Below are 72,089 nucleotides of genomic sequence, written 5' to 3'. Positions count from 1 at the left end.
TAAACACTTGGATTTAAACAAAAGATCTTTTTCTAATGGCAGATTCCCATTAATCCTAGCTGCCGTTAGCCACCACCAGGGAGAGCATACTGTGTAATGTTTATACAGTCAACTCAGTAACAACGCAGTATGCTGTAAGCTCCCCCTAGTGGTGGCTGCAGGAAGCTAGAATGTTAGCACTCATAGCTATGTCTATGCAGAGGATTTGGAGCTCTGTATAAGAAGAACGGAGGTCCCACCGCTACAAAGAGATATTTATAAATTAATCAGTGCAGAATGTTTGACCTATAGATGACAAGGAATTAAAAGCTGGAAATTTGCTTTAACTATCCCTGAGCAAAATGGAGTTTCATTGTCTAGCATACCAATCGTAACACCGTGCTCATCTCTTCTACAAATAATGATGACTTTCTAATCCCCTCATTTCGCCGCCCCTTCCTCTAATCGCCCATATTTATGTATAAATGCAGAAATAATTTGTCTGAGGGTGTGGGATAAAGTCCTGAAGCCGGGGCCTGAGGATGTAAGGCGGAAGCCTGAAGCCGGGGCCTGAGGATGTAAGGCGGAAGCCTGAAGCCGGGGCCTGAGGATGTAAGGTGGAAGCCTGGAGCCGGGGCCTGAGGATGTAAGGCGGAAGCCTGGAGCCGGGGCCTGAGGATGTAAGGCGGAAGCCTGGAGCCGGGGCCTGAGGATGTAAGGCGGAAGCCTGGAGCCGGGGCCTGAGGATGTAAGGCGGAAGCCTGGAGCTGGGGCCTGAGGATGTAAGGCGGAAGCCTGGAGCCGGGGCCTGAGGATGTAGGGCGGAAGCCTGGAGCCGGGGCCTGAGGATGTAAGGCGGAAGCCTGGAGCCGGGGCCTGAGGATATAAGGCGGAAGCCTGGAGCCGGGGCCTGAGGATGTAAGGCGGAAGCCTGGAGCCGGGGCCTGAGGATGTAAGGCGGAAGCCTGGAGCCGGGGCCTGAGGATGTAAGGCGGAAGCCTGGAGCCGGGGCCTGAGGATGTAAGGCGGAAGCCTGGAGCCGGGGCCTGAGGATGTAAGGCGGAAGCCTGAAGCCGGGGCCTGAGGATGTAAGGCGGAAGCCTGGAGCCGGGGCCTGAGGATGTAAGGCGGAAGCCTGGAGCCGGGGCCTGAGGATGTAAGGCGGAAGCCTGAAGCTGGGGCCTGAGGATGTAAGGCGGAAGCCTGAAGCCGGGGCCTGAGGATGTAAGGCGGAAGCCTGAAGCCGGGGCCTGAGGATGTAAGGCGGAAGCCTGAAGCCGGGGCCTGAGGATGTAAGGCGGAAGCCTGAAGCCGGGGCCTGAGGATGTAAGGCGGAAGCCTGAAGCCGGGGCCTGAGGATGTAAGGGACTCCATTACCCGCTGGCATTGACATCCAATAAACCTTTCTACATTCGCATTCTTGGATAAACATCTCGTTCTACCGTCAGCTCATCGCTATTGGCCCTTTTTGGATACGTGATTGTGTTTGGAATGATCAAGCCTTGAGTTATGGAAGCAGAGTTGGTATCTCCATTGCCTAGTTAAAAAGACTAATCAGATGACTTATACAAAATGTCATGCCCACACAGACTGGTGTAAGTGGTGCAATTGGGATTTACCAATCTGGAGTTAATAAGTGGGGCTTATAAATTCATTACACTTTGTCTGTGAACGATTACTGTGTGATGGAGTGTTCTGTTGGAATTGTCACTGTGCGCATGTGAATGGCACATTCAAACATGGAACATGATGATGGCCAATTATAGCTTGCAGCTGTGATGTGCAATAAACATATGTTTAACATTACTATGCTGTGAAGCTCTATCAGCTGATTGCATATGGTGGAGGAGCCTCAGCGGTAATATATGACAACCCCACTTATGTTTGTCAGTCTGTCTGTTTGTTGGAGCATCACGCACAAACTGTACAACTGATTGACATGACATTTTGCACACAGTATAATCTCGACCCGGAGTAGGTTATAGGCTAAAAAAAATTCAGAAATTTTGTTGTCTTATTATTTGCATTTTTTTGCCTTTGCTTGGATTTTAATGCAGCAACCCCCAAATTTGCTTTCACCAATGGATTCTACACACTCGATTTAGTATTCCTGGTTATTTCCAACAAGTAATTCCCACTAGAAGAGTCATACTGAGCGTTGAACATTTGAAACCCCGGCTGATATACGCCCACACGGACATCCAAGGCGAAATTGGGGAGGACAAGATAGGGACATGATTAGTGGCCTCCAGCGGGGTTAGGCTGGATTCACACGAACGTATATTGGCTCGGTTTTCACGCCGAGCCGATATACAGTGTCCTCATCTGCAGGTGGGGGGAGGCTGGAAGAGCCAGGAGCAGGAACTGAGTTCCCGCCCCCTCTCTGCCTCCTCTCCACACCTCTGCACTATTTGCAATGGGGAGAGGCGGGGCGGGGCTAATTGTCAGAACTTGGATGTCCATGTGGATAACAGTTTGCAAAAATGATCTGTCCCCAGACAGGAATACATGGAGCAAATTTAGGAACAGCGGCTCTCATTTGTCAAAACTGTCTAACAGTAAATCAACAAACAGTAAAAAACTGTTGTTTTTTTTTTTGCCCATAGCAACCAATCACAGAGCAGCTTTCATTTTACCTCAGCACTATGAGGATTGAAAACTGTTGCCTATAGCCACCAATCACAGCACAGGTTTCATTTCACCTCAGCAGTATAATATATAGCAACCAATGACGGTGCAGCTTTCATTTTACCCCAGCAGAATAAAAAATGAAAGCTGAGCTATGATTGGTTGCTATTGGCAACAAAAACAGCCAAATTTTATGCATACGTTCTGATATCTTTTCTTACTTAAAACGTCACGTTTTGTATTGCGCACATTCCGTATCGGGTTCCTAGGCTAGTTTTTTATAATTCACACCTCAGCAGCTGCTGAACCTCTTTTTTCAAGAAACTTCGGTCCACTATTGATTAATCAATATGAAATATCATTATCCTTTTCATAAAGAAGGTCTACGAGATGCTGAAGGATACGATGTTTTGTAGCAGTACTGTACTTTATGATGCAAATGGCTGCCGCTGAAGAACCTCCTCTTAAAGTGAACCTGCTGGGTCCTATGAGCACCATACACTGAGATTATTAGCTCATCAGACAGGGGATGAGTGGACTCATGTCTGCTTTCAGTATGGTGCTCATAGGACATAACAGGCTCCCTTCAACCCCCTCCCAACATGCACCATACATGTATGGCATGGGCTCGGAAGCCCAGTCCATTCCATATGCAGTACATGTCGGCTGTTTTTGAACATCCACGATCAGTGTTCATGTCAGTTACGGCTGTTAACCCTTTAAATCCCGCTATCAATTCTGACAGTGACATTTAAATGCCATGATCGCCTTTCGGGTGTTCCTAATGAACTCCCTTGTGATGTGATCACGAGGTGCCATCCAGGGGTCTTGGCAGCCAGAACGGCCATGAATGAGTGTCTATTAGGATGTGCCTTTGGCTTGTTTTAATAGATCATCTGTTAGAATATAGTATACTGTACAAGTGATCAGACAATTGCAAATTCAAGTCCCCTGGGGGACTTAAAAATAGTAAAATAAAGGTTTTGTAATAAAAAAATATTCATTGCATCCATTAAAATCCAATGTATTAAAATATCACATTTAGAGTGCACTGGAAGAGCCAGGAGCAGTGCTCTGAGCTCCCGCCCCCTTTCTGCCTCCTCCACCCCCCTGCACTATTTGCAATGAGGAGGGGCAGGGCGGGGCTAATTCCCATCACTTAGCCCCGCCCATGTCTCGCCTCCTCTCATTGCAAATAGTGCAGAGGGGCGGAGAGGGGGTGGAGAGGAGGCAGTAGCTCAGAGCACTGCGCCCGGCTCTTCCAGCCTCCTCCCCCTGCAGAGAGAGACGCCGTATATCGGCTGGGCGTGAAAACCCGTCCGATATACGGTCGTCTGAATGCACCCTTAGGCCTTAGTCAGACGGGCGATTTTCCTCGCGATTTGCGGATCGCATGACGGATGCGCATCCGCAAATCGCGTGACTGGTGCGCGCAAGTCGCCCGCAAATCGCCCAAAAATCTGCTCCTAGCCGCGTTTCATTAGAAACAGGCCGGAGCTGTCCAGCGCATTGCATTCAATGGAGACGGCAATACAGCCGTCTCCATTGAAAGCAATGCGCTGCGGGCGAGCCCGGGATGAATTGTCGGTAAGGGCTTAAATATATAAGCCCTTCCCTGCAATCCATCCTAAAATGTGTTAAAATAAAAAAAAATTGTATACTCACCTTCTGCCGGCAGCCGGAGCTCCGCGTGGCCGTCCTGCAGTGGGTGTGAAGGGGGTGTGAGTCAGACCTGCCCCCTGATTGGCTCAGCGCTAAGCCAATCAGAGGCATGCCTCACTCACACCCATTCATGAATTCATGAATGGATGTGAGTCAGACCTGCCCCTGATTGGCTCAGCGCTGAGAGGCAGCAGTCACTCACCCATTCATGAATTCATAAATGGGTGTGTGAGTGTTTTCAGCCTCTGATTGGTCAGGGCTGTGACCAATCAGAGGCAGATCATTCAGCAGGTGGGGATTTTAAAGTCCCGCCGGCTGAATAGTGCCGAGAAGCAGTTCAGGAGAACTGACAGCGGCCGCGGCTGCACTCCGGCTGCAGCGGAAAGGTGAGTATACAATTTTTTTTTATTTTAACACATTTTAGAATGAATTGCAGGGAAGGGTTTATATATTTAACCCCTCCCGACAATTCACCCCGCGCACGCCGGCAGCCCATTGCTTTCAATGGAGCGGCTATATTGCCGCTCCATTGAATTCAATGGGCAAACATCGTTCTTCTCTGTCACAGCTGTTACAGCTGTGGCAGAGAAGAATGATTTGTCTTCTATATGTTCTCAATGGGGTCGGCGCTGCTGCCGCCGGCCCCATTGAGCGCATATAGAGAAGAGAACAGGAATTGCAGATCGCAGATAGGTGCGAACTGCGATTTTTTGTTGTATAATTTATCGGACGAGCGCATAAAAAGCGCTCATGTGTCCGATACCATTGCAAAGCAATGGTTTTATAAAATCCCCGGACGCATGCGCAAATCGCGCGAAAAATCGCCCGTCTGACTAAGGCCTAATGCTGCATGGTGAACACAGAAATAAACAGTATGCAATGCCAGAATTGTGCTTTTTTTTTGGTGATCCCGACTCCCGAATCAAAAAATCATAAGTACCCCAATATTAATATTATTATTATTATCCGTATCAATAAAAACTAAAGACCACCTTGCAAAAACAAGCCCATACAGAATCCCATCAACAGAAAATAAAAAGCTCTGGGGGAAAATGGTAATATATATATATAATTAAAGTGTTTTATTTTTTACCCCTTCCCACTCCAGGACATACATTTACATCCTGGAGCATTGGGGTATGTATGCAGAGAGGTCGCTTATTCACATGAGCGTATATCGTTCAACGTTTTCACGACCAGCTTATATACGCTACCATCTGATGCATTGGATTGCAATGCATCAGATCACAGCGGCATATTCCTGCCGGGCAGGAAAGATAGTCCTGGAACTATCTTCCCAGTCGGAATACGTTGGCCGCTGCATATGTTACTATGGGAGCCATATGACAGCGGCCAGAGAAGGGAGGTGGGAGGGAGTTTAGCAGCATGACTACTAAACTTCCTCCCCTTTCTCTACTCCTCTCTCCTCCCCCTTTATTTGAAATAAGAGGGAGGCGTGGGTGGAGCTAAGCTCCACCCCTCCAATTGCTGGCTATGGACAGGGAGCAGGGGCTTAGCTCCATCGCCATCCTGACCCCTCCAGCAAACAGCCGGAGGGGAGGAGAAAGGAGATGAGCCGGCGAGGGGGAGGTAATCACATGGAAGTGTATAATGGCCGTCATGAAATCGCCGGCCGATATACACTCATGTGAATAAGCCCTGAGATTGCGTTTTTTTCTCCTGGCAGAGTTAACCATTCAGAATAAATCATGTAATATCTTAATAAATTAGATCTGGGTGCAGCAATTCCAATTTTTTGAATTTTTTTTTATGCGACAACTGGTAAAAGGGTTTTTCCTAACTTTTAGATTGTTTTTTTTTTTTTACAATTGTCAAAAACTTTTTTCATGTATCAATTTTATTTCTCCCCGTAGGGGATTTGAACTTGGGATCATTTGACTGCTTATACAGTATAATGCAATACTATGGTATTGCATTATATTGTGTTTTAACAGGCTTCATATTATATATGTGCTACAGGCACATCTTAATAGGCAGAAATACATGGCAGCCCTGGGTGTCTTCAGAAGCCCCAGGGAAGCACCCATTCAACCTTATCATGGCAGGGCCATTCGAGACATTTAAATCTTGAATGATCTGGACATTTAAATGCCGCTATCAAAATTGACAGTGGCGTTAAAAGGGTTAACAGCTGCGATCAGTGTTATCTTTGATTGCAACTGTTGTGGACTGCTGTCGGAAAGCTATGTATTGAGTGGGCTCAGCTTCTGAGATAGCTCTGCACATCCATATTGCATGGGGTATGTGCGTGTGTCTGGAAGGGGTTAAGGCTGCATGTCTGAAATGCCACAGCCGTCCCTACCTTATGATCCGAGATGTGACTTATATCCCATCAACTCCATACACATCACATAAGATCAAATGTGATCCAAAAGCTCGCAGACAAAAGATCAGACTGTCTTTAGGAAAGTCCGGGACAAAGGAAGTAATATTCTGATGTTATCTATATAGACAGAACGCTGCCTGGTCATCTCTGATAAGCGCAAATCTCATGTCAAGATATATAATCCTGGAATTTTATTTTTAGTCCCATTCACAGATGCCCGTAATGCGACAGAATTCTTCATAGTACTGTATTCATATGGAATTATGCAAGGGCATCTTAGCTTTGGGGTCAGTTGAATCGGTGGCCGTCTCCCCTATCTTCACAGCCAGCACGCTCACTAATAATAACCAATTGGTATGCCACCTCCTTTTGAGAAGGATACATATAGATCCTTGTAGGTAGAAAAGAAAACGCTGGAATATATACATTTATATAGATATAGTTATGTGCCTTTCTTTTTATATGTATACTAACTTTATTCTCATATGTACTAACTCTATGAAAAACTTAATACTTCGCCTTATACCAGATATTCCAAAGGCCTTGCCAGGCGAAGACAAAATGTATTTTAAACACAGCAAAGAAGAACCAGACACAAGGCCGTGTACTTGGCCGTTTTCCCAGAAGCGCCATATCTAGATGAAGACCGTTCAACTATGCATCTGAACTTTCACTGTCTCAGGCCGGAAATCCGGACTTCCCATATATGGTTATGCGGTGAACTCAGCCAATGAGCTCATCACCCATTCCTAGTGATGAGACCAAAGGGTATAAGATCCCATGTAATCTGTAATAAAGTGCGCAGTCATGTCCCCGTGTGAGGAACTATACCAGACCTCTGTGTGGTGTCTCTTCTTTACCGCCGGCAGCGGGGCAAGTGGGGTGGACCTGATTGGTGCTGTACGCAAGAAATTTCCCTGACACTGTTGTATGGAGATACATATTATAAAATATGTGTCCAATTGTGTTCCTTCCTCTGCAGACTCAATCGCATTTATAAAGAGAATCATAAAATGCATCTGAAAACTCAGTTTCCTAAAGATAACAGCACTCCTTAAATCTTAAAGCATATAATCATCCGATAAATAGTCCTGAAAGGCATCGAAGCAAGCGGGTATGCATCATGGAAGATTTATACAAGACATCTCCACACTTGCTGATAAGGCCAATGAGTTTCCTGTTGGGCAAAATGCCACAGATATATTTGCAGGTATCTGGAATTAAGTTCTGGTAATAGAATCTTTCAGGCTCTTCGATATATACTTTAATTTCAGAATATCACTTCTACTGATCGCGGCTCACTGGAGAACGGACTAAATTAGAACTTGTGCTTTTGAAAAAGATCAGCGTCTCTCAGACAGTTCAACAGGCTGGTTGCATATTGGGAGTGGCGGTTTAACCAAACTCAAAAACCACAGTCACATATGCCTAAGGCTTTACTATCTCATATATGGACCCCCATCATTTGTTGAAAAAGTGCTTGAACCAAGATTACAAGTTATGGATAGGGGATAACTCGCTAATTGCTGGGGGTCTCACGGCCGATCTCGTGAATGGGGTTCTGTGTACCCCATTCTTCTCACTACACGCTGCAATGCTCCATTCAGTTTCGATGGGACCGTGGAGATAGCCAAGCATGTGACTTTTTGATCAATTACAATTTCTTTTGGAGTCAGGGGTGACCAAAAAAGCACAATTTTGACAATGTGTATTTTGTTTGCTGATGATGTTCATCATGCGGGATAAATTATGCATCACTTTAATAGATTGGACTTATACGGATTATAAGTATAACTTTTATTATTATTTACAATAATACCATTTTTTTCACCTTAGTTTTCTTTTTAGTTGCTTATACCATATATTTCGGTATTGAAGTATATGGTATTTCTGCCGGCAATGTATTAAGACGTGCAGTTGGCATGTTTTAATAAGCAGAAATACATGGCAGCCCTGGGAGCCTTCAGAAGGCCCTCAGTAGGCATAACATCTGGATGCCACATCGTGATCATCGCTGAGGGACGTTTGGGATCTTCGATCATTGATCAGGCAATTTAAATGCAGCTAGTAAAATTGACAGCATCATTTAAAGCCATGGCTGTTGCAGCCGGGTGTCAGCTGTCAAAGAAAGTTTACACCATCATTGTATGGAGTAGCTTTGGTTCCTGATCCCACTCCATACAAACCCTGCATGCATATATGTCCTAAGGTGGGATAGTGTTGAAAACACTCATTCAAACCAGACGATGTGATAAAATAAATGAATAAGTATTCCCCATTGCTCCTGCGCTGAAGCTCCAGTGGTCCACTGGTATTCTTTGCTGTTCTGCAGCTGATGACATTGATAAGCCTATGACTGCTGTATACCATTGTTCTATACAGCCTACCCCTTTGTCTATAGAGTCAATCCCTTTGTCTATGGGCTAGTGAAATGGGGTATTGTAGTTCTGACCCAGGCTGGAATTTTCCCACTATTCACCCTTTATTGTGAATAGTGGGAACTTGAATACGATTTCCCTTCTCTGACACTCCAATATTAGAAATAAACAGAGAAAGGACCGACTTGATAATCACATGTTCATAGGTAGGGGTGTAACTAGAAACTGTGGAGTCCCATACCAAGATTTAAAATGGTCCCCCAACCCCATTCAGCAGTAACCTACTCCTACATTTCCCAGCCTTCAACCCTACGGACTTCCAGGCCAATGGATCTTATTGTCCTCTGTCTAGCACTGTTAACAGCAGAATTCATTCTTGGTTTGTTTTGTCATGATTACATGGCTGCTGTAGTGTGAGGTGGTCTCTGCATAGGAGGTGGCACGTTGGCTGCTTGGGTCATACTTCATGTCTAGTGCCTATGCACCCACTAGGCCCCATGTTTGGCTGTATGTATTCCTTCAGTAGTTTTGTCTGGAAGCATGTTGTTGCATACTTCAACATTATCGGGTTTCTCCCAAATCCTGCTGGGCATCACCCGCAGAAATGAGGGGGCACAGGCTGATGCATTAGAAGTGGTTGGATGGCGCATGCAGTGTTCTGGAGAGAGAATATAGGATACTTTCTAGTGATGAGTTCTAGCTGGGGTATTGCCAGACTATGGGCCCAGTTGTAACTGCGACCCCTATAGTTACAACTGTATCTTCATGGTTACATACCATTAGGTAGTCCAATCCTACAATCACTTCTCACTCCTTTCCATCTGCCTCCTCTGCAAGAAAAGGAGGCACAGGATTGTTTGTAGTATGGATACATGTGTCTGCATAGATGCAGTATATGGAAAATGGTCAAATATTTTAAATCTAGACTACTTTTAGCTGAATTGGAGCAATATTGAAGAGGAACCGTCACTTTAAAAAAAAACAGTGGGGCTGACTTGGAAGTCAGAAGTCAGAAGAGTTGGAAGTGACCTCCAGGGTCATCGGTTCCAACCACCTTCTCAATGCAGGATTCACTAAATCATCCCAGACAGATGTCTGTCCAGCCTTTGTTTGAACACTTCCTTTGATGGAGATTTCACCACGTCCCATGGTAACCTGTTCCACTGATTCATCACCCTCTCTGTCAGAAAGTTTTTTCTAATATCTAATCTGTATCTCGTCCTGTAAGCGTCTTACTGGTGCTGGATTAGAGCCCAGGTGTAGTAGCCGAGCCGGTCACTGGAGAGTAGTCAGAATAGCCAGGAGTCGTTATCAGGAAGTCATGGAATGCGGTACAAATTCATGAGATGGAAGCATGGTCGATGGAAGCCAAGGGTCAGCAGCAGGAAGTATCGATAGGCAGTAAAAATAGGATGAGACAGAGGTGTAGTCAATAGAAGGCAAAGGTCAGCAACAGGAGGTATTGATATGCAGTAGAGGAACAGGCACTTGATCACAGGGGTGGAATACAATAATCACACATTGTGGGAGTGGCAAAGCCAGGCTTTTAAAGTAAGTGCAATCAGGAACAGGGGAGGGGTCAGGACTAGGAGGCAGGAATTAGGTAACTTGGGAAATACGCAACAAGGCTAGGTTTCAGCAAGGGAACTGTCCAAGTGCTGGCTTAGCCTAGCGGAGAGAGCTGCCGACTGGGACATAAGAGGTTGTGGGTTTCAGCCCTGACACCTCCCTTTCAGTTTCATCCCATTGCTTCTAGTCTTTTGTTATACAAATGAGAATAAGGCTGATCCCTCTGCAGTGTGACAGCCCCTCAGATATTTGTAGACAGCTATTAAGTCTCCCCTCAGCCTTCTTTTTTTGCAAACTAAACATTCCCAGATCCAGCTTTCAGTTCTGTGAATCAGTCAGATTCGTGATTCCCATCTCTCACTGTTAGTTGGTGAGTCTGACTTGATTTACAGTCCAGCATCACCCATTCACAGTGAGCAGTGGGGATCGCCTATTTGACAGATCCAACGTGTTCGGAGCCAGGTCTAAGAAGAGCCCAAACTGGTGAAAGGAGGCGACTATGAAAAAATAGAAAGCGGCGATAGAGTTGGCAGGGCCGCAAATACAGAGCTTTGCAGCCAGCCCTACTGACTTTATGACGCGCCGGGTCTTCTTTAAAAAAAAATTGTTGCAAAAGTGCATCCTAAAAATTAGTAATAAACCTGTCAACAAATTTACAAAAGATTTTAAAGCTCAGCATAGACATAAAATAAAAAAAATCCCATCTTCTTTTTCTTAGTCTGCTGTGTTTTACTATCTCTACGTGACCATTTTAAAACTACTATCTGTAAACCCTCAGAGGATTTTTATAAAATACACACATAGTTTAAGTGACACAATATCCTCAATACTGCAGCCACCTTCCTTTGCCAAATGCGGGTTAAAATCAATAAAAGTTGCATATGTTCCGGGAAGAAGTGATTCTCAGCAGGTTAAGACTTTTTATGGTCGAGCATGAGAAACCTCAAACCCAATGAAATTATACTTGATATAGCTTTTATAGTCTCTGCTGGCCTGTTACTGCTCCACATAGCCCAGAAATCACCAAGAGAACTGCTCTGACTTCCCATCTTCCGTTCTGTTGTTAAAAATTAAAGTGTAAAAAAGCCGACATCGTTGCCCTATTTGTTTTTATAATAGGCCTTGGAGACGCTGAAGCCGAAATGAGAGTTCTCTGTGTGTTTTGCTTGCTGGTTTCACGTCGTGGGCATAATATTCGGAAATTAAATCAATGTTCTGCAAACATAACTAATATTGATAAGCCACTCTGTAGTATAATGGAATTTTTTCATCAACCCCATAATTTACTGTAAAAATGCTTAAAGGGGTTGTCTGGTGGGGCAAAAATCCTAAAATCATGAGCTGCATTAATACAGCAATCTTATAATCAACCTATTGATGTCCGAGTTCAGTTTCCCCTTCTTCTCCAACCGCCAGTGGTCCCTTCTGATCTCTGTCTGATATTGGTTAGTGCGGTCACATGCTGGTCAAGCACGTGACCACTGAACCAATCACTTGTCTCAGCATTGCTAGTGTTGAAGCCAGTGATGGGTCGCAGCAGTGCAGCGCTTAACCCTTTCCAATCCAATTTTTATCCTGGTTTTCCTAGGGGGCTTACTCTATTTCTGCCGTTATACAATGGCGCTATATGCTGGCTAAAGCCAGTACTGCATGAGGTGATACGTTGGATAGGCTCCAACAGCAGAGAGGCTGTCAATATACAGTAAGAGAACCCCGGTGGACGTCTTCCAACATCGGAGCTGTACAGCCTTAAATCATAATGTCGTCAGAGGTCAGACAGTGGATTGGAAAGGGTTAATGGCAGGTGGTTATGCTACCCAGAAGCAGGCAGAGACCCGAGGGACCCACAGGAACTGTAGCGGTGTGGAAACCTGATTGCCTGAGATATCAATGTGATGAGTATAAGAGCCCATTCAGGCGAGCATATATCCCATCCATGTGCTGTGTGTGTACTTCACAGACAGGACATGGACCCATTATAACTAGAGATGAGCGAGCACCAAAATGCTCGGGTGCTCGTTACTCGGGACGAAATTATCGCGATGCTCGAGGGTTCGTTTCGAATAACGAACCCCATTGAAGTCAATGGGCGACTCGAGCATTTTTGTATATCGCCGATGCTCGCTAAGGTTTCCATTTGTGAAAATCTGGGCAATTCAAGAAAGTGATGGGAACGACACAGCAACGGATAGGGCAGGCGAGGGGCTACATGTTGGGCCCCCCCCCCCTCCCAACAACTTTTACTTCTGAAAAGCCCTCATTAGCAATGCATACCTTAGCTAAGCACCACACTACCTCCAACAAAGCACAATCACTGCCTGCATGACACTCCGCTGCCACTTCTCCTGGGTTACATGCTGCCACCCCCCCCCCCCCTGCACAACGCAGTGTCCACAGCGCACACCAAAGTGTCCCTGCGCAGCCTTCAGCTGCCCTCATTCCACACCACCGTCATGTCTATTTATAAATGTGTCTGCCATGAGGAGGAACCGCAGGCACACACTGCAGAGGGTTGGCACGGCTAGGCAGCGACCCTCTTTAAAAGGGGCGGGGCGATAGTCCACAATGCTGTACAGAAGCAATGAGAAATATAATCCTGTGCCACCGCCATCTGGAGCTGCACACGTGGGCATAGCAATGGGGAACCCATGTGCCAAACACTATTCATTCTGTCAAGGTGTCTGCATGCCCCAGTCAGACCGCGGTTTTTTATAAATAGTCACAGGCAGGTACAACTCCGCAATGGGAATTCCGTGTGCACCCACAGCATGGATGGCTCCCTGGAACCCACCGGCGGTACATAAATATATCCCATTGCAGTGCCCATCACAGCTGAGGTAACGTCCGATTAAATGCAGGTGGGCTTCGGCCCACACTGCATGCCCCAGTCAGACTGGGGTTCTTTAGAAGTAGACACATGCAGTTACAACTCCCTGTGGACCCACAGCATGGGTGGGTGCCAGGAAGCCACCGGCGGTACATAAATATATCCCATCGCAGTGCCCAACACAGCTGATGTAACGTCAGCTTTAATGCAGGTGGGCAAAAAATTAATTGGATTACACTGTAGGCGAGGGCCCCAAAAAATTGGTGTACCAACAGTACTAATGTACGTCAGAAAAATTGCCCATGCCCAACCAAGAGGGCAGGTGAAACTCATTAATCGCTTTGGTTAATGTGGCTTAATTTGTAACTAGGCCTGGAGGCAGCCCACTTAAAATAAAAATTGGTTCAGGTGAAAGTTTCAACGCTTTAATGAGCATTGAAATGTATAAAAATTGTTTACAAAAATTATATGACTGAGCCTTGTGGGCCTAAGAAAAATTGCCCGTTCGGCTTGATTACGTCAGGTTTCAGGAGGAGGAGCAGGAGGAGGAGGATGAATATTATACACAGATTGATGAAGCTAAAAGGTCCACGTTTTTGATGGTGATAGAGAACGTAGCTTCCATCCGCGGGTGCAGCCTACGTATTGCTTACGTATCGCTGCTGTCCGCTGGTGGAGAACAGAAGTCTGGGGAAATCCAGGCTTTGTTCATCTTGATGAGTGTAAGCCTGTCGGCACTGTCGGTTGACAGGCGGGTACGCTTATCTGTGATGATTCCCCCAGCCGCACTAAACACCCTCTCTGACAAGACGCTAGCCGCAGGACAAGCAAGCACCTCCAGGGCATACAGCGCGAGTTCAGGCCACGTGTCCAGCTTCGACACCCAGTAGTTGTAGGGGGCAGAGGCGTCACGGAGCACGGTCGTGCGATCGGCTACGTACTCCTTCACCATCCTTTTACAGTGCTCCCGCCGACTCAGCCTTGACTGGGGAGCGGTGACACAGTCTTGCTGGGGAGCCAGAAAGCTGTCAAAGGCCTTAGAGAGTGTTCCCCTGCCTGTGCTGTACATGCTGCCTGATCTACGCGCCTCCCGTGCTACCTGGCCCTCGGAACTGCGCCTTTGGCCACTAGCGCTGTCGGATGGGAATTTTACCATCAGTTTGTCCGCCAGGGTCCTGGGGTATAGCATCACTCTCGAACCCCTTTCCTCTTTGGGTATGAGAGTGGAAAGGTTCTCCTTATACCGTGGGTCGAGCAGTGTGTACACCCAGTAATCCATAGTGGCCAGAATGTGTGTAACGCGAGGGTCACGAGAAAGGCATCCTAACATGAAGTCAGCCATGTGTGCCAGGGTACCTGTACGCAACACATGGCTGTCCTCTCTAGGAAGATCACTTTCAGGATCCTCCTCCTCCTCCTCCTCCTCAGGCCATACACGCTGAAAGGATGACAGGCGAGCAGCATGGGTACCCTCACCAGTGGGCCAAGCTGTCTCTTCCCCCTCCTCCTCCTCCTCCTCCTCAACGCGCTGAGATATAGACAGGAGGGTGCTCTGACTATCCAGCGACATACTGTCTTCCCCCGCCTCTGTTTCCGAGCGCAAAGCGTCTGCCTTTATGCTTTGCAGGGAACTTCTCAAGAGGCATAGCAGAGGAATGGTGACGCTAATGATTGCAGCATCGCCGCTCACCATCTGGGTAGACTCTTCAAAGTTTCCAAGGACCTGGCAGATGTCTTCCAACCAGGCCCACTCTTCTGTAAAGAATTGAGGAGGCTGACTCCCACTGCGCCGCCCATGTTGGAGTTGGTATTCCACTATAGCTCTACGCTGCTCATAGAGCCTGGCCAACATGTGGAGCGTAGAGTTCCACCGTGTGGGCACGTCGCACAGCAGTCGGTGCACTGGCAGATGAAACCGATGTTGCAGGGTGCGCAGGGTGGCAGCGTCCGTGTGGGACTTGCGGAAATGTGTGCAGAGCCGGCGCACCTTTCCGAGCAGGTCTGACAAGTGTAGGTAGCTTTTCAAAAAGTGCTGAACCACCAAATTAAAGACGTGGGCCAGGCATGGCACGTGCGTGAGGCTGCCGAGCTGCAGAGCCTCCACCAGATTACAACCGTTGTCACACACGACCATGCCCGGTTGGAGGCTCAGCGGCGCAAGCCAGCGGTCGGTCTGCTCTGTCAGACCCTGCAGCAGTTTGTGGGCCGTGTGTCTCTTCTCTCCTAAGCTGAGTAGCTTCAGCACAGCCTGCTGACGCTTGCCCACCGCTGTGCTGCCACGACGCGCGACACCGACTGCTGGCGACGTGCTGCTGCTGACACATCTTGATTGCGAGACAGAGGTTGCGTAGGAGGAGGAGGAGGAGGGTGGTTTAGTGGAGAAAGCATACACTGCCGCAGATACCCCCACCGAGCTGGGGCCAGCAATTCTGGGGGTGGGTAGGACGTGAGCGGTCCCAGGCTCTGACTCTGTCCCAGCCTCCACTAAATTCACCCAATGTGCCGTCAGGGAGATATAGTGGCCCTGCCCGCCTGTGCTTGTCCACGTGTCCGTTGTTAAGTGGACCTTGCCAGTAACCGCGTTGGTGAGGGCGCGTACAATGTTGCGGGAGACGTGGTCGTGCAGGGCTGGGACGGCACATCGGGAAAAGTAGTGGCGAGTGGGAACTGAGTAGCGCGGGGCCGCCGCCGCCATCATACCTTTGAAAGCCTCCGTTTCCACAACCCTATACGGCAGCATCTCCAGGCTGATAAATTTGGCTATGTGCACGTTTAACGCCTGAGCGTGCGGGTGCGTGGCGGCGTACTTGCGCTTGCGCTCCAACACTTGCGCTAGCGACGGCTGGACGGTGCGCTGAGAGACATTGGTGGATGGGGCCGAGGACAGCGGAGGTGAGGGTGTGGGTGCAGGCCAGGAGGCGGTAGTGCCTGTGTCCTGAGAGGGGGGTTAGATCTCAGTGGCAGGTTGGGGCACAGGGGGAGAGGCAGCGGTGCAAACCGGAGGCGGTGAACGGCCTTCGTCCCACCTTGTGGGGTGCTTGGCCATCATATGTCTGCGCATGCTGGTGGTGGTGAGGCTGGTGGTGGTGGCTCCCCGGCTGATCTTGGCGCGACAAAGGTTGCACACCACTGTTCGTCATTCGTCTGCACTCTCAGTGAAAAACTGCCAGACCTTTGAGCACCTCGGCCTCTGCAGGGTGGCATGGCGCGAGGGGGCGCTTTGGGAAACAGTTGGTGGATTATTCGGTCTGGCCCTGCCTCTACCCCTGGCCACCACACTGCCTCTTCCAACCTGCCCTGCTGCTGCACTTGCCTCCCCCTCTGAAGACCTGTCCCCAGTAGGCGTAGCAAACCAGGTGGGGTCAGTCACCTCATCGTCCTGCTGCTCTTCCTCCGAATCCTCTGTGCGCTCCTCCCTCGGATTTACTCCAATTACTACTACCTGAGTGATAGACAACTGAAAGCTATTGAGACAGTTGCCGGAAGTCCCCAGCCTCATCCCCCGGTCCCCGGAAACTTTCCAAAGGTTGTGCATTGGTCACGACAAACTCCTCCGGTGGGAGAGGAACCATTGCTGGCCATTCTGGGCAGGGGCCTGGGAACAGTTCCTGGGAGTCTGCCTGCTCCTCAGAATGTGTGTCATTGTAATGGAGTGAGGAGGCTGGGAGGAAGGAGGAGCAGCAGCCAGAGGATTCAGAGTTGCAGCAGTGGACTGCGCAGAATTCTGGGTGGTCGATAGATTGCTGGATGCACTTTCTGCCATCCACAACAGGACCTGCTCACACTGCTCATTTTCTAATAAAGGTCTACCGCGTGGACCCATTAATTGTGAGATGAATGTGGGGACGCCAGAAACGTGCCTCTCTCCTAATCCCGCAGCAGTCGGCTGCGATACACCTGGATCAGGAGCTCGGCCTGTGCCCACACCCTGACTTGGGCCTCCGCGTCCTCGCCCGTGTCCTCGTCCTCTAGGCCTACCCCTACCCTTCAGCATGTTGTATTACCAGTAGCGCAGAAACAGAACGCTGTAATTAAATGTGCCGCTTATTGGCCTGTGGTTGGAGGCTGACTTCCCTTACGGAACGCACAGCAGATCCAGGAAACAATTTTGCGCAAGGCTGCTGTAACGCTTAGCTGCGTATTAATTAGGACAACTACCCCCAGCAGATAGATACTGTAGGCAGCGTATAATATTATGTATACTGTTTCCCTCTGGCGGGATGACGGCGCTGATGTAACAGAGACAGCAGATCCAGGAAACAATTTTGCACAAGGCTGCTGTAACGCTTAGCTGCGTATTAATGAGGACTACTACCCCCAGCAGATAGATACTGTAGGCAGAGTATAATATTATGTATACTGTTTCCCTCTAGCGGGATGACGGCGCTGATGTAACAGAGACAGCAGATCCAGGAAACAATTTTGCGCAAGCCTGCTGTAACGCTTAGCTGCGTATTAATTAGGACTACTACCCCCAGCAGACACGCAGTAAACTGAAGACGGTCAGAGGCAGCCCAAATATAGTATTTTTCCCCAATTTTTTGGAAAAAGCCCACTGCCTATGTAGCCTGAATATCTCTTTCCCTGCCTCACCAGTACTGGCCCTATACTCTGTACAATGACTGCAGACCCCGTTGGGGTTCTTGAAGCCTAAAATCACTCCTAACACTCTCCCTATAGCAGCTCCGGCACCAGCAGCATTTTCCCTGATCTCTGTCAGAATGCATCTGTGGCGAGCCGCGGGAGGGGCCGATTTATATACTCGGGTGACACCTGATTTCGCCAGCCACTCACTGCAGGGGGGTGGTATAGGGCTTGAACGTCGCAGGGGGAAGTTGTAATGCCTTCCCTGTCTTTCTATTGGCCAGAAAAGCGCGCTAACGTCTCAGAGATGAAAGTGAAAGTAACTCGAACATCGCGTGGTGCTCGCCTCTAGTAATGAGCATCTCGAACACGCTAATACTCGAACGAGTATCAAGCTCGGACGAGTACGTTCGCTCATCTCTATAAAAGACATTACAGTTTTAAATGAACAGAGCTCATTTTAATTCACTTTGCTTTTGTTGGTGCTACAAACACACTTTTGATCTACTTTTAAAGCCAACATTCTTGACAGTAACACCAAAAGAACTAGAGCTACAGCCGTTTGAAGTGGGAGCAGGAATACTGAATTTACAGCTGTCATTTCAGTCTGCATGCAGAGTAGAGGTAGGCAGTAAGGAATAAACAGCCAGCGCAGAACAATCTATGATTCTTCTATTACTGTCTGATAGTCACATATTGGGGTATTTGTCCCAGAAAAGGATTAATAAGATGAGCACTTGCTCATCTAATCACTCTTCTGTGCTGTTTAACTCCATAGATGCTGAAAACATTGCTGACATTTTGTGTAAAAGAAAAACATATCAAAATCTCAATTTTCTGTTCATCTTGCTCCCTACAAATCAAAATAATAATCATATAGTGATACATACCTTAAAATACAACCAATAAAAACTACAAGTCATCCTGCAAATCACAAGCCCTTACACAGCTTAGTCTACAGAAAAATAAAAATGCTATGGTCTTGGAATGTGATACCGCAAAAAAAATCTTTTTGTAAAAAAAAAGTGTCCCTGTAGTGCAAATATTGTCAAATATGATAAAACCTTTATAAACATGGTGTCTGTTATAATCATAATGACCTGTAGAGAAAAGCTCTTGAGTCACAATATGTTGACTGACAGGTCTGTTCCTGTACTGTGGGCGCGCAGAGCTCGACGTGGCCCCTCTCTTTGACATGAGAGTCAAAAAGGCGAAAAAAGTGTGCTTATTCTGAATTGCTGCAACAGTTAGAAGAATTGCAATGCATTATCATAGCGATCAGAGCTTTCACGATTCAAGTCCTCTACAAGGACATAAAAAAGTTTAATTAAAAAAATTAAAATAGTGTATTTAAAAAAAGTGTATGTACCCCATTTGTATTATATATATATATATATTTATTTATTTATTTTAAATCCCATATATTCGTTATTATTATTATTGTTTCCGTTACAACCTGTACAATAAATTGAACACACTATTAATTATACATGGCGAAAAACGTGAAAAAAAACATAGGCAAAACGCCTTGCTTCCCCCCAAAAAACACAATAAAGGCTAATGCCCACGGCCGGATTTCTGCCGCGGCTGAAATCCGTGGCATTGCCCTGCAACTATTAGGTTCCATTTAAACCGCGGCATGTTCTAGATGTCGCGGGAATATGCGCTGCCGGCTTCTATTGTAGTCAATGGAAGCCGGCAGTCACACTATACTTCCGCTGTAGCACAGCGGAAGTATCACATGAATACGCGGCCCCACTGTCGCGTCACGCACTGCACTGCACATGTGCACCAGCCCTCCATGTGGGACGCATACAGAGGATCCGGAGTGGTAAGCATGGAGGTTTTGGGGGCGGAGGGGGTGCCGTGGTGGACTCCGCTGTGATATTCCACAGGCGAAGTCCATCACGGCTATGGGCATGAGCCCTGTAAGTGATAAAAAAGCCGTATGTACCCCAAAGTAGTACCATTAAAACTGCAGCTCGACACGCAAGAAACAAGCCCTCATATGTCGATGGAAAAAGAAAAGTTATAGATTTTGAAAAGTGGAGATGAAAATCCTCCCAAAAAATGTTGCATCCTAAGGGCGCCTTCACACTTGCAATTTTTGTGCAATGCGTTTTTAACTTTAAAAAGTCTTATTGACATTTGCGTTAAAAAAAAACGCAGTGATATCGTGATCGTAAGTGTGAAGGCACCCTATTGCCCATCTAAGCCATGTCCTTAACCCATTAAGGACAAAGCAATGTAAATACACGGCGCTTGGTCCTTGGTTTTAATCCCGGCTGATAGCAAAAATATGGTGCAGGATTAAAGCCTCTGCTCCTACAATCAAGCAGAGGGTTGGGTTATCATCTGCCAGTCACAGCTGAGAAACTGGAGGAGAAGGGAAAAGCAATTTTTAACTACTTCCGCTTTCTCATTTCCCGGGTACATAGTGCTTAGAGCACTATGCACTAAGAAGTGGAAGTGTGAAAGCGATCACATGACTACCGGGTACTCCCTGTTAGAGCAGAGCTGCAGGGTCTTCGCAGACCCTGATCAGCTCTGCCAGTGACTATTGTCACAATAGGGGGATGTTTTCCCTGTAACTGGGGCTCCTATGATTGCCCCAACTAAAGTGGAAGAGTGCGTAATAAAAAAAAGGCCATGTGAATGACCCCCCAGAGGTCTTATATGACATCATTGGGGACAAAAAATAGTTAGATAAATAAGTTTAAAAAAATTACAGGGTAAAATAAAAATATATACATAAAAAAAAAAAAACAAAGCTGATGCCAACTACACTGTCACTGTATGCACCATGTAATCCGAAACCATACATATTATATATCAAAGCATCCAAAACAAAATGAGTAACCTGTTCCCATACTTTATTTTAGCGTAAATATACTAATAAGATAAAACAACTATAAATGTTAAAAAAAATCATTTTTTAGCCTTTTACCCCCAATAAAACGAATAAACAAAAAAAAAAGTCAGTAAAAAATATATTTTAAAAATACCCCTATATGTCACGGGAAAAAAATGTAGCAAAAATTATTTTGGTAGCTGAAGGAATAAAGATAGGGCAGTAAAACCACTACATGGGTAAAAGCCCTAAAAAGTGTCTGATCCTTTAGGTACAAGACAGCGTGGAGCTAAAGGAGTTAAAGGGGTTGTCCCGCGAAACAAAGTGGGGGTATACACTTCTGTATGGCCATATTAATGCACTTTGTAATGTACATCGTGCATTAATTATGAGCCATACAGAAGTTATTCACTTACCTGTTCCGTTGCTGGCGTCCCCGTCGCCATGGTGCCGTCTAATTTTCAGCGTCTAATCGCCGGATTAGACGCGCTTGCGCAGTCCGGTCTTCTTCTTTTCTGAATGGGGCCGCTCGTGCCGGAGAGCGGCTTTGTGTAGCTCCGCCCCGTCACGTGCCGATTCCAGCCAATCAGGAGGCTGGAATCGGCAATGGACCGCACAGAAGCCCTGCGGTCCACCGAGGGAGAAGATCCCGGCGGCCATCTTCACCAGGTAAGTAAGAAGTCACCGGAGCGCGGGGATTCAGGTAAGCACTATCCGGTTTTCTTTTTTAACCAGTGCATCGGGTTTGTCTCGCGCCGAACGGGGGGGCTGTTGAAAAAAAAAAAAACAGTTTCGGCGCAGGACAACCCCTTTAAGGGTTTAATTGGTTAAATTTGGTTGCAACTATACAAGCATATAAACATCTCAAGAAGGCTGCCTGAGCTGTCTGTATACACGTACTCGCATTTTGCTTGCATGGGCATAGGATAAAATACTTCCTCTTACTGCACAGTAGATAACTTGGATAAAAACATAGGGGTGCAGGAAAAAAGCAGAACAGACTTTGGTCACTTAGTTCTTGAGATCGTAACAGTCCTAAAGACTGTATCCTCCCCCAGTCATAACGTTACAGCATATTCTAGTGATATAACATAATAAGATGGAAATACCCCTTCAAATAACCCCACAAGACTCCTGTCTAGGCGCATGAAATCTGATGAAAGGGACAAAGTCAGTGTCTGGAATTGCCCCCCCCATACAGTTGAGGCTACGGTATGTCTGATATTGCAACTCCGCGCCATTTACTTGAATAGTGCTGAAGCCCAATACCAGGCACGGGACATGGAATAAGGGTAGCGTTGCAGACCCACCTTCCTAAACCTATAGGACCCCTTCAATTTGAAGTAGCCATTATTTAGCCCCCTGACAGGATTATCTTTAGGGGGCAAAATGTAGAATATGTAAAAGTCGCATTTTGCTAAATAGTTTTAATAAACATGCGCGAAAACATCTCCACGGTGACTTGTCGCTTCTGGGCACATTTTATTACAGCATGAATATTTTAGAGGCAATATACACCGGCGATGTCATGGGTTATATAATATCCAAGATGCCTGAGAGGGTTCCTGGAAGGGGATCTTTTTTAATCTTCTTAAAGGGGTTGTCCCGCGAAAGCAAGTGGGTCTATACACTTCTGTATGGCCATATTAATGCACTTTGTAATGTACATTGTGCATTAATTATGAGCCATACAGAAGTTATTCACTTACCTGTTCCGTTGCTAGCGTCCTCGTCTCCATGGAGCCGTCTAATTTCAGCGTCTAATCGCCCGATTAGACGCGCTTGCGCAGTCCGGTCTTCTCCCTTCTGAATGGGGCCGCTCATGCCGGAGAGCTGCTCCTTGTAGCTCCGCCCCGTCACGTGTGCCGATTCCAGCCAATCAGGAGGCTGGAATCGGCAATGGAATGCACAGAGCCCACGGTGCACCATGGGAGAAGACCTGCGGTCCACCGTGGGTGAAGATCCCGGCGGCCATCTTAGCAAGGTAAGTAAGAAGTCGCCGCAGCGCGGGGATTCGGGTAAGTACTATCCGTTTTTTTTTTTAACACATGCATCGGGTTTGTCTCGCGCCAAACGGTGGGCCTATTGAAAAAAAAAAAACCCCGTTTCGGCGCGGGACAACCCCTTTAAGTTATCCAGCTCGGGGCACCTTGTAGCTGTACATGTCTACAGCCCGAACCCAAAACGTTGTGTTGTGATAACTGTTTTATGACTGTATAATTACTTATGTCGTGTATTACGTTCTAATGTACTTACACAGTTGGATCTTATGTCGCTGAACTGTATTTAGTAAGTGATGTCACTGAGTCACCTTACAAGTACACATGAAGTGACTGCAGTTCTGTTCTAGTGCACATCAACTGGTCCATGACACTATCCTACCAAAAGTAATTGGTCTCCTGATTAAGAATCAAAAGTAGTATTTATTTCCATATGATAATACTTAGTGTGGCTCCTTTGGCCCTAATGACATCTGATACACCCCAGCTAGTATTTCCCTCCAATCATCCTGCAAATATCTGGCCAGTTCTTTCAAAGAAGATAGAAGCTGGTAATATTTCCTCACCCAACGTTCCACCCTGTACCAAAGATGTTCAGTAGGGTTCAGGTCAGGACTCTGTGCAGGCTAGTCTAATCGTGGTACATCTGTACTTGTCTGGACTTGTCATTACATGGAGTATGTACATAGTTAATTAAAATATTCATGTTTATTTAAATACTAGCTGATATACCCGGCTTCGCCCGAGTTAATTTGGTACTGGTGTTTATCTGGTGTTCACACGGAAAATCTTATGAAGTCGTGGTTACTTTAGAGATACTGAGGAAAAACATATGTTCACCATTTTGCATAGTTCTCTGCGTTACCCAGGAAATACCACGGGAGGTAACCATGCGACGTTTCCTTTATATAAAATGACATCAGGAAGTGAGAGAATTAGATTTCATACGTAAAATTTGGACGCTAATTCTTTTGCGCTTAGAATTGAATAATCGAGTTGGGACCCATTAGCTTTTCCTATTTATGACATAATCAATGCTCGTGCCAAATTTCCCGTTTCTATGACACTGGAAAGTGAAAAAATTACAATCCGCACGTAAAATTTTGACGCCAATTCTTTTGCGCTAGAATTGAATAATTGAGTTGGGACCCATTAGCGTTTCCTATTTATGACATAATCAATGCTCGTGCCAAATTTCCCGTTTCTATGACACCGGAAAGTGAGAAAATTACATTCCGTACGTAAAATTTGGACGCTAATTCTTTTGCGCATAGAATTGAATAATGGAGTTGGGACCCATTAGCTTTTCCTATTTATGACATATTCAATGCTCGTGCCAAATTTCATGTTTCTATGACACCGGAAAGTGAAAAAATTACATTCCGCATGTAAAATTTTGACGCCAATTCTTGTGCACTAGAATTTAATAATGGAGTTGGGACCCATTAACTTTTACTATTTATGACATAATCAATGCTTGTGCCAAATTTCCTGTTTCTATGACACCGGAAAGTGAAAAAATTACATTCCGCACGTAAAATTTCGACGCCCATTCTTTTGCGCTAGAATTGAATAATGGAGTTGGGACCCATTAGCTTTTCCTATTTTGGACATAATCTATGCTTGTGCCAAAATTCATGTTTCTACGACATCGGGAAGTTGGAGAACTTTTGGCGAGTCAGTCAGTCAGTCAGTCAGTCAGTCAGTGAGGGCTTTCAGCTTTATATACACTACCGTTCAAAAGTTTGGGGTCACATTGAAATGTCCTTATTTTTGAAGGAAAAGCACTGTACTTTTCAATGAAGATAACTTTAAACTAGTCCTAACTTTAAACAAATGCACTCTATACATTGCTAATGTGGTAAATGACTATTCTAGCTGCAAATGCCTGGTTTTTTGTGCAATATCTACAAAGGTGAATAGAGGCCCATTTCCAGCAACTATCACTCCAGTGTTCTAATGGTACAATGTGTTTGCTAATTGGCTCAGAAGGCTAATTGATGATTAGAAAACCCTTGTGCAATCATGTTCACACATCTGAAAACAGTCTAGCTCGTTACAGAAGCTACAAAACTGACCTTCCTGTGAGCAGATTGAGTTTCTGGAGCATCACATTTGTGGGGTCAATTAAACGCTCAAAATGGCCAGAAAAAGAGAACTTTCATCTGAAACTCGACAGTCTATTCTTGTTCTTAGAAATGAAGGCTATTCCATGCGAGAAATTGCTAAGAAATTGAAGATTTCCTACAACGGTGTGTACTACTCCCTTCAGAGGACAGCACAAACAGGCTCTAACCAGAGTAGAAAAAGAAGTGGGAGGCCGCGTTGCACAACTAAGCAAGAAGATAAGCACATTAGAGTCTCTAGTTTGAGAAACAGACGCCTCATAGGTACCCAACTGGCATCTTCATTAAATAGTACCCGCAAAACACCAGTGTCAACATCTACAGTGAAGAGGCGGCTGCGGGATTTTGGGCTTCAGGGCAGAGTGGCAAAGAAAAAGCCATATCTGAGACTGGCCAATAAAAGAAAAAGATTAAGATGGGCAAAAGAACACAGACATTGGACAGAGGAAGACTGGAAAAAAGTGTTGTGGACGGATGAATCCAAGTTTGAGGTGTTTGGATCACAAAGAAGAACGTTTGTGAGACGCAGAACAAATGAAAAGATGCTGGAAGAATGCCTGACGCCATCTGTTAAGCATGGTGGAGGTAATGTGATGGTCTGGGGTTGCTTTGGTGCTGGTAAGGTGGGAGATTTGTACAGGGTAAAAGGGATTCTGAATAAGGAAGGCTATCACTCCATTTTGCAACGCCATGCCATACCCAGTGGACAGCGCTTGATTGGAACCAATTTCATCCTACAACAGGACAATGACCCTAAACACACCTCCAAATTGTGCAAGAACTATTTACAGCAGAATCAGGCAGCTGGTATTCTATCGGTAATGGAGTGGCCAGCGCAGTCACCAGATCTGAACCCCATTGAGCTGTTGTGGGAGCAGCTTGACCGTATGGTACGCCAGAAGTGCCCATCCAACCAATCCAACTTGTGGGAGATGCTTCTAGAAGCGTGGGGTGCAATTTCACAAGCTTACCTCAACAAATTAACAGCTAGAATGTCAAAGGTGTGCAATGCTGTAATTGCTGCAAAAGGAGGATTCTTTGACGAAAGCAAAGTTTGATGTAAAAACAATGTTATTTCAAATACAAATCATTATTTCTAACCTTGTCAATGTCTTGACTCTATTTTCTATTCATTTCACAACGCATGGTGGTGAATAAGTGTGACTTTTCATGGAAAACACAAAATTGTTTGGGTGACCCCAAACTTTTGAACGGTAGTGTATATACTAGCTAGAGATGAGCGAACGTACTCGTCTGAGCTTGATACTCGTTTGAGTATTAGCGTGTTCGAGATGCTCGTTACTCGTGACGAGCACCACGCGATGTTCGAGTTACTTTCACTTTCATCTCTGAGACGTTAGCGCGCTTTTCTGGCCAATAGAAACACAGGGAAGGCATTACAACTTCCCCCTGCGACGTTCAAGCCCTATACCACCCCCCTGGAGTGAGTGGCTGGCGAGATCAGGTGTCACCCGAATATATAAATCGGCCCCTCCCGCGGCTCGCCACAGATGCATTCTGACAGAGATCAGGGACGGAGCTGCTATAGGGAGAGCGTTAGGAGTAGAGATGAGCGAACGTACTCGGATAGGCACTACTCGTCCGAGTAATGTGCCTTATCCGAGTACCGCTGTACTCGTGCTCAAAGATTCGGGGCGCTCCGCTGCTGACAGGTGAGTCGGAGCGGGGAGCGGGGCAGAGCGGCCGGGAGAGAAGGAGAGAAAGATCTCCCCTCCGTTCCTCCCCGCTCTCCCCTGCAGCTACCCGCTCCGCAGCGCGTCCCGAATCTTTGAGCATGAGCACAGCGGTACTCGGATAAGGCACATTACTCGGACGAGTAGTGCCTATCCGAGTACGTTTGCTCATCTCTAGTTAGGAGTTATTTTAGGCTTCAAGAACCCCAACGGTCCTTCTTAGGGCCACATCTAACCGTGTGCAGTACTGTGGAGGGTGCTTTTTACAGTGTTGCACATTTTTATTTTTTTGTATATCGGCCGTGCAGAGCATTGCGCCCTGCAGTAATACTCCAGGGCCAGAAGTGGTGGTTAGGCAGGGACAGAAGACATATATTGCTTTTGCAAAAACATTTGGGGAAAAAAATCTATTTGGGCTGCCTGTGACTGTCCTCAGTGTACTGGGTCTGTGCTGGGTGTAGTTGTCCTCCTAATTCATATGCAGCCAGCTAAGTGTTACAGCAGGCTTGCGCAAAATTATTTCTTGGTGTTCCGTAAGCGAAGTCAGCCTCCAACCACAGGCCAATAAGCGGCACATTTACTTACAGCATTCTGTTTCTGCCCTACTGGTAATACACCATGCTGAGGGGTAGGGGTAGGCCTATAGGACGTGGACGCGGGCGAGGACGCAGAGGCCCAAGTCAGGGTGTGGGCACAGGCCGAGCCAGTGCGGTGGCCAGGGGTAGAGGCAGGGACAGACTGAATAATCCACCAACTGTTTCCCAAAGTGCCCCCTCGCGCCATGCCACCCTGCAGAGGTCAAGGTGCTCTACGGTGTGGCAGTTTTTCACAGAGACGCCTGACGACCGACGAACAGTGGTGTGCAACCTTTGTCGCGCCAAGATCAGCTGGGGAGCCACCACCACCAGCATGCGCAGGCATATGATGGTCAAGCACCCCACAAGGTGGGACGAAGGCCGTTCACCGCCTCCGGTTTGCACCACTGCCTCTCCCCCTGTGCCCCAACCTGCCACTGAGATCCAACCCCCCTCTCAGGACACAGGCACTACTAACGTCTCCTGGCCTGCACCCACACCCTCACCTCCGCTGTCCTCGGCCCCATCCAGCAATGTCTCTCAGCGCAGCGTCCAGACGTCGCTAGCGCCACTGTTTGAGCGCGAGCACAAGTACGCCGCCACGCACCCGCACGCTCAAGCGTTAAACGTGCACATTGCCAAATTGATCAGACTGGAGATGCTGCCGTATAGGCTTGTGGAAACGGAGGCTCTCAAAAACATGATGGCGGCGGCGGCCCCGCGCTACTCGGTTCCCAGTTGCCACTACTTTTCCCGATGTGCCGTCCCAGCCCTGCACAACCACGTTTCCCGCAACATTATACGCACCCTCACCAACGCGGTTACTGCCAAGGTCCACTTAACAACGGACATGTGGACAAGCACAGGCGGGCAGGGCCACTATATCTCCCTGACGGCACATTGGGTGAATTTAGTGGAGGCTGGGACAGAGTCAGAGCCTGGGACCGCTCACGTCCTACCCACCCCCCGAATTGCGTGCCCCAGCTCGGTGGTGGTATCTGCGGCGGTGTATGCTTCCTCCACTAAACCACCCTCCTCCTCCTACGCAACCTCTGTCTCGCAATCAAGATGTGTCAGCAGCAGCACGTCGCCAGCAGTCGGTGTCGCGCGGCATGGCAGCACAGCGGTGGGCAAGCGTCAGCAGGCCGTGCTGAAACTACTAAGCTTAGGAGAGAAGAGGCACACGGCCCACGAACTGCTGCAGGGTCTGACAGAGCAGACCGACCGCTGGCTTGCGCCGCTGAGCCTCCAACCGGGCATGGTCGTGTGTGACAACGGCCGTAATCTGGTGGCGGCTCTGCAGCTCGGCAGCCTCACGCACGTGCCATGCCTGGACCATGTCTTTAATTTGGTGGTTCAGCGCTTTCTGAAAAGCTACCCACACTTGTCATACCTGCTCGGAAAGGTGCGCCGGGTCAGCGCACATTTCCGCAACTCCAAGACGGATGCTGCCACCCTGCGGACCCTGCAACATCGGTTTCATCTGCCAGTGCACCGATTGCTGTGCGACGTGCCCACACAGTGGAACTCTATGCTCCACCTGTTGGCCAGGCTCTATGAGCAGCGTAGAGCTATTGCGGAATACCAACTCCAACATGGGCGGCGCAGTGGGAGTCAGCCTCCTCAATTATTTACAGAAGAGTGGGCCTGGTTGGCAGACATCTGCCAGGTCCTTGGAAACTTTGAGGAGTCTACCCAGATGCTGAGCGGGGATGCTGCAATCATTAGCGTCACCATTCCTCTGCTATGCCTCTTGAGAAGTTCCCTGCAAAGCATAAAGGCAGACGCTTTGCACTCGGAAACGGAGGCGGGGGAAGACAGTATGTCGCTGGATAGTCAGAGCACCCTCATGTCTATATCTCAGCGCGTTGAGGAGGAGGAGGAGGAGGGGGAGGAGCATGAGGAGGAGGGGGAAGAGACAGCTTGGCCCACTGCTGAGGGTACACATGCTGCTTGCCTATCATCCTTTCAGTGTGTATGGCCAGAGGAGGAGGAGGAGGGGGAGGAGCATGAGGAGGAGGGGGAAGAGACAGCTTGGCCCACTGCTGAGGGTACACATGCTGCTTGCCTGTCATCCTTTCAGCGTGTATGGCCAGAGGAGGAGGAGGAGGATCCTGAAAGTGATCTTCCTAGTGAGGACAGCCGTGTGTTGCGTACAGGTACCCTGGCACACATGGCTGACTTCATGTTAGGATGCCTTTCTCGTGACCCTCGCGTTACACGCATTCTGGCCACTATGGATTACTGGGTGTACACACTGCTCGAAACAGGGTATAAGGAGAACCTTTCCACTTTCATTCCCGAAGAGGAAAGGGGTTCGAGAATGATGCTATACCACAGGGCGCTGGTGGACAAACTGATGGTAAACTTCCCATCCGACAGCGCTAGTGGCCGAAGGCGCAGTTCCGAGGGCCAGGTAGCAGGGGAGGCGCAGAGATCAGGCAGCATGTACAGTGCAGGCAGGGGACCATTATACAAGGCCTTTGCCAGCTTTCTGGCTCCCCAGCAAGACTGTGTCACCGGTCCCCAGTCAAGGCTGAGTTGGCGGGAGCGCTGTAAAAGGATGGTGAGGGAGTACGTAGCCGATCGCACGACCGTCCTCGGTGACGCCTCTGCCCCCTACAACTACTGGGTGTCGAAGCTGGACACGTGGCCTGAACTCGCGCTGTATGCCCTGGAGGTGCTTGCTTGTCCTGCGGCTAGCGTCTTGTCAGAGAGGGTGTTTAGTGCGGCTGGGGGAATCATCACGGATAAGCGTACCCACCTGTCAACCGACAGTGCCGACAGGCTGACACTCATCAAGATGAACAAAGCCTGGATTTCCCCAGACTTCTCTTCTTCACCAGCGGACAGCAGCGAAACCTAAGCAATACGTAGGCTGCACCCGCGGATGGAAGTATCGTTCTCTATCACCATCAAAAACGGAGACCTTTTTGCTTCATCAATCTGTGTATAATATTCCTCCTCCTCCTCCTGCTCCTCCTCCTGAAACCTCATGTAGTCACGCCGAACGGGCAATTTTTCTTAGGCCCACAAGGCTCAGTCATATAATTTTTCTAAACAATTTTTATACGTTTCAATGCTCATTAAAGCGTTGAAACTTTCACCTCAACCAATTTTTATTTTAACTGGGCTGCCTCCAGGCCTAGTTACCAATTAAGCCACATTAACCAAAGCGATTAATGGGTTTCACCTGCCCTCTTGGTTGGGCATGGGCAATTTTTCTAAGGTACATTAGTACTGTTGGTACACCAATTTTGGGGGGCCCTCGCCTACAGTGTAATCAAATTAATTTTTAGCCCACCTGCATTACAGCTGACGTTACATCAGCTGTGTTGGGCACTGCAATGGGATATATTTATGTACCGCCGGTGGCTTCCTGGCACACACCCATGCTGTCGGTCCACAGGGAGTTGTAACTGCATGTGTCCACTTCTAAAGTACCCCAGTCTGACTGGGGCATGCAGTGTGGGCCGAAGCCCACCTGCATTAAGCACGACATTACCTCAGCTGTGATGGGCACTGCAATGGGATATATTTATGTACCGCTGGTGGCTTCCTGGGACCCACCCATGCTGTCGGTCCACACGGAGTTGTAACTGCATGTGTCCACTTCTAAAGAACCCCAGTCTGACTGAGGTATGCAGTGTGGGCCGAAGCCCACCTGCATTTAATCTGACGTTAGCTCTGCTGTCCAGGGCACTGCAATGGGATACATTTATGTACAGCCGGTGGGTTCCAGGGAGCCACCCATGCTGTGGGTGCACGCGGAATTCCCATTGCGGAGTTGTACCTGCCTGTGACTATTTATAAAAAACCGCGGTCTGACTGGGGCATGCAGACACCTTGACAGAATGAATAGTGTGTGGCACATAGGTTCCCCATTGCTATGCCCACGTGTGCAGCTCCTGATGGCGGTGGCACAGTATTATATTTCTCATTGCTTCTGTACAGCATTGTGGGCTATCGTCCTGCCCCTTTTAAAGAGGGTCGCTGCCTAGCCGTGCCAACTCTCTGCAGTGTGTGCCTGCGGTTCCTCCTCATGGCAGACGCACTTATAAATAGACATGAGTGTGGCGTGGCATGAGGGCAGCTGAAGGCTGCGAAGGGACAATTTGGTGCGCGCTGTGGACACTGGGTCATGCAGGGGGTGGGGGGTTGGGCAGCATGTAACCCAGAAGAAGTGGCAGCGGAGTGTCATGCAGGCAGTGATTGTGCTTTGTGGGAGGTAGTGTGGTGCATAGCTAAGGTATGCATTGCTAATGAGGGCTTTTCAGAAGTAAAAATTGTTGGTAGGGGGGCCCACTCTTGCCGCTTCTATGGCTTAATAGTGGGGCCTGGGAACTTGAGATGCAGCCCAACATGTAGCCCCTCGCCTGCCCTATCCGTTGCTGTGTCGTTCCCATCACTTTCTTGAATTGCCCAGATTTTCACAAATGAAAACCTTAGCGAGCATCGGCGATATAAAAAAATGCTCGGGTTGCCCATTGACTTCAATGGGGTTCGTTACTCGAAACGAACCCTCGAGCATCGCGATAATTTCGTCTCGAGTAACGAGCACCCAAGCATTTTGGTGCTCGCTCATCTCTAATACTAGCTGATATACCCGGCTTCGCCCGAGTTAATTTGGTACTGGTGTTTATCTGGTGGTCCCATGGAAAATCTTATGAAGTCATGGTTACTTAAGAGATACTGAGGAAAAACATATGTTTACCATTTTTCATAGTTCTCTGCGTTACCCAGGAAACACCACGTGGAGGTAACCATGCGATGTTTCCTTCATATAAAATGACATCAGGAAGTGAGAGAATTAGATTACGTACATAAAATTTGGACACTAATTCTTTTGCGCTTAGAATTGAATAATCGAGTTGGGACCCATTAACTTTTCATATTTATGACATAATCAATGCTTGTGCCAAATTTCATGTTTCTATGACATTAGGAAGTGAGAGATTTGGATTATATACGTAAAATTTGGACACTAATTCTTTTGCGCATAGAATTGAATAATGGAGTTGGGACCCATTAGCTTTCCCTATTTATGACATAATCAATGTTCGTGCCAAATTTCCCGTTTCTATGACACCGGAAAGTGAGAAAATTACATTCCGCACGTAAAATTTGGACGCTAATTATTTTGCGCATAGAATTGAATAATGGAGTTGGGACCCATTAGCTTTTCCTATTTATGACATAATCAATGCTCGTGCCAAATTTCCCGTTTCTATGACACCGGAAAGTGAGAAAATTACATACTGCACGTAAAATTTGGACGCTAATTCTTTTGCGCATAGAATTGAATAATGGAGTTGGGACCCATTAGGCTTTCCTATTTATGACATAATCAATGCTCGTGCCAAATTTCCCGTTTCTATGACACCGGAAAGTGAGAAAATTACATTCCGCACGTAAAATTTGGACGCTAATTCTTTTGCGCATAGAATTGAATAATCGAGTTGGGACCCATTAGCTTTTCCTATTTATGACATAATCAATGCTCGTGCCAAATTTCCCGTTTCTATGACACCGGAAAGTGAGAAAATTACATTCCGCAAGTAAAATTTGGACGCTAATTCTTTTGCGCATAGAAATGAATAATGGAGTTGGTACCCATTAGCTTTTACTATTTATAACATAATCAATGCTCGTGCCAAATTTCCCGTTTCTATGACACCGGAAAGTGAGAAAATTACATTCCGCACGTAAAATTTGGACGCTAATTCTTTTGCGCATAGAATTGAATAATCGAGTTGGGACCCATTAGCTTTTCCTATTTATGACATAATCAATGCTCGTGCCAAATTTCACATTTCTATGACACCGGAAGGTGAGAAAATTAGATTCCGTACGTAAAATTTGGACGCTAATTCTTTTGCGCATAGAAATGAATAATGGAGTTGGGACCCATTAGCCTTTGCTATTTATGACATAATCAATGCTCGTGCCAAATTTCCCGTTTCTATGACACCGGAAAGTGAGAAAATTAGATTCCGTACGCAAAATTTGGACGCTAATTCTTTTGCGCATAGAATTGAATAATGGAGTTGGGAGCCATTAGCTTTTCCTATTTATGACATAATCAATGCTCGTGCCAAATTTCCCGTTTCTATGACACCGGAAAGTGAAGAAATTACATTCCGCACGTAAAATTTCGACGCCAATTCTTTTGCGCTAGAATTGAATAATCGAGTTGGGACCCATTACCTTTTCCTATTTATGACATAATCAATGCTCGTGCCAAATTTCCCGTTTCTATGACACCAGAAAGTGAAAAAATTACATTCCGCACGTAAAATTTGGACGCTAATTCTTTTGCGCATAGAATTGAATAATTAGGTTGAGACCCATTAGCTTTTCCTATTTATGGCATAATCAATGCTCGTGCCAAATCTTAAGTTTCTATGGCACCGGAAAGTGAGAAAATTACATTCCGCACGTAAAATTTGGACGCCAATTCTTTTGCGTATAGAATTGAATAATGGAGTTGGGACCCATTAACTTTTCCTATTTATGACATAATCAATGCTCGTGCCAAATTTCCTGTTTCAATGACACCGGAAAGTGAAGAAATTACATTCCGCGTGTAAAATTTCAACGCCAATTCTTTTGCGCTAGAATTAAATAATCGTGTTGGGACCCATTAGCTTTTCCTATTTATGACATAATCAATGCTCGTGCCAAATTTCGAGTTTCTATGATACCGGGAAGTGAGAGAATTAGATTCCGTACGTAAAATTTGGACGCTAATTCTTTTACACTAGAATTGAATAATCGAGTTGGGACCCATTACTTTTCCTATTTTGGAGATAATCTATGCTTGTGCCAAAGTTCATGTTTCTACGACATCGGGAAGTTGGAGAACTTTTGGCGAGTCAGTCAGTGAGTCAGTGAGTGAGTCAGTCAGTGAGTCAGTGAGGGCTTTCGTCTTTATATATATAGATGTTTATAGCTTTATGAAAATGTGTGTATACCACTTTAATTATATGGGAGCTGGAATGGATTTGATGACTGAAGGATTAACAAGTCCCAATTAGTGGGTAGACTAGGCTCTTGTCTAGCCCCAGAGCTCTATGCTCAGGGAGGACCTAGAGGCTATAAATGGCTCCTCCCCGTTCTAGAAAGTTCAGGCTAGAGGAAATGTTATTGAGAAGAGGAGAAGACAGAGAGAGAAAGAGTTTAGTTATTAATGCAGTGAGAAGGAAGGGTGGCGAAAAGCCTAAGAAAGGTTAGCAGAAGTAACAAAAGATAGAGAAAGAAAAGAAGATTGAAAGAAAATTGGATAGAAGACAGAGACATCCTTTCCCCACGTCTGAAAGAAAGTGCCAGATGAAATGCATGATATAGAGAACAGTATCTTCACTACTAGATACAATGCATTGGGCTGAGGACGGTCTCTCCAGTCACCCAACTCCGGATGCTTGTGGACAGTAATTGGACTACTTTCAATGTAACCGTATTTCATCTGAAGTTTCAAAAAAAGTGAGTTTTACCCCTTTTCACCCTTGCCCTGACTCCTGGAGTTCCTTCTGCACTACGCCACATGCTACACCATCCTCCAGGGTAAGGGACTACAAACCTCAACAATGAAACACTTTGTAGCATGACCCTGTGTGGGTGCAGCTACTCAGCTGCCCGTCACTCTGGCTGGCTGCAGGCTGACGTCGCAAACTACAGCCATCATCACGCCTTATTCGAACCCTTTCACCCTATTTCGCAGAGCGGTTAGGCATTAGAATTTAAAGCTACCGTGAACCCAAACTGATCCCCGCTCACTACACATCCATATTCCCAAACTGATCCCCGCTCACTACACCTCCATATTCCCCAAACTGATCCCCGCTCACTACACATCCATATTCCCCAAACTGATCCCCGCTCACTACACATCCATATTCCCCAAACTGATCCCCGCTCACTACACCTCCATATTCCCCAAACCAATGTAAAACAGTGTTGGATCTGTGACAAGGCACATTGTCTTGTTGGAAGTATGGCCGACCATTCCCAGAGTATTACCACATTGTCAGCAGCACATTATTGTGTAGAATGTCAGGGTACACCTCCATGTTCATGGATCTTGTCACTAGAACCAACGGACTGAGACCATGCCACGTAAATCATCCCCAGACCATAATGGAACTTCCGCAGTACTTACCTGTTGGCAGAACGAAATCAGGTAAAAGGTGTCCGCAGCATCCTCCATAGCCAGGTACGTTCCATCTAATGTGAAGGTGGAATAGCGTGATTCATCTAGATATATAAAATTGAATGTGTGTCTGTCCGTCTGTCTGTGTGTGTCTGTCTGTGTGTTTGTCCTTTATGCTCTACTACACCATTCATCCGATCGCCATTAAACTTTGGGAAGTTGTTGAGTACACTCCTGGGAAGATTATAGGCATAGTACATTTATGCTACGATAAATGGCGCGCATGCGTGCGTCGTCGACAGTTACGACCCCCCCACGTAGATCGTTCGATTTCCATCATTGCCACTAATTCTCTCACTTCCCAATGTTGTAGAAACATGAAATTTGGCACGAACATTGATTATGTTATAAATAGGAAAAGCTAATGGGTCCCAACTCGATTATTCAATATTATGCGCAAAAGAATTAGCGTCCAAATTTTACGTACGGAAGGTTATTTTCTCACTTTCCAATGTCATAGAAACTTGAAATTTGGCATGAGCATTGATTATGTCATAAATAGGAAAAGGTAATGGGTCCCAGCTCGATTATTCAATTGTAAACACCAAAGAATTAGCGTTCAAATTTTACGTACGGAATGTTATTTTCTCACTTCCCAATGTCATAGAAACGTGAAATTTGGCACGGGCATTGAATATGTCATAAATAGGAAACGCTAATCGGTCCCAACTCGATTATTCAATTCTATGCGCCAAAGAATTAGCGTCCAAATTTTACGTACGGAATCGAATTCTCTCGCTTCCCAATGTAATAGAAACGTGAAATTTGGCACGAGCATTGATTATGTCATAAATAGGAAAAGCTGATGGGTCCCAACTCCATTATTCAATTCTATGCGCCAAAGAATTAGCGTCGAAATTTTATGTGCGGAATGTAATTTTCTCGCTTCCCAGTGTCATAGAAACTTAAAATTTGGCACGAGCATTGATTATGTCATAAATAGGAAAAGCTAATGGGTCCCAACTCGATTATTCAATTCTATGCGCAAAAGAAGTAGCGCCCAAATTTTACGTACAGAATGTAATTTTCTCACTTTCCGGTGTCATAGAAACGTGAAATTTGGCATGAGCATTGATTATGTCATAAATAGGAAAAGTTAATGGGTCCCAACTCGATTATTCAATTCTATGCGCAAAAGAATTAGCGTCCAAATTTTACATACGAAATCGAATTCTCTCGCTTCCCAATGTAATAGAAACTCGAAATTTGGCACGAGCATTGATTATGTCATAAATAGGAAAAGTTAATGGGAAGTTGTTGAGTACACTCCTGGGAAGATTACTGGCATAGTACAACTATCCTACGATAGGTGGCGCGCGTGCGAGCGTCGTCGACAGTTATGCCCCCCCCAGACAAAGATCGTTTGATTTCCATCTCAAGCACAAAAGCAAAAGGCATTACGAGTAACGGGATGCGTGTTCAACTACAAAATGATGCATCCGCTGAACGTATCACAAGACAATTCCTGGATATTGAGAATGCTGAGGTAAAATAAAAGCTGTGCTGTGATTGGTTGCTATATATTATACTGCTGAGGTAAAATCAATGCTGCGCTGTGATTCGTTGCTATTTTTTATATTGCTGAGGCAGAATAAAAGTTGCGCTGTGATTGGTTGTTATTTCTCTTACTGCTAACGTAACATGAAAGCTGCACTGTGATTGGTTATTATATTTTATACTGCTGAGGTAACATATAAGCTGCGCTGTGATTGGGTGTTATATATTATAAAGCTGAGGTAACATCAAAGCTGTGCTGTGATTGGTTGTTATATATTATACCACTGAGGTAACCTAAAAAAGCTGCGCTGTGATTGGTCGTTATCTAGATATATAAAAACGAATGTATGTCTGTCTGTCTTCGCAGCAATGCGCGACGGGTAAGCTAGTCACTCCATAAAACACTCTTCCATTGCTCGAATGATGACTCTCCTTCCACCACTGTAGACAAGCCAATGCATTATGCTTCCTGATGGACGGCTCGTGTACAGTGGCAGTAAAGTGCAATTCTCATCACAAACTATGGCTGACCTCTCCAAGGGTCTGCATCTTACCTAGCATGGTTTAGGACATGGGACATGCTAATAAGACACAATCCATTCTACTGATTGGGGAGTCCAAATACTTATGGTAGGATAGTGTACATCTATGAAACTCTGGCTGGGTTTTTCCATAGGGCTTTTTTATCAAGCTTTCTGGTAGGTAGCAGACTCTTTTGCCAAAATTACTGCAACCCTTGTAAGAAGGTGGAACCTCCTTGGGCAGTTGAGTTCCTTATTTGTAGTGTGTTGCTTTTAAAATTGCTTTAACCATCTCTTTGTTTCAGCAACATATTTGATTAATTATAAGAATTATAAACTTGTGATTATATGTAATTGCATTGTATTATATGTGTGCTGGACCTGTGGTCACATTCTGTGCAGGTCCCCTATCAGCAAGAGTGCACTATCAGCATACTGTGTATGGGCGGTGATTAGAGATGAGCAAGCATACTCAGTAAGGACAAATACTCGAGCGAGTATCGTCCTTTTCGAGTCCGCAAAGATTTGGGTGCCGGCGGGGGGCGGCTGGGAGAGCGGGGGGAATTGGGGGGGGGGGGAGATCTTTCTCCCCTCCCCCCGCTCACCCCTGCTCACCCCGGGGATCAAGAAGTAGCATGTCACTTCCTTTTTGAAGACTTGAGATACGCTTGCAAAAACAATCCACAAAGCATAAACAATGGCACAGATTCCCATTAAAAGTAATGGAATGTGAATTTGCCATGTAACTGGAGAGAATTTTGTATCAAATCTGCAGCAAAACTATGCCATGGGAACATGTTCTACCTTTTACAGGGTTGTATAGGATTAGAAATGCATGGCTGCCTACTTCTTTTAAAACAGCACCACAGCGGTCCACAGGTTGTGTCTGGTATGGCAGCTCAGCCTCATTCCCTTCAATGGATAAATTTCTCTCATCGTTTATTTGTCTGCATAAGTCAACATTCCCTTCAATGGAAAGCGGCATGTAAAAAGTTAAACACCAGGGATTCGTTATCTGTTATCTGACAGCCGAGCACCCGCTCCTCCCTGGCATGGAGACCCACGACAAGCTTCTGATGCAGTTCCGTCAAAAGTCAATGCATCAGAATAAAGCCCCTAAATGGCTGTCGTAAAAAGACGTATGGGCAGTCATTAAGGGGTTAAAGGGTTTGTCTAGTTTAGAAAACCCAATTTTGTTTTCCCTATAAGGGAATTATAATATACATCTTATTGCAAATTGTTGACTTATGCCAGGAAGGAACAGGTGCTCGGCTGTCGGATAACAGCATGGCAGCTGCTCTAACAGCGGGGACTGAAGAAACCACGGAGCCAATGTTTAACCTTTTACATGCCACTGTCAGTGAGACCTGTGGCATGTAAAACGCTGACAGGGAGCAGGTTTCCTCTCTCGCCCATTGGACCCCTGTAATGTGATCGCGGGGTCCCAATGGGTTGCTATGGTACCTGAAGGCTTGAATATGGCCTCCGAGTCTTCCAGCTATGGTGGCCTTTGGGGCTCAGCCTCTGGCTGAGCTTCATAGGGTTTGTAACACACTGTTATAAAGAAATATAATAGTGTATTAGAAGAATGCTAAAATATGGTGATATTCAAGTCCCCCAGTGGGACAAAAATAAAAAGTTAAAGTATAAAAAAATAAATAAACACATCAAAACCCTACCTTTCCCTCTTAACAATATAAATAAGAAAAAAAAATCACACGTGGTATCACTGCATTTGTAAAAACCCAAAGAAAAAAGTTAGTACATTATTTAACCCACACGGTGGACGCCATGAAAAAAAATACAATAAATGTGGCGCAAAAGGCTAATTCGTCTTACGAAAAACAAAATAGAATTGACCAAAATGTTGCATAGATCAACAAATGGTACCATTAAAAAGAACAATTAACCTCCCCCCTCCTCCTCCCCCCCCCCCCCCCCCCGCCCCCAGAAAAAAAAAACCCTTTTAATGCACGATTGACAGAAAAAGAAAAATGCTAGGGGTCTTTCAATGCAGCAATAAAAAAAAAAATACTTAAAAAAAAAAAAGAAAAAGCATTAAAGAAGTAGCAAAAACCCCCAACTATATAAATTTGATATTGATATAATCATACTGGTCTTCAGATTTAATTTATTATTTATACTGCACAGTGAATGGCGGTAAAAAAGAAAAAACATGCCAGAATTGCAGATTTTGTTGAGAATAGAATAAAAAGTAATCAAAATGTTATATGTTCCCAAAAATTGGATAAGGACTAGAGTTCATTCCCAAAAAACAAGCCCTCATAGAGCTCCATCGATGGAAAAAGTGTTTTTTGTGTACAAAAATAGCAAAACGTAAAAAGCTATATAAACATGGTATCACCCAGAAAATGTTATCATCAGATTATTTATTTTGCACATTGAACGCCAGAAAATAAAATCCAAAAAACAAATAGCAGAATTTATTTTTTCCCCAATACCACTAATTTTTTTTTTATAAAGGTTATACAATACATTATATGTACCCAAAAATGATGACATTAAAAAAAACAAGCCCTTGTATGGCTACGTGGACTGAAAAATTAATTCTTAGGGCTTAGTCACATGTGTGCGATCCGCATCTATATATACCCAATGCTTTGCAATGGGACTGGTCACATGTCCGTTTTTTATGCGGATGGGCCGCAAATTATATGACACAACGATTTGCAGAATGCATGTAACTACGTTCTGCGCAAATCGGTGTTCGTTTATGTGCACTCTATGGGGCCGGCGGCAGCAGCGCCGACCCCATTGAGAACATATACTAAAGATCGTTCTCCTCTGTCACAGCTGTCACAGCTGTGGCAGAGGAGAACAATGTTCTCCCATTGAATTTAATGGAGCCAGCAATACAGCCGGCTCCATTGAAAGCAATGGGCTGCCGGCAATTGCTGTATTAATTTTCGGGGAAGGGCTTCAAATATAAGCCCTTCCCTGAAAAGCATCCGAAAAAAATAAAAATATATATTCTCACCTTTTTGCAGCTGCCGGGGCTCAGCCGCGTCCACCCAGCTCTGCTCAGGAACTTTCAGTAGTATTCAGCAGGCGGGAATTTAAAATCCCCGCCTGCTGAATGGGCTGCCTCTGATTGGTCACAGCGCTCAGCCAATCAGAGGCAGCACTCACTCACCCATTCATAAATTCAATTCAGCTGTGGCAGAGGATAGCAGGCAGCGCTCTTTTTGAGTGTAAAAACACTTGTGTGACCGAGCCCTTTGGACTGATAAACTTTGCTAGCAGCATTTTTTCCAGCCGTTACGCCGGCCTCGGTCAAGCGATTTTTTTTTGTTCACATCAGTTTTGCGCACAAAAAATTGTGCTTAAAAACGCCCATGTGACTAAGCCCTTAGAGTTATTTCTCTAGAAATGCCCCAATGAAAAAACAAAAAAATTAGTTGTTCATTAAGGCGCAAACAGGCTTCATCACGACCCATGTTCGTCACCTCTGGTGGCCCAGAAATATCAGTGCTTTAGGATATTTAAAATTACTTAGCTGTAACACATTCGAGGTTCGGTTATTCTTTTTTACTGTTTCTTTAACATTTGCAGCACCTCAAAGAAGAAAGCATTGAGATATAGATGGTTGTCTTGGAAACACTTAAACCGAAAATGAGCATATTGAATACCGCGAAGCGTTGGTCTAAAAATTTGTGTTATTTAGAAGTGAATGGACCATTGGAGGATTTGATAGAAAGTTCTCGGTATTATTTGAAACCAGTACCATGGTTTTCGAAAGAGATTCACTGCTCTATTTAACGGTAATGGAAAATTCCACCCACTGTCCTCTCTAGTCATTCCGTCCTTCTCGTATTTAATCAGTGTGATATCTGGGGGGAAAAAAGATCCCTCTAACTTTACACTCGGAAAAATAGGAGACCTTGTTCCCCATGCTCTGCTAGCTCCTGTATTTGCTATGAGGCTCTTGTACTCTAAAACTTGAAGAGGAAGGCCCATGTTTGTAGGCCCTATCCCCCTCTTCTTAAAGAGTACCTACACTTTCCAAGCAGAGGAGGAGCAGGAGTATTACAGATAAAAGCAACATAAAGCATACATAAGTGAGTGTGTAAGTGTGAATGCCGTAGTAATTGGCCCTCTTAGGCCTCATTCAGACGAGTGTGGTTTTTTTGCGCGTCTATGTGCACAAAAAAACCCCTGCATGAGCGGAAAACGTGTGAACGGGCAACGTTTCATATGTGCAACGAATGAAAGTTTGTCCGTTCACTGGCTTGAAATATAAGCCCTACCCCAAAATCATCCCTAGCTGTAGAAAAAAAAAGTTAACTCACCTAGAAGTGCTGTCTGTCTCTTCTCCACTTCCCCAACAGTCTTCTTCTGTATTCTGGTGTCCAGGTATTGCGAAATCCCTGCCTCCAAAAAGTGCTGCTTCTCATTGGCTGAGCGCTGTAATCAATCAGAGGCAGCGCACAGCCATTTATTGAATTCAGCGCTTCTAGGCGAGTAAAAACATTTTTTTCTATAGCTAGTGATGATTTTCAGGGAAGGGCTTATATTTCAAGCCTTTCCCCGAAAATCATCGCTACAAGAGTTGCCTTCATCCCATTGCTGTCAATGGGGCGGCAGCAGTGCTGGCTCCATTGAAAGCAATGGAATGGTATCGCACTCCTCTGCCACAGCTGTGACAGGGGATTCTTTCATCCCCACTGCAGTCCTCTCATCGCTGAACACTGTGACAGTGCTGTCACAGTGTTCAGTGATGAGGGGATCTTTGTGGAGCAGCTGCACTTTTACAAGCACAGCCGCTCCACACACATGTAAAAAATAGAATGGAGCTTTGGTCACACACTTTTTGCACATCAGTGGAGCACATTTGTTTAGCCCCAATAGGCATGCAAAAAAAGAAAAAAACACTCGTCTGAGTGAGCCATTAAATACTATGCAAATTTTTTTTCTTTTAACATGTAGACTAGACAATTTTTAGCATTTTGCAATAGCCTACAGCCTGTTCTGTACATTCTACCTACAAAACCTCCCTTCAATTGTGCGGCTAGGTCAAGGTGAGGTACCTTTTACATGGCGGCAGGCGTTTTTACAAGCTCCCTCAGGCACTGTAAAAATGTGTGAACAGGCACACAAATCTAACATTTGTGCATCCACTCAGTCAGCAATGGCCCATCACATATACACCGAGGCCGCCATGCCATTAGGCAGGGGGAGACTGTTTAGCTTTGCTAAGCCGTCTCCTCCTTCCCTCCCCCTCGCCGACTCTCTGGCTTTCTCCTCCTCTCTGGCTGTTTGCAGTGGGAGGTGATGGGATGTGGGCCTTCCTGTCTCTTGTCTGCAGCCAGCAATTGGAGGGGATGAGGCGGAGCTTAGCAACGCCCCCACCCCGTCCACTCCCATTGCAAACAGCCGGAGAAAAGAAGAGAGCAGGAGTCACACTACTAAACTCCCTCCCAACTCCCTTCTCTGGCCGCTGTCATTGGCACCTATTGGAGCCTATGAAGCGGCCAACCAATTCCGGCCGGGAAGATAGTTCCAGGACTATCTTTGCTGCCCGGCGCTATATTGGCTGGCCGGGCGATTTTACGCTGTGTGATCTGATGCATTGGAATCCAATGCATCAGATGGTAGCGTACATCGGCCAGCCGTGAAAACGGCAGCCGATATACGCTCGTGTGAATAAGCCCTGAGGCTGACAAAACTGGGTATGCGAAAGTGTATGACTATCTTTGTAGCCACTCTGGCTGGTAGATGAAGGCCTTGAATGAGGAAATGGAATGCAGAATTTGCAAGTAAGCTATTTGAAAGTGTTCTTTTAGACCAGACAACCCATTTAATGATAGCACATCTAATATTCGTTTTTGCTTTCCCCATTCAGGCATGGCTATTATAATGATATTATAAAGTTTATTATGTCTCAAGTTGGTCGTCAGAAGATAAATGGCAGAGGTGGAGGCCTCATAGGAAAATTAACATAATCCTCCTGGTCTGGGTTATTGGCTATAACAATCTCTTACCCACTTCTTACCCACCTCCCCGCCAACTTATGTTAGCCAAGTCCACCCCTCCTGATGCCATTTGTTCAGCAGACCATGTCCTCTGGCACACTAGCATTTTTCTGTCTGTGTGCTATTTGAGTAAAAAATGGACTAGACTCAGATGTCACACAGCCCTTATCAATTAATTTGGCAAGAGACTCCGTTTTCGTTTTACACGGACACATAGATTGCAAGAAAAAACCCCATGACACGCAGTATTCTAATGTGATTTGTGGACGAGACTTGCTCATTCAGAGATTGAAAAGAAATAAAAGCAGACAGCATTTAGATGCAGTCCATCCGCCCTCCTTTTTTCTTACGAGATGCAGAAATAGAGAATTGGGCCTGTTTCAAGTTTTATTTTTGTGGACATGAAAAACGGATGATATACGGAAGTAAAAAAAAATGGATACGCAAACCGCATACTGATGGCAAAACATCATTTTTTTCTGAATGTAACATGGACAAGATTTTTTTATGCAAGTGTGGATCTAGCCTACATGTAATGCTGCCAAGTACTTTCTCCGGTCCACTACTAATCAGAACAGGTCCACTCACTCTAGCTTGGATAGATAGTACATAGAATATGGCTGGGTGCACACTTCTCATGTGTGCAAGTTGTGTCCAAGAGGCTCAGGCACAACTCACAACGGACACAGTATGTAGACATTGATTTGCATGTCCTATTGCTTGCCTGTGATCCGGACAGGAATAGTAGTACATCAGTACAAAATGTCAATCTGCTTAGCACCATAGGCTCTAATGTGGATGTGTACTATCTAGAGATGAGCGAGTATACTCGCTAAGGCACATTACTCGAGCGAGTAGTGCCTTAGCCGAGTATCTCCCCGCTTGTCTCTAAAGATTCGGGGGCCGGCGGGAAGCGGTGGGGGAGAGCGGGGAGGAACGGAGGGGAGATCTCTCTCTCTCACCCCCGCTCCCCCCTGCTCCCCGCCGCAACTCACCTGTCAGCGGCGCCGGCCCCCGAATCTTTAGAGACGAGCGGGGAGATACTCGGCTAAGGCACTACTCGCTCGAGTAATGTGCCTTAGTGAGTATACTCGCTCATCTCTAGTACTATCCATGTTAATTCATTGCTGGTGTGCTGGAGGCTTATAAGGGTATTGGAAATCCAACAAAGAGTAGCATAAAAATGTGTTGCATTTGCAAAAAACAGATGTTTTTCACAATATGTATGCGGTCCATGTGCCCATTATTTTACTTCTGTATGCCATTCTTTTTTACTATCCACAAAAAACGTAGACAGGCCCAGTTCTTCTGTCCTCTACTTCTTAAGAAAAACAGAGTTACACGTCTAAAGATGCTAACTGTGTATCTGTAGATGTGTAACCTCAGCAAGTACTGAGGAAGAGGCTCCCAAACCTCGAAACGTGTATACAAGCTGGTTTTAATAATAATCATAGATCTTTTTTAAAGTATTCTTTCCCAATTGAAGGTTGTCCACATTCACCCCTCCATAAAATCTCTTTCTTTTACCTGACCCGATAATCTCTCTCCAGGAAGCTGGCGAATATACTTTGTATACTGTATCATAGTCAATGCCAACCACTTTTCAAAACCAAACACAGCTAAGTAGTCCCCACACGTGCGGAGAGACCCTCACCAGAGAATCACTTTCCCAGGACTCCCAGCACTTTAATCTTGCTGTTTCTGCCACTCATACGGCTCCTGATTGCTTTTAGTCAGCACAAAGCACAAAGTGTAATGCTCTATTTTGTCATTTTCCCAGACAGCGGGTCTATGAAATAACCATAGTAATGCTATATTGCAAATTGCCTTACTTTCCCTGCAATTTCCGAAGGTACTTGTGTGTGGGACCGCACTCGGAATGCAATAGGAATCGGTTAGCTATTTTATCTCATTACATTCTGTAAGTAACTAACAACCCTTCCCTCTACTCTCCCGTGGGCAGCTGACTTGGCAGGAGGATTGTAAATTACTTAGCCCAGTATAAGATTATTGTCATAGGAAAGGTTGTAAAATGGATACAACAAATTAAGAAAAATACATGTTGGCAGCACTATTAGAGATAATGGAGGGACCAGCGCGCAGGTTCTCTGCCAAGTTACAGTGATCCAGAACCACAGATGAGCAGGACATTGGCAAAACAGGCTGTACCCTTACCAGCTGCCAGGAAATCAAATTAGACACACATCCAGTTGTATTCCAGCTTAGTTTGCTGTTCTGCTGAACTCAACCCAAGGTGTAATCCACCCAATTACAAAGTTAGTAAAAGCCAGCGATACCCAACTGCCCAATAACTCTATTTATCTACCAGTCCCATTGATCAACACTTCATCTGCTGCAGTGCCAGTCATTCAATGTCAAAGAGTGAAGCTCCATCTTTGATTAGTATTGGCTCTATAGTTGGCAAATGTAGAATATAGCGGCTCTGAAGTTCATTTAATTCTTTACAGTGTGGAAAAAAACTATAATTTTTTTAAACTGGAAACCATCAGCAAGCAGCTGTCAACAGATTTATTGCTTTTCTTTCTTTCTATAGTATACAACTGTGAATGAGCAAGGGTTTTTTCTTGTTGCAAAGGCGGTTAGACTAGTTCCAACTGCGTTTTCTACTATGTTTAAATAAGGAAGATGGAAAAATACCTCTGCAGCACCCCCTATTGGATGGTAGCATTCCTGCAAATCAGTGTGACTTTCTAAAAATTCTTAACAATGATTGGTAATAGGAAGCCAGAGAACCATACACAGACGGCTGTTTCGGGGTGTTTACCCCTCATTAGTGTACAGTAGGTTTCTGGCTTAGTCTGTGAGAGGCCTATGATGTGGGTCAAGAGGGGTGTTGTGTCTCCTTAAGGAGAGCACCCAAACAGTGTGTGGAGACACCTGGGGGTTGAGCGGGTCGGGGGATGGTATAGTTTCTCCAGTCTTTCAATCCATTTGAATAGCTGAAAAGCATTGTTTACACTATCCACTGTATACACCCTATCCACATATTGCTGTACATATATGTTCACAAGGATGGGCTACGTGAGATAACACATAGAAAATGAGCATGTTGTAAAAATGATGGCTTGTTTTGAATACTGCCTCATTACTCATTGTCATGAGACCCAGCTTCTATGGAGAGGAATCAATGCCAGCTTATAACATAGGCAAAAGGGGCAATGTCTCCACCATTTAGAGACCTCCACCATCCAATCCCTTAAACCAGCTTAGAGGTGTTTTCATGGCTACTTGTCTTGATGGCCATCCTCTGGATAGGTCATCAATAGCTGATCGCCTGGGACGAAGGCATCTACCACAGTGATAATTTTCGGTGTCTTGAAATATAAGCCCTACCCCAAAAATCATCCCTAGCTGTAAAAAAAGGTATCTCACCTAGAAGCACTAATCAGATCTTCTCCTCATCCCCGGCAGTCTTCTTCTGTATTCTGGTAGCCGGGGATTGAAAAATCCCCGCCTCCAGAAAGCGCTGCCTCTGATTGGCTGAGAGCTGTTACCAATCAGAAGCAGCCCTCAACCATTCATTGATTCTTTCATCCCCGCTGCAGTCCTTTCATCACTAAACACTGTGACAGTGCTGTCACAGTGTTCAGTGATGAGGGGACTCCCCGCGGGGATTAACGGAACCCCCTGGGAGTCCCCTCATCCCCGCGAGGACTAAGGGGTTAACAGCAGGACATTTAAAAGGTGTTTCTGACCAGGAGTATCTTTTAAATATCTTGCTGTAAGCAGTGGGGAGGCTATTGGCAGCGCAAGAGTTTCCATTAACTCCTGCAAAACGCGCAGCTATGTCCAATCTTGTTTAGGTGCGCACTGTTTTTCCGCTTCAAATTCCATGAATATGAACGTATTATGCGTACGCAAAACGCACACTCGTGTGAATGAGCCCTTAGAAAGCAAGATTATGCAGTACAACTATTGAACTCAGTGGGGAAGATTCACTTACAGCCAAAATATGGTGCAAGAAAATGCGTCTCTAAATAAATTTGGCACATCTTTAGCTGTCCGTGTTTCAGAAACTGAAATATAAGCCTGTTATGAGCAGCCCTTCCCCGAAAATTACTGCAGGGGTTGCCTGCATCTCATTGCTTTAAATGGTCCTGGCGGCAGTAGCCTTCAGCCCCATTGAAAGCAATGGGGTGGCATTGCGGTCCTTTGCCACAGCTGTCACAGCTATGACAGCTGTGGCAGGCGATTCCTTCATCCCCGCTGCAGACCCGTCATCACTGAACACTGTGGGGGGACTCTCGCTAGGACTCTTTCCACACAGCACGGACCTTCCCAGTCATGGATATCCTATCTTTTGCAGGTGCAAGCATTTTGCACCTGTAAAAGCTGGACATGTGAACACTACATAGGAAACCGATGATTCTATCAGACGCACTTGTTTTGCACACAAAGGCGCGGGCACAAAAAAAAATCTTGTCTGGCTTGCCCTGAGGGGCAAAAACAGCAGTGAAAGGACTGTAGGGCACATTTATTCCAGGTGTTACACCTCTTTAATGTAAATTTATGTAAACAAATTTACTATTGATTTTCACCAAAAAAAGAACAAATGTTACCCCCCTCACGCCACGTTTCAAAAGTGTCTAGAGAAGGATGTGGGTTTGATAAGAATTTGTCACTATTTAAGCCTTTAAAGACCAGGATGTTTCAGGCCTAAGAGACAATTTGGTGGTGGTTTTATGGCACTATTTTTTTTTCTTCAGCTACCAAAGTTATTTTTGCTGTGTTTTTTCATGACATGTGGGGCTATTTTTTAATACCTTTTTTCATTTTTGTTTTATTAGAGTCAAGCCCCATTTACATGGCGGTATGCGATTTACAGGCATGTCCCGCATAGACGCCAGGGCCAAGGGGCCCTGGGTCGACATTTCCCCTTCCCTCCCCCTCGTCGGGTCACCTCCTCTCTCCTCCCCTCCAGGTGTTTGCAATAGGAGGGAGTGGGGGTGGAGCTAAGCTCCCACCCCTTGTCTGCAGCCAGCAATGGGAGGGGAGAGACTTAGCTCCACCCCTCTCGCACCCCCTCCCATTGCAAACAGCGGCAAAGTGCTGAGAGGAGAAGACAAGGGAGAGGAAGTTTAGCAGTCACGCTGCTAAACTCCCTCCCTCCTCCCTTCTCCGGCAGCTAGCATAGGCTCTCATAGGAATCTATGCAGCTGCCACTGGTCAGATGCTTTTACGTTGTGGAAATATGCCCCTGTGCACTGATGCATTGTAAGCCAATGCATCAGAGGGGCAGAGTATATCGGCAGGGCGTGAAAACTCAGATGATATACGCCCATGTGCGTAAGTCTGTAATGTGTACAAAAAAAAAGATTTTTTCTAAAAATTTATAGTTTTTAATTTTAAAATTAGTATATTTGTGCTAAAATAAAGTACAGGAATAGGTTCTCCATTTTATTTTGGATGTTTCCATATATAATTTGTATAGTCTTGGATTACAGAGTGGATATGGCAACTATTTAGCTTGGCGTGGGTGGTGGGTCGTTTTCTTTTTTTTTTATTTAATATTTTTATTTTTTCTATAATTTTTAACTTATTTTTGTAACTATCTTTTAACATCTATAGCCCCATTACATCATATAAAATCTCTGGGGGACATTCACATTATAATTTTTTTTTCCTGTATTTCGCAGTTTTCCACTGTAACTGGGACATTTATAGGAGCCGCATCCATTGGAGCTCAAGCTACAGGGGAAAACATTCCCCTATAGTAACAATAGTCCCTATAGCTGATCAGGTCCTGCTAAGGCCCAGCAGCTCTGTCATGCCAAGGGGTTGATTGCCTGGTCAAATACCAGAAATGGCACTTCTACTTTCTCTATTCTCTGCATAGCATTCGTTAAGTGGTATGTAGCCTGCAAAAAAGAAGACAGAGGCAGTAAAAAAACTGAGTCTTCGAGTCTTTGGCTGTCACAGTGAACTGAGGACCCAACCTGCTCCTGCTAAATTACAGGAGCAGGAGCTTTAATCCTGCGCCATATTTTTACAATGACACAGAATTAAATCCCAGGACCCTGCACCCTTTATTTACAGTGCTAGGCCTGTATCAGGTTAAACTGCACAAGATAAAAAAAAATGCTAAAAAAGTAGCATAAAAAATTACCAGGATGATGCATTCCTCCCTTTATGCAAATTGCTTAATTTTTCTGCTTCCCAAACTTAAAAAGCCCCCCTCCCATACATGTTTTGCACAGAGGCCTACACTATTCTTGATCTTATCCTGGGATCTATATTAGATATATATGGATATACATAATGATTAGTCACAAGGGTATAGCTAGGGGGGAGCTGGCGGGGCATGTGCCCCAGGTGCAGTCAAGACTGAATAGGGGGGGCACCAGCCTAGTAATTTAACCCAACTACAGTTTACCCAGAACAGAGCTGGCATGTCTGATATTTAGGTATGTAAAAGTTGAGATGGTATAGATGAGAGGCAGAAGAGTTTTCCGTCTATTACCAGCTTATAAACCAGTTTTTTAAAAAAAAGAGATTGCACCTGGAAGTAAAGACTAAAGTTTCGAGGATGGGTGGGGTTGTGCCAAACTGATTCTTTGCCCTTGGGTACGGAAAGCCTAGCTACACCTCTGTTAGTCACTATGAATAGGGAGAGAATCTGGTTCCAGCAGTCCCCTGTAGACACCTGTATTCTCAAAAATGAGGGCAAAAATACATAGTATGTAAGTGCCCTGAAATCTCATTATCATCTGGCCTAGATCAGGGGTGGTCTTCTAGATGCGCCACTTTATCTACTCATTTATACTCCCTATATATGTAGTTCTCAGCCCTGTTACTTAGTAGTTAATAGAGATGAGCGAGCGTACTCGGATAAGCACTACTCGCTCGAGTAATTTGCTTTATCCGAGTATCGCTGTGCTCGTCCCTGAAGATTCGGGTGCCGGCACGGAGCGGGGAGCTGCAGGGGAGAGCGGGGAGGAACGGAGGTAAGATCTTTCTCTCCTTCTCTCCCGCCCGCTCTCCCCTGCTCCCCGCTGCGACTCACCTGTCAGCCGCAGCGGCACCCGAATCTTCAGACCCGAGCACAGCGATACTCGGATAAAGCCAATTACTCGAGCGAGTAGTGCTTATCCGAGTACGCTCGCTCATCTCTAGTAGTTAAGTATAATTGGGATTCTGAACAAATTGATAGTTTGCCAGATATACTCTTGATGTTTCGTACCGTGTTTCCTATCTGGTCCCTTGGTAAACTGCTATCTGCATTTGCCATCATTAAAAATTAATTAGGATATGATTAGCTTCACTTCTCTTACTGTGCAGTGATATTTAGGTATGTAAAAGTTGAGATGGCATAGATGAGAGGCAGAAGAGTTTTATGTCTGATAGCAGTTTATAAATAGAGATGAGCGAACGTACTTGTCCGAGCTTGATGCTCGTTCGAGTATTAGCGTGTTCGAGATGCTCGTTACTCGTGACGAGTACCACGCGATGTTCGGGTTACTTTCACTTTCCTCTCTGAGACGTTAGCGCGCTTTTATGGCCAATAGAAAGACAGGGAAGGCATTACAACTTCCCCCTGCGACGTTCAAGCCCTATACCACCCCCCTGCAGTGAGTGGCTGGGGAGATCAGGTGTCACCCGAGTATAAAAATCGGCCCCTCCCGCGGCTCGCCTCAGATGCGTTGTGAGATAGCTGAGGGACAGTGCTGTTGGTGCCGGAGCTGTTATAGAGAGAGTGTTAGGAGTTAGTGTAGGCTTCAAGAACCCCAACGGTCCTTCTTAGGGCCACATCTAACCGTGTGCAGTACTGTGGAGGCTGCTTTTAGCAGTGTTGCACATTTTTTTTTTTTTGGTATATTGGCCGTGCAGAGCATTGCGCCCTGCAGTAATAGTCCAGGGACAGAAGTGTGGAGGCAGGAAGAGCGTTAGGAGTTATTGTAGGCTTCAAGAACCCCAACGGTCCTTCTTAGGGCCACATCTAACCGTGTGCAGTACTGTGGAGGCTGCTTTTAGCAGTGTTGCACTTTTTTTTTTGGTATATCGGCCGTGCAGAGCATTGCGCCCTGCAGTAATTATACATAGTCCAGGGCCAGTAGTGGTGGTGAGGCAGGGCCAGAAGACCTATATTATAGATTGAATATACGCAGTGGTCCTTTTGAAAAAAATATTGGAAAAATATCTATTTGGCCTGCCTGTCACTGTGCTCAGTGTTCTGGGTCCGTGTCTGCTGGGGGTAGTCGTTCTCCAAATAAATATGCAGCCAGCTAAGTGTTACAGCAGGCTTGCGCCAAATTCTTTCCTGGCTCTGAAATCACTGGTCTGTTGCAGTTAATAACAGTGCAACACTGCAGTTCCGTGACACACACATCAGGTACAGAATTGTGTAGGCAGGGCCAGAAGACACATATTATAGATTGAATATACGCAGTGGTCCTTTTGAAAAAAACATTTGAAAAAAATCTATTTGGCCTGCCTGTCACTGTGCTCAGTGTTCTGGGTCCGTGTCTGCTGGGGGTAGTATTTCTCCAAATAAATATGCAGCCAGCTAAGTGTTACAGCAGGCTTGCGCCAAATTATTTCCTGGGGTTCCGTAAACGAAGTCAGCCTCCAACCACAGGCCAATAAGCGGCACATTTAATTACAGCGTTCTGTTTCTGCACTACTGCTAATACACCATGCTGAGGGGTAGGCCTATAGGACGTGGACGCGGGCGAGGACGCGGAGGCCCAAGTCAGGGTGTGGGCACAGGCCGAGCCACTGGGGTGGCCAGGGGTAGAGGCAGGGCCAGACCGAATAATCCACCAACTGGTTCCCAAAGCGCCCCCTCGCGCCATGCCACCCTGCAGAGGTCAAGGTGCTCTACGGTGTGGCAGTTTTTCACAGAGACGCCTGACGACCGACGAACAGTGGTGTGCAACCTTTGTCGCGCCAAGATCAGCTGGGGAGGCACCACCAACAGCATGCGCAGGCATATGATGGCCAAGCACCCCACAAGGTGGGACGATGCCCGTTCACCGCCTCCGGTTTGCACCACTGCCTCTCCCCCTGTGCCCCAACCTGCCACTGAGATCCAACCCCCCTCTGAGGACACAGGCAGTACCGTCTCCTGGCCTGCACCCACACCCTCACCTCCGCTGTCCTCGGCCCCATCCAGCAATGTCTCTCAGCATAGCGTCCAGACGTAGCTAGCGCCACAGTTTGAGCGCAAGTACGACGCCACGCACCCGCACGCTCAAGCGTTAAACGTGCACATTGCAAAATTGATCAGCCTAGAGATGCTGCCGAATAGGCTTGTGGAAACGGAGGCTTTCAAAAGCATGATGGCGGCGGCGGCCCCGCGCTACTCGGTTCCCAGTCGCCACTACTTTTCCCGATGTGCCGTCCCAGGCCTGCACGACAACGTCTCCCGCAACATTGTACGCGCCCTCACCAACGCGGTTACTGCCAAGGGCCACTTAACAACAGACACGTGGACAAGCACAGGCGGGCAGGGCCACTATATCTCCCTGACGGCACATTGGGTGAATTTAGTGGAGGCTGGGACAGAGTCAGAGCCTGGGACCGCTCAGGTCCTACCCACCCGCCGAATTGCGTGCCCCAGCTCGGTGGTGGTATCTGCGGGGGTGTATGCTTCCTCCACTAAACCACCCTCCTCCTCCTCCTACGCAACCTCTGTCTCGTAATTAGGATGGGTCAGCAGCAGCACGTCGCCAGCAGTCGGTGTCACGCGGCGTGGCAGCACAGCGGTGGGCAAGCGTCAGCAGGCCGTGCTAAAAGTACTCAGCTTAGGAGAGAAGAGGCACACGGCCCACGAACTGCTGCAGGGTCTGACAGAGCTGACGGACCGCTGGCTTGCGCCGCTGAGCCTCCAACCGGGCATGGTCGTGTGTGACAACGGCCGTAACCTGGTGGCGGCTCTGCAGCTCGGCAGCCTCACGCACGTGCCATGCCTGGCCCACGTCTTTAATTTGCTGGTTCAGCGCTTTCTGAAAAGCTACCCACGCTTGTCAGACCTGCTCGGAAAGGTGCGCCGTCTCTGCGCACATTTCCGCAAGTCCCACACGGACGCTGCCACCCTGCGGACCCTGCAACATCGGTTTAATCTGCCAGTGCACCGACTGCTGTGCGACGTGCCCGCACGGTGGAACTCTACGCTGCACATGTTGGCCAGGCTCTATGAGCAGCGTAGAGCTATAGTGGAATACCAACTCCAACATGGGCGGCGTAGTGGGAGTCAGCCTCCTCAATTCTTTACAGAAGAGTGGGCCTGGTTGGCAGACATCTGCCAGGTCCTTGGAAACTTTGAGGAGTCTACCCAGATGGTGAGCGGGGATGCTGCAATCATTAGCGTCACCATTCCTCTGCTATGCCTCTTGAGAAGTTCCCTGCAAAGCATAAAGGCAGACGCTTTGCGCTTGGAAACGGAGGCGGGGGAAGACAGTATGTCGCTGGATAGTCAGAGCACCCTCATGTCTATATCTCAGCGTGTTGAGGAGGAGGAGGGGGAAGGGGAGGAGCATGAGGAGGAGGGGGAAGAGACAGCTTGGCCCACTGCTGAGGGTACCCATGCTGCTTGCCTGTCATCCTTTCAGCGTGTATGGCCTGAGGAGGAGGAGGAGGAGGAGGATCCTGAAAGGGATCTTCCTAGTGAGGACAGCCATGTGTTGCGTGCAGGTACCCTGGCACACATGGCTGACTTTATGTTAGGATGCCTTTCTCGTGACCCTCGCGTTACACGCATTCTGGCCACTACGGATTACTGGGTGTACACACTGCTCGACCCACGGTATAAGGAGAACCTTTCCACTCTCATACCCGAAGAGGAAAGGGGTTCGAGAGTGATGCTATACCACAGGACCCTGGCGGACAAACTGATGGTAAAATTCCCATCCAACAGCGCTAGTGGCAGAAGGCGCAGTTCCGAGGGCCAGGTAGCAGGGGAGGCGCAGAGATCAGGCAGCATGTACAGCGCAGGCAGGGAAACACTCTCCAAGGCCTTTGCCAGCTTTATGGCTCCCCAGCAAGACTGTGTCACCACTCCACAGTCAAGGCTGAGTCGGCGGGAGCACTGTAAAAGGATGGTGAGAGAGTACGTAGCCGATCGCACGACCGTCCTCCGTGACGCCTCTGCCACCTACAACTACTGGGTGTCGAAGCTGGACACGTGGCCTGAACTCGCACTGTATGCCCTGGAGGTGCTTGCTTGTCCTGCGGCTAGCGTCTTGTCAGAGAGGGTGTTTAGTGCAGCTGGGGGAATCATCATGGATAAGCGTACCCGCCTGTCAACTGACAGTGCCGACAGGCTTACACTCATAAAGATGAACAAAGCCTGGATTTCTCCAGACTTCTCTTCTCCACCAGCGGACAGCAGCGGTACCTAAACAATACGTAGGCTGCACCCGCGGATGGAAGTATTGTTCTCTATCACCATAAAAAACGGGGAGCTTTTAGCTTCATCAATCTGTGTATTATATTCATCCTCCTCCTCCTGCTGCTCCTCCTCCTGAAACCTCACGTAATCACGCCGAACGGGCAATTTTTCTTAGGCCCAGAAGGCTCAGCCATATTACTTTTGTAAACAATGTTTATATGTTTCAATTCTCATTAAAGCGTTGAAACTTGCACCTGAACCAATTTTTATTTTAACTGGGCTGCCTCCAGGCAGTGATTGTGCTTTGTTGTAGCTAGTGTGGTGCTTAGCTAAGGTATGCCATGCTAATGAGGGCTTTTCAGAAGTAAAAATTGTTGGGAGGGGGGGGCCCACTCTTGCCGGTATTGTGGCTTAATAGTGGGACCTGTGAACTTGAGATGCAGCCCAACATGTAGCCCCTCGCCTGCCCTATCCATTTCTGTGTCATTCCCATCACTTTCTTGAATTTCCCAGATTTTCACAAATGAAAACCTTAGCGAGCATCGGCGATATACCAAAATGCTCGAGTCGCCCATTGACTTCAATGGGGTTCGTTACTCGAAACGAACCCTCGAGCATCGCGAAAAGTTCGACTCGAGTAACGAGCACCCGAGCATTTTGGTGCTCGCTCATCTCTAATCCTGTTCCACTCATTGATCGCTCTCACTGTCAGAAAGTTTTTTCTAATATCTAATTTGTGTCTCCTCCCTTTCAGTTTGATCCCATTGCTTCTAGTCTTTCCTTGTGCAAATGAGAATAGGGCTGATCCCTCTGCACTGTGACAGCCCTTCAGATATTTGTAGACAGCTATTAAATCTTCTCTCAGCCTTCTTTTTTGCAATCTAAACATTCCCAGGTCCTTTAAACCAATTCTGACAGCGACATTTAAATCCCCCGCACGCCCCCCCCCCCCCCCGCGGTGAGATCGGGGGAGCCGTGCAGGTGTCATGGCAGCCGGGGGCTTACTGAATGGCCCCAGGGCTGCCTTAGCAGACTGGCTATCAAGCCATCCACACAGGGTGGCTTGAAAGACTGCCTGTAAAAAAGCAGTATGACGTAATGCTATAGTATTACGTCATACTGCAGGAGTGATCAAAGCATCGCATGTTAAAGTCCCCCAGGGGGACTTCAAAGTAATGTAAAAAAAATAATCAATAAAGTTTTAAAAAAGTTATAAAAGTTTAAATCACCCCCCTTTTGCCATATCCATTATTAAAAAATCAAAATCATAAAATAAAAATATGTATTTGATATCGCCGCGTCCATAAAAGTCCGAACTATCAAAGTAGTGCATTATTTTTCCCGCACGGTGATCGTCGTCTGAAAAAAAAAATAAAGAACGCCAGAAATACACTTTTTTAGTTACCCTGTCTCCCAGAAAAAATGCAATAAAAAGTGATCAAAAAGTCATATGTATTCCAAATTGATACTATCGGAAACTTCAGGACATCCCGCAAAAAATGAGCCCTTGCTCAACTACATCGACGAAAAAATAAAAAAGGTATTTTTGCGCACAAAATGACCGCAGAAAATAATTGAAAAAAATTAAATATCTTAAAAAAATAAATAAAAGTACTACAGCAAAAAAAATACTATACAAGGTTGGTATCGTAGCAATCGTACTGACCCATAGAATAAAGATATCAGGTCGTTTTTGTTGCAATTTGTGTGCTGTAGAAACAGGACGCACCGAAAGATGGTGGAATGTCGTTTTTTTTCCATTTCTCTCCGCTAAGAATTTTTTAAAAGTTTTTCAGTAAATTATATGGTACAACTAATAGTGCCATTGAAAAATACAACTCGTCCTGCAAAAAACAAGCCCTCATACAGCGACGTCGATGGATAAATTAAGGAGCTACGATTTTTTAAAAGGGAGTAGGAAAAAACAAAAATGGAAAAAAAAAAAAAGCTCCGTCACTAAGGGGTTAATTTCATTTTTCTTAGACCTAGATGTAAGACTTTGCATTTCTCCTTGTTAAATACCATTCTGTTAGTTACCGCCCGCTATTCAAGCTTTTCTAGATCTTTTTGAATACTCTCCCTCTCTTCCTTAGTGTTAGCTATCCCTCCTAGCTTTGGCAAACTTGATCAGTATTCCCTCGTTTAGATCATTTATAATAATGTTGACCAACACTGGGCCTAGGACAGAGTCTTGTGGTACGCCTTTTGATACATTCTTCCACTTGGATGTGCAGCCATTTATGACCACTCTTTGAGTATGATCACTCAGCCAGTTGTGAATCCACCTAACAGTTGCCTTGCCAATCCCATATTTGGTCATTTCTTTAAGAAGTATAGTATGAGATACTTTGTCAAATGCTTTAATAAAGTCAAGATCTACTATATCTACAGCATTTCCCTGATCAACCCACTCGGTGATTCTGATATAGAAGGAAATTAGTCTGGCATGACTTGTTTATTACAAACCCATGCTGGCTCTGGTTAATTACTCCATTCTCATCCAAGTACTTGCATACATGCTGTTTAATAATTTGTTCAAAGATCTTTCCCAATATAAAAGTCAGGCTCACAGGTCTGCAGCTTCCTGGGTTCACCTTTTTCTCTTCAATTTATTGTATGGCTTGAAAAAGGCCGATCTTAGGCCGAAACGTGTTGCTTTGCTTCTACCTGCAAACTGTACCCTTTTTGAAATAAACCAAACTTTTGGAATACTCTCGGGTCTGCAGAAAAGTCTCTATTTCACCGCTGTTATACAAGCAGGGGGATTCATGAAGGAAACTAGTAAGTGATATCCTATCTCACACTGGTATTTCTAGGGGACATCTTTTACAGAGATGTTCGTTTTTACTGTGAGCCATTCCCATTGTTTCCACTGAGCACAGCTATTATTTTCCTTTTCCTCTTTATTGTATGGCTTGTTATGTATGCAACAATACCAAACATATAGCTTCCTTAAAAAAAATTAAGCAGAGGGTAAAGTGCGTAAAAAAGTTTTTTTTCTGTTTCCATCTTTTACGTGTTTTTTCATTTCTTTTTTTACATCTTCTATGTCCCTGTAGGACCTGTGAACCTCGGGTCATTATGATAATCCATTGCAGTATTCCCCTTACACAATATTCACATACTGATTCGCTAATTTAAGTCAGAACCCTAAATCTTTGACCAACTTCACCACCACCATTTAGAAAGAAACTGGTTTATATAATATCGGGCTCTGAATTGCTCTCAAGAATCCTCACCATTGTACCTCCGAAATAAGCATCAGGTATAGTTGTTTTATTGTATATGTGTTGTCTGTATGTCTGAAGTCATAAGTTTCTGCTCTCTGTACTCTCCTAACTGCAGGTAAAAACAACTTAGTTTCTGGGTTTATCTCCAGCCCTAATTTTAAGTGCTCATAAAATTTAGTTTTAATTGTGTCTATACTGTGAAGGGCACTTACTTTAAGAAATAGACCTCTTTTTGCCTCAGTGAAATGTATATTGCAGGACTCAGTACATTGCATGGAGTCGTAATATACTCAGTTATACCATGTTACCTGTACTGCAATGTATCTCTTATAATAGCGATCATAGGTCATGGCAAACCTGGACGCCATTGGCCCTCTGTGATTACATAGCAGGGGGCAAATGACGTTACAGAGGAAGTCCCCTCCCTCTGTGAACCCTTTACATGCTGCGATCAACACTGGTTATGCATGTGGATTTGGATGAATTGCCTGCAGAATTAAGTCATTTTTAATTCTGTATCAAAATCGTCATGGAGCCGTAATATACTCCGTTATAGCATGTGACCTGTAAAATGTGCTTGTCTTTCAGAACCATAAGGTCTCCTGCACTCAGTTCTACTAACTGCTATGTTTGCACAGAACCATAATAGGGCACCCTAGAAATACTGTACCTCCAATTTCCTCCAGAGTCCGAACAAATCTAGCCTAGCTGGATACAATATAGCAGATTAGATTGTAGCGGCCCGCGATGACATGAGTAGTAATGTACGTCCGCTGCTGGCTGTGTTCCCGCACTAGTCGAATCTCTCCTGTGCGTATTTATGTATCAGATAAACAGAAACATGAAAGAAATATTCTTGCATCTAAAACCAAGTCTCCGGTCCCCAGACGGGTCGCAGTCTTGCAGTAAACTGTGAGATTAGCGTTCTCATGTCTCTTCTTCCTTAATGCCAGCATTTCATTCACACTTTGGAGTGCAAATAACCGTCAAATTGCTTGCTCTAATGAGTTGAAATTAAACTCTGGTCCTGATAAAATGTGTTTATTACACTACTTTCTATGGCAAGAAAAAGTCATTTTGGGTGAGGGAGAAAACCAGATATAACAGCATAAAGACAGAGGCGAGCCGCCTAACTCAATTTTGCAATGTTAGGGATTAAACTCATTTAGGGGACTCCTAGGTCCCAGTCACGCAGCTCACTATTCATTAACTACATGCTGTATAATGTCATTTTATTTTAATGTGCCAGGTGCTACACTTCCCACAGGAGACCGTAGCGGCTAATACTGTAGATGAAATTGTAATACTTTCCATGTGAATGAAATTAGACTATGAGATGTTTCTGAATAGATTGCACAGTTGCTTAAATAGTCATTTCATAGAGGAGTTTCCAGGACTGTGACCCAACTGTTCCCCAACTCCAGTCCTCAGGGACCACCAACAGGTCATGTTTCCAGGATATCCTATGGTAAGAACACCTGTGGCAATGTCTGAGGCACCGACAATAATTACATCACCTGTGCAACACTGAGGAGATCCTGAAAACATGACCTGTTGGGGGTCCCTGAGGACTGGAGTTGGGAAACACTGGTTTAGGGCTCTTTCACACGGGCGTCAGCGTTTTTATGTTCGCCCACAATCTAACGTTTGTGAGCCCGTTCAGACGTCCCAAGTCCGCCATATATACGCCAAGTCCGCCATATATACGCCAAGCCCGCCATATATACGCCAAGCCCGAAATGCTGTCGGACAGGGGGATATGGTTTAGCTCTGCTATACTGTCTCCCCCTTCCCTCTCCCTTGCCGGCACTAGCTTAGCAACTAGCCTCACCCCCGTCTCTCCCCCTCCCAATGCAAACAGCTGACAAGGGGCGGAGGCACGCTGCTAAACTCCCTCCCACCGCCCTTTTTCGGCAGCTGTCATTGGCTCCCATAGGAGTCTATGCAGCAGCCGACGTATTCCAAGCAGAAAGATAGTTCCAGGACTATCTTTGCTGCCCAGCGTAAAAGCGCCCAATGCTATATTGTCCGGCTGGGCGCTTTTACGCCGCTAGAATGCGCCCATCTGAACTGATGCATTGGAATCCAATGCATCAGATGTTAGAGTATATCGGCTGGCTGTGAAAACAGCGGCCAATATACACTCGTGTGTAAAGCCTTAGGCTAATGTATTTGAATGAGTATGCAATACCAGACACAACCAATGAACAAGAGTGGCGCTGTTTTTGGAAAATAAAATGAAGATTCGTTTTTTAATCCTGGACTACTTGTTATGCTACATAGGCCAGATTCACATGAGCATATGTGCATTATCACGCTGTGTTTTTATGGAACAAGCGGTGCTTTCTTTTTGAGCGCACAGCAGTGTATTTTACTGTACTTTCTGCACATGCATAGAAATGGGCACCAATCCTCCCAGCCAAAATTACTCTAATGAGTTCAAGTTGTGTTCCTTATTCTGCACAATTCCACAGTATTTTTCACATCTGCTAGCGTATTGCGGCACATTTGCGCATCCCCATTGACTTCTATGCGCAAATACAGTCATGTGAAGCCAGCCTAAATCTGAATATACAATTTCAGATTTCCTGTATCGTTCTTGCCATCCATCATCGAAACAGAATTGGATTTGCTGGAGTATGCTTTCCGTTTTCTTTTTGCATTTGTCATTTCCCCAGCTAATTGGCACAATAATAGCATTGCTTTATTACTTTTAGACAATTCCATAATTTATTCTCAAACGTAGTTTTACAACAAAATATCACAAATGCAGCGCCTCATTCATAGTATATCCAAGGATGGACGGAATATGTGTGCAAACCTGTGAGGCTAATACGGCCCACCACGATATCTACTAGATTATATGTTAACGTTGTCTTCATAATCTGAGCTTTTCTCGTTTTCTTCAGTCCAGCGCTGTTTCTGTAGCTCTCAATGACGTGAATGAGAGTCACGGAAACAGTGTAGCAAGCTGTACTATGCCAAGATGGGAATACCCCTTTACGGGCCTTTTGCATGGAGTGATTATTGGCTGAGTGATCTATAACTGCCCAGTGTAAATAGGAGAAGCAGTCCAATGACAAACAATAATTCATTTGTTTGTGAACCAATCCCATTTATTAGGTAGACATAAAAATGATCGTTTTTTTGCTAGCACAACCCCTAATGTAAGCAAGGAATGTACAGCTGATCAAAGTGGACACCAATAGGTCATTCCTTACCCAACAATTGCCTGGTGTAAAAGGTCTTTAAATGTGAGCGATCGACATGCTATGTCATCAGTCAGGGGTCGTTACGGTCAATTAAAATATTTATTCAGGCATAACATTTTTGGGCAAAGGTAATGACCAAGATAACATATTCCCTTCACCTGGTCCCCCAGTGCTCTGTTCCCAACAGCGTCTGGTCCCCCTCTTCGTGTAATAGTCCAGATGATGTTCTTACAATGGGAAATGTGATCGCTGCAGTCAGTCTCTGATCAAAATAAGCTGATGATTGGCTGCAGAGGTCACATGTCCCTGGTGTTAGTGATGTCATCGCTGCAGCATCATCAGAACAGGAGTTGCATGGGATTGGACAAGAAGAGTATGTCTTCTTTAGGGTATGTCCACATAGGGTGGATTGGCCATGGAGTGTCCACAGTGGATGTTCTACAGTAGATCCGCAGTGCAAAATCTATGTCAAATTCCACAACATTTGGAGCGAATTTTGATGCGGAATTTGGTGTGAAATTCTGGAGGCCCTCATATATATGATAGTCAGACAGTCCTGGTTATATCAGCAGGTTCAGTCAACTTTTCCCTAGTGTGTGTGGGGGCCTTTCTGTTCAATGAATTTAGTGGGCACCATGCAATGCTTCATTTCCCCTGCGGGCACTGCAGGGAAATAGAATAACTTATCAGTGGTGGCCCCAGCATGAGTACGCGCTGTGATCAGGTTCTTCTATGAGAACCCTCTAACAAAAATGTTTTTCTGAATGTGACAAAATATTTTTGTATTAATGTGTTTTTTTGTTTACAGAGAGACTCATGAATTCTACAAAAACATCAACTCCTCAAAAGACCCCAGACAAGAAGTTGGTGAAATGTGATGCAGAATCAGGATGGGATTGAACTGCAGACAATAAATGTGTTCTCTTTGGAGACCAGCTTGACCAGCGAATGTGTCTTTATCGTCAGTCACTCCAAATTTAGCACTCAATATGCACAAGGAATTTTCTTACAACGTTCTTGCAGAATAGACTGTGCAACTACTCGTCGGTGGTCTTCCTCTGGCAAAGACTTGGGATCTGCACTCAATGCTGTACTGATGAGGAGAAAAGTGAAAAAAGGAGGCTCGTCCTTCACATTATAAGTTACTGTATTCTCAAATACTAGAGTGTACCAAGGAGTCTCCACACTGGGGCATCATTTACCATGGCTAGGCACAGAGGATTTGTAATGCCAGCTCTCTGCTTATGGATGTTTGTTCTGTTTGCACTTTTATACACCGGTAAAGTACAGGCAGACTGCTGGCTGATTGAAGGTGACAAGGGTTTTGTTTGGCTTGCTATCTGCAGTCAGAACCAGCCACCTTATGAGTCTATACCACGGCACATTAATAGCACCGTAAGGGAGCTGAGGCTCAATGAGAATAAAATAAAGAGCGTTCACTACTCTTCACTTAGCCGATTCGACAACTTAACGTACCTCAACCTCACTAAGAACGAGGTGTCCTATATAGAAGATGGAGCTTTTGCTGGTCAGTCCAATTTGCAGATGCTCCAGCTTGGTCACAACAGATTACGAAATCTGACTGAGGGAATTCTTAGGGGACTGGGAATGTTGGAGTATCTCTACCTCCATGCAAACCTAATTGAAACTGTGACTCCTAATGCCTTTTGGGAGTGCCCAAACATTATGAACATTGACTTATCTATGAACCGAATCCAGAGGCTGGACAGTAATACTTTTGTGGGCCTCAGTAAGCTGACTATTTGTGAGTTGTACAGTAATCCTTTCTATTGCTCATGTGAGCTTCTGGGCTTCCTAAAGTGGTTGGATATATTCACCAACATGACTCGTACTTTTGACCGCATGCAGTGCGATTCTCCACCTGACTATACAGGTTATTTCTTGGTGGGTCAGGGTCGATCCAGTTATCGTAATGCACTTGGCATGCTGTCATCTCTCTGCACAGATGGGTCTTATACAATGATGCCATATTTGATGTCTCCGAAGTACCAAGCCACCACTGGCCCACCTGAAAGCCCTTGTTCTGATGAAGACTGTTTCTCCGGTGATGGGACTACACCCCTTATTATTGTCTATACTCCTCCTGCCAATTCCAAAGTCAGCCTAAGTGTGAACCTAAACACAGAAACCCATTCAGATGCAGTTCTAGTGGCCGAAATACCATACCCTTACAGCAAGATGTACATCTTGGTCCAGTACAATAATAGCTTCTTTACTGACATTCGAAACCTGAAGGCAGAGAAAGAATCCATAAAATTGGACGGGTTGAAACCCAACACAACTTACACTTACTGTGTCGCCTCTATTCGTAATTCTCTCAGGTTCAACCACACCTGCATAGCCTTTTACACTCGCAGCCATACCAAACAAGAACATGTGCCTACCCCATCCACCGCCACTCACTATATTATGACTATTCTTGGCTGCCTGTTTGGTATGGTAATAATATTGGGTATTGTATACTACTGCCTGCGCAAAAAGCGCCAAAAAGAGGAAAAGCACAAAAAAGCAGGTGGTAGTATGAAGAAAAGAATCATTGAACTTAAATATGATCCTGAAATGGAGACACCTAGTATAAGTCAGCTGTCTCAAGGACAGATGATGGGTCCAGAATCAATGTCCCGCATCCCCTATTTGCCGTTAGTGGGGGAAGTGGAACAGTACAAACTGATAGAAACCAGTGAAACCCCTAAAGCCACGAAGGGGAATTACATGGAGGTGTGAACTGGTGAGCAATCTGAGAGAAGAGACTGTGAACTGTCCATGCCACCGGACACTCAGAGTTCAGTGGCAGAGATATCCACCATTGCTAAGGAGGTAGACAAGGTCAACCAGATTATAAAGAATTGTATAGATGCCTTGAAGTCAGAGACAACATCATTCCAAGGCGTAATGTCGGGAGCTGTCTCTACAGCAGAGCCTCAGTTGGTCTTGATATCTGAACAGATTCCCAGCAAACATGGTTTTCTTTCTCCAGTATATAAGGAAAGCTACACCCATCCCTTACAGAGGCATCACAGCATGGAAGCACCTCCAAAACGCTCTAGCACATCTTCCAGTGGGTCTATCCACAGTCCAAGGTCATTTCGTTCCGAAGGGTCTGCACATAAATCAGAAGCACAGTATATAGAGAAGACTTCTCCAACTGCTGATACCATCCTCACTGTGACCCCCGCTGCTGCAATCTTAAAGGGGTTGTCCCGCGGCAGCAAGTGGGTCTATACACTTCTGTATGGCCATATTAATGCACTTTGTAATGTACATTGTGCATTAATTATGACCCATACAGAAGTTATAAAAAGTTATTCACTTACCTGTTCCGTTGCTGGCGTCCTCGTCTCCATGGTTGCCGTCTAATTTTCGCCGTCTAATGGCCAAATTAGACGCGATTGCGCAGTCCGGGTCTTCTTCTCTTCTCAATGGGGCTCCGTGTAGCTCCATGTAGCTCCGCCCCGTCACGTGCCGATTCCAGCCAATCAGGAGGCTGGAATCGGCAATGGACCGCACAGAAGAGCTGCGGTCCACGGAGGAAGAAGATCCCGGCGGCCATCTTCAACCGGTAAGTATAGAAGTCACCGCAGCGCGGGGATTCGGGTAAGCGCTGTGCTGTTTTTTTTTTTTAAGTCCCTGCATCGGGGTTGTCTCGCGCCGAACGGGGGGGGGGGGGGGGGGTTGAAAAAAAAAAAAACCCGTTTCGGTGCGGGACAACCCCTTTAAGAGCGAAGCTGAAAAAATCCGTCAGTATATGGAGCACCGGCATTCCTATCCGGGCTCACATCAAGCTGAGCAACAGCAGCAGCAGCAACAGCAGCCTATGACTCAGCATGAAAACATAGTAGGTCGCAAAACCTCCATACTGGAACCTTTAACTCGACCGCGTCCAAGGGAACTGGCTTATTCCCAACTTTCACCTCACTACCACAATTTGAGCGACACCTCCAGTCCAGAGTACACGTGCAAACCCTCCCACAGCATCTGGGAACGTTTCAAACTGCACCGCAAACGCCACAAAGAGGAAGAGTATATGGCAGCCAGTCATGCCCTGCGCAAAAAGGTCCAGTTTGCCAAAGATGAGGATCTCCATGACATCCTAGACTACTGGAAGGGCGTCTCTGCCCAGCACAAGTCCTGAGTCCTCACCTCTTCCCTTTGCCTCCAGCTACTCGTGACTTAACTCTTTCTTTCGTAAACCTTAACCCTGTCCTAGAAAGAGTGCCCAGCAGAGCATTGTGGGTACATGGTACACAGATTCTGTAGGTCCCTTTAGCGGTAAAGAGGTTAACAGGACCAAACTCCAACTAGCAGCAGCTACTTTTTATTCAAAACTGTCTTTACGAATGGAAAAAAAAAACAAAAACAAAACTATTATATCTAATCTAGCGGAAAAAAACAATACAATGGCTTAGAAACCTAAATAACGAATCAAGTCAAAAAACATGAGCATATGCAGCAAATCAGGAAAAAAAACAAAAAATATACGCTAAAACTGTGAAGAGGAATTTCTTTTTATAACAAAAGAAGAGAAAAAAAATCAAGCAAAAATAAGAGCCGTGTGAGATAGTAGGAGCGGTCGGAACTCTGTAACGCATTATCGCATGTTATCTCATATTCTGACTTGCGTGGTTTGACTCGTGTGAAATTTTGTTCTATCCCTTCATCACTGCAGGACAAAAATGAAACGGAAAAAAAAAACAGCAACAAGAACTGGAATAAGACAGTAAAACTCCTTTCCTTAAAGGGGTTGTCCCGCGCCGAAACGGGTTTTTTTTTTTTTTTAACCCCCCCCCCCCCCCCCCCCCGTTCGGCGCGAGACAACCCCGATGCAGGGGTTAAAAAAACAAACCGCTCAGCGCTTACCTGAATCCCGGCGGTCCGGCGTCTTCATACTTACCTGCTGAAGATGGCCGCCGGGGTCTGCTTCCTCCGTGGACCGCAGCTCTTCTGTGCGGTCCATTGCCGATTCCAGCCTCCTGATTGGCTGGAATCGGCACGTGACGGGGCGGAGCTACACGGAGCCGGCATTCTGCACGAGCGGCTCCATTGAAGAGAGCAGAAGACCCGGACTGCGCAAGCGCGGCTAATTTGGCCATCGGAGGGCGAAAATTAGTCGGCTCCATGGGAACGAGGACGCTAGCAACGGAGCAGGTAAGTAAAAAACTTTTTATAACTTCTGTATGGCTCATAATTAATGCACAATGTATATTACAAAGTGCATTAATATGGCCATACAGAAGTGTATAGACCCACTTGCTGCCGCGGGACATCCCCTTTAATGTTAATTTGTATTTCAACTGAGTCTTCCAGTGCGGACTTTGCCTACAAGAAGGCTCCCATTTAAACACCTACAGCTGCATTCAAAACTGTGATCACTATTACACTGTACAGATACAAATTTCTATATTTGCAACGTTTGCTGTAAAGAGAGAGAGAGAAATTAAATGAGAAATAAATCTATATATAGATATATATACCTAGAGCTTAACCCTTTGGCAGCCGGTACAACACACAATTGCAAGGCCTTGCTCGTCTTTCCAGGACCTGCTAAAGGATTAAAAAAATAATACCATGTTAGTATCAGGTTTTAATCATGGGTTTTAGAAGAGGTCGTTTTCTATTATTTCACTTTATTTTGTTAAAAAAAAAATAAAAATTCTACGTTTGTTGCTTTTTTGGGGGTCGGTTTCTTTCTTTCTTCACTGAATGATTGTTTTTTCCGAAAGAGGTAAACTGCAATGAGAAATAGAAAAGATGACACTCTTACAAAAATCTCCAGTCTTGTGTGTCGTTTATTGACGATGATTAGATAAATATATTATTTTCATAAGAAATCACATTGTGACCATTCGCTGATGTACCATCATTATACTAAACCAGTTCCCCACTCTGGAAAGGTTCCAACAATAGAGTTTCAAGAATCCATACAACTTCATGGGTAGTGTTGAACCAACGTTCGAAAACTTTGGTTCAGCCAGATCGCCAAATTTCAGCAAAAATATCTGCTCAGTCCAAATTATTTCAAAACAAACCAGAACTTCACCAATACCCCTAAAAATTATTGTGTGACATTAGTGGGGGTGGTCCAGTGGCTAGCACTGCTGCCTTGCTAGGCTGAGGCCCTAGCTTCAAATCTGAGCAAGGACAACATCTGCATGGAGTTTGTATGGTTTTCCTGTATTTCATAATAATCATCTTTATTGATATAGTACATACATATTACATAGAGCTTTAGATCACTTGATATTTTTTTTTAATTGAAAATGTTTTTTATTCAACTTTTCATCTTTTACATCTCTTTATAACATTTTTTAATATATATAACTGTTTCCCCTATCCCCCCCCCCCACCCCCCCTTGAGGTCTCTCTCTCAACATTTAGTCTTTTAGATGACAGGTCTCTGTGCATCTTCAGTCTTCCGTCATAGGCGGTAGTAACAGTTTCCAGTGTCGTCGTTTGTTCTTCCGTCTTCGTGCTCCTTTTTTTTCTTTTGTTTCTTTCTCTTGTCATCTTATTAGTGCAGTGCTTATTTTTGTTGCTTACAGTGGGCAGCGGTATGCCTTTGCCCATTGTCTGGTCTCTCTTTCTCCCCTCTATCTTATCTTATCCTTCACCCTCCATTCTTTCTGGTTTATTTTTCAGTATACCAATCTTGTCGATATTTCTATTTTGTTTAATAAACTTTGTATATGGCAGATACTTGTTTTACTGTGTGTTATTTACTTCTACTCCTCTCCTGGGTCAGGTCCCCAACCCATTGGTGTCAACCCACACGGCTCCCCCTCCCCCCCCCTATATATAGGTTCCGTCATTCCTTGTCTGGCTCTGGGCGTGTATCCATCTCAGCCATATATCATAATATTTTTGGCCGGTCTTGCGTTTAGTATATATACTTTTTTCCCATGGTAAGATTTGGTTGACCTTGTTTTTGAATTCCCCTAGTGTAGGCGGTTCTTCATCTAGCCAGTGTTGAGCTATTGTCTTTCTAGCTATATACAATAGTCTGGATACCGCCAGTTTTTCATTATCATCTAATGCAAGATCATGCATATATCCTAGGATGCATACATATGGTGTGGAGTCTATGTTTATGCCGAATGCTGCATTTATTGTATCTCGTATTTCCGCCCAGTATCTATGCAGTTTCGGGCATCTCCATAGCATGTGGATTAGGTCCGCCGTGTGGGTTTTGCACCTTACACATATCGGAGAGGTTCTTATACCTATGTTATGCAAGAAAGCCGGAGTACGGTAAACTCTGTGTATTAGGAATATTTGTGATATTCTGTGTGCTTCGCTTAGAGATAGTTTGGGCGTCATTTGTAGGATCTCCTCCCAGTGCGACTCCTCAATGGGACCTATGTCTGCCTCCCATTTTGTTTTTGTTGGTATCGGGTTGTGTGCATTGACCGTATCTTGTATATAAGCATATAATACAGATATTTTCCCGGCTGTGGTGGTAGCCTTCCCTATTATGTCCGCCACTGCATTTGTTGACACTGTTATCTCTGCCGTGCTCTTCTCTGCATGTATAGCATGCCTAAGCTGTAGGTATTTGTAGAAGTCCCTGTTATGAATGTCATAGTTCTGTCTTAGCTGTTCAAGTGTTTTCAGCTCTCCCCCCTCCAGTATCTGTCCCATCCTTCTGACTCCCCAATTTTCCCATCCCTGGAAATCTCGTAGCTTGTTAATCTCTGGTAGATTTGGATTATTCCATATGGGGGTTTGTTGTGTGCAGCCTGTTATACCGAGCATATCTCTGGCCTTCCACCACACTTTATGTATGAGTAGCAGTGTGGGAGCGTCCTGGCCCTCCCTTCTAAGCGCTCCACGTTCCAGCGTCTCAAACAGATGTGACCCATCAAAAAAGTCTTTAAGGATCTTGAAGCTGGCTTCCTGTACCTCTTCCGTCTCCCACCCCCTGAGGTGTTGCAGCTTGGAGGCCATGAAATACGAAAACGGGTTGGGTAAGGCTAGCCCGCCCTTTTCTTTGGGATTGTATAGCAGTTCCAGTTTGATCCTAGGCGTCTTCCCCCCCCCCCCCCCCATATGAGTTCCCTAAATAGTCCCTTAACTTTGTGAAAAAATTTTTTGTGTTATCCAGTGGGGGGCGTTATGTGTTAGATATAGCAGTTGCGGCATCCATATCATTTTTATTAAATTCGCTCTTCCTATAATTGTCATAGGTAATTTGCGCCATATGTGAAGGTTTTGCCTCCACTTTTCCATGAGTGGCTCTAAATTTATTTTTGCGTACTCGCTAACTTTTCTAGTGATTTTGACTCCCAGGTATTTAATTGTTGTTGTGCATTTCAGGGTTATTTCTCTATTGGTGACTTGCATCTCGGGGTTAACTATTGGAAGTATCTCCGATTTATTCCAGTTGATGGAAAGTCCCGAGAAAACTCTGAATTCTTTGATTATTTGCATGGCGGTTTCCAGGGACTCTCCACCATCCCCCAGGAACAGCAGCATATCATCTGCGTACAGGGCGATTTTCTCCTCTGTATGTTCCCTTTGAAATCCCGTTATTCCCTGGTGTGTTCTTATTTTGCATGCTAGGGGCTCTATTGCTAGTGCAAACGAGAGGTGACAACGGGCACCCCTGTCTCGTCCCTCTGTATAATGGGAATGTTTCTGAGGACCCCCTGTTAATGAGCACATCCGCCTCCACTCCGGTATATAGGAGTTTTACCCGTCTCATAAATGTTGTGCCGCATCCCATTTTTTCTAACACTTTCCATAAATATTGCCATTCGACGCTATCAAACGCCTTAGCTGCATCTAATGAACATAGGATTCTATCTCCGCCGTTGTCTACTGGTATTTGTAAATTTAGGAATACTCTGCGGATGTTTGTTGCTGTTGATCTTGCTGGTATGAACCCGCTCTGATCCGGGTGCACCAAGGCGGGGGCCACTCTAGATAAAATAATAGCTAAAGTCCTAGCTAATAGACTAACATCTGCGTTCAGCAGCGATATTGGCCTGTACGAGTCCATCAACAGGGGGTCCTTCTCTGGTTTTAATATAATTGTTATTTTGGCCTTTCTCATTGTTTTTGGTAGTTCCCCTTTCTGTTCTGCCTCCTCCATTGTCTCTAATAGGTGTGGCAATAGGATATCTGCCTACTGTTTATAGAATTCTATTGGGAAACCGTCCTCCCCTGGGGCCTTGTTACTTTGCATATCCTTCACTGCCTCCTGTAGTTCCTCCAAGTCTATTGGTGCATCTAGTAATTCTCTGTTCTTCCATCAGTCTCCGTGTTGCTATCCCCTCCAGGTATTCCTCAATTTGTTCTGTTGGTTTATCCAGTTTTGAGGAGTACAAGGAGGAGTAATATTCCCGCGCAGTCTCTCTTATGGATGCCGTATCCCTAATGATTTCGCCCTGTACGTTTTTTAATTCAATAATGTATGTGGGGCTAGTTTGTGCTCGGGCTATGACTGCCAGCATGTGTCCCGTTCTTTCTCCCTCCTCATAGTATGCCTGCTTCCTGAACCCATTTTTGGTGGCCGCTGCTTCTAATGTATATTTATTAAGGGCCTCTTGGGCTTCTTTCCATATGTTAAGTGTTGTTACGGTATTCTCTTTTATGTGATTTTCTTCCGTTTCCTTCAGTTTTACCTGTAATTTCTGCCCTCTGTCTCTATGTCCCTTTTTTGCCTGAGTGATTTGTTGTGTATACACCCCCCTCATATATGCTTTCATGGCCTCCCAGCAGACTATCATACTTGTGGTACCTTTATTTAACTCAAAATATTCCGCTAGGGCTGTTTTCCCGTTTTCTGTATTTAGTAGGTTTAGCCAATGCGGGTTTAGTTTCCACCTCTTTTGGGTGTAGTTACCGGCATTGCTATGTTGTAGATCTAGGCGTAGTATGGAATGATCAGAAACAACTCTCGGCAGGTATTCTATTGCAGTTATGTCACTGTATAGCCTAGTGTTCCCTATTGCTAGGTCTATCCTGGATAGGGATTGATGTGTGGTCGAATAGCATGAATATTGTTTATTTGTGGGATGCCGTGTTCGCCATATGTCTATTAGTGATATTTCGTTTAATAATCGGCCCAGTGATGTCAGGTTCCTTTCCTCGCTTATACTTTCTGTCCTTAGTCTATCTTGTGCGGGGTTAATTACCGAGTTAAAGTCGCCTATTAGGATTGGGACGTCCGGTGTATCATTTGTAAACCCTACTATTTGCCGCATTACTGTGTTGTTGTATGGGGGCGGGATGTATACCGAGGCCAGGATACATGTGTAATTGTATATTCTACAGTGTAGACATATGAATCGGCCTTCTGGGTCAATTTTTCGCTCGAGGCATTTAAACGGTATGTTTTTATGCACTACTATGCTGACCCCCCTGGAGTATCTTGTCTGTGGAGTGGAAGCTTTGTCCCATTCCCCCCACTTTGAGTGTATCTGTGGTTTCTTTTGACAGGTGTGTTTCCTGCAGGCATATAATGGCCGGGCCCTGCTCCTTGATTACCTGTAATATTGCCGAGCGTTTCGTCTGATCACTCACGCCTTGCACATTCCATGAAACAATCCTGACTTTTCTACTCATTTTTCTTGCTCTTTACCTTCCTCAGGGTTTCTATTCTCTGGTAGTCGCTGTTCCCTTTTATTTTTGTGAGTGAGCCGCACTGGGAGGGTCCGTATCTCTGTATCAGCGTTGCACCTACATCCCGCCCCACATATATGCATACAATTTCACCCATTCTCCGTCTCCACCACCAGTATTTACATATATCTTCCTTTACCTTACATATTTCTATTATTTTCGGTATTCTTATCATCTGCACATTTATGTTGACATTCTTTCCCCTTACCCCCCCTT

General features: G+C 45.6%; 1 protein-coding gene across 1 annotated transcript; it reads left to right on the top strand.

Moving 5' to 3' along the window:
* The first annotated feature begins 34,366 nt into the window (after positions 1-34,366).
* Positions 34,367-66,008, top strand: LOC136577079 (protein ELFN1-like). Its single transcript, XM_066576791.1, is given in 3 exon segments — positions 34,367-34,702; positions 62,041-64,447; positions 64,974-66,008. Coding segments are annotated over 2 exon segments (2,424 nt in total). The 5' UTR covers positions 34,367-34,702; positions 62,041-62,435; the 3' UTR covers positions 65,386-66,008.
* The last annotated feature ends 6,081 nt before the right edge of the window (positions 66,009-72,089 follow it).

The sequence above is a fragment of the Eleutherodactylus coqui genome, chromosome 8, assembly GCF_035609145.1.
Source record: "Eleutherodactylus coqui strain aEleCoq1 chromosome 8, aEleCoq1.hap1, whole genome shotgun sequence".
Lineage (NCBI taxonomy): Eukaryota > Metazoa > Chordata > Amphibia > Anura > Eleutherodactylidae > Eleutherodactylus > Eleutherodactylus coqui.
The sequence above is the reverse complement of the archived record's forward strand: the minus strand, read 5'-3'. Positions and strand labels throughout refer to the sequence as shown.